This window comes from Melanerpes formicivorus, unplaced genomic scaffold (genome assembly GCF_026170545.1).
Source record: "Melanerpes formicivorus ecotype bairdi unplaced genomic scaffold, bMelFor1.0.p_v2 SCAF_7, whole genome shotgun sequence".
NCBI lineage: Eukaryota > Metazoa > Chordata > Aves > Piciformes > Picidae > Melanerpes > Melanerpes formicivorus.
Window position 1 is genome coordinate 28,463,073 of NW_027142359.1, and position 53,221 is coordinate 28,516,293.

The 53,221-nt window shown below is 55.9% G+C and overlaps 4 protein-coding genes across 6 annotated transcripts in view; 2 read left to right on the forward strand and 2 right to left on the reverse strand.

Moving 5' to 3' along the window:
- The window catches only part of PIK3R3 (phosphoinositide-3-kinase regulatory subunit 3), an 83,957-nt gene extending 77,266 nt beyond the window's left edge, over positions 1-6,691 (reverse strand). The window contains exons 1-4 of one of the 2 annotated variants that reach the window (XM_068141624.1): positions 6,625-6,691; positions 5,336-5,774; positions 813-908; positions 514-591 (exon numbers count right to left, since the gene is read on the reverse strand). In XM_068141624.1, coding sequence (XP_067997725.1) covers positions 514-591; positions 813-908; positions 5,336-5,651 — 490 coding nt within the window. In that variant the 5' untranslated portion in view covers positions 5,652-5,774; positions 6,625-6,691. Of the gene's footprint in view, positions 1-513; positions 592-812; positions 909-5,335; positions 6,039-6,624 lie in introns of both variants that reach the window. The other variant, XM_068141623.1, reaches the window with a different exon arrangement.
- Positions 6,692-14,700: 8,009 nt separating this feature from the next.
- On the forward strand, positions 14,701-19,662 carry TSPAN1 (tetraspanin 1). The gene is made up of 8 exons (XM_068141627.1): positions 14,701-14,784; positions 14,925-14,989; positions 16,118-16,324; positions 16,752-16,826; positions 17,507-17,605; positions 17,948-18,085; positions 18,577-18,660; positions 18,930-19,662. Exons 2-8 carry the CDS (start codon positions 14,933-14,935, stop codon positions 18,981-18,983), a joined length of 714 nt encoding a protein of 237 aa, XP_067997728.1. The 5' UTR covers positions 14,701-14,784; positions 14,925-14,932; the 3' UTR covers positions 18,984-19,662.
- A 5,678-nt stretch (positions 19,663-25,340) lies between these two features.
- Positions 25,341-44,677, reverse strand: POMGNT1 (protein O-linked mannose N-acetylglucosaminyltransferase 1 (beta 1,2-)). 2 transcript variants are annotated; one of them, XM_068141629.1, is made up of 22 exons: positions 44,565-44,677; positions 41,333-41,506; positions 38,735-38,843; positions 38,252-38,367; positions 37,885-37,950; positions 37,354-37,467; positions 35,734-35,851; positions 35,266-35,364; positions 34,626-34,753; positions 33,953-34,023; positions 33,575-33,650; positions 32,057-32,140; positions 31,879-31,920; positions 31,615-31,673; positions 31,020-31,092; positions 30,585-30,713; positions 29,946-30,071; positions 29,333-29,397; positions 28,905-28,949; positions 28,596-28,731; positions 27,985-28,094; positions 25,341-27,736 (listed from the first exon to the last, which is right to left on the reverse strand). In XM_068141629.1, exons 2-22 carry the CDS (start codon positions 41,447-41,449, stop codon positions 27,634-27,636), a joined length of 1,986 nt encoding a protein of 661 aa, XP_067997730.1. In that variant the 5' UTR covers positions 41,450-41,506; positions 44,565-44,677; the 3' UTR covers positions 25,341-27,633. The 2 variants fall into 2 exon arrangements, with proteins under 2 accessions (XP_067997730.1, XP_067997729.1); XM_068141628.1 differs by lacking the exon at positions 44,565-44,677 and adding an exon at positions 42,471-42,559.
- On the forward strand, positions 42,698-48,814 carry LURAP1 (leucine rich adaptor protein 1). The gene is made up of 2 exons (XM_068141630.1): positions 42,698-42,981; positions 46,129-48,814. The coding sequence occupies exons 1-2, from the start codon at positions 42,781-42,783 to the stop codon at positions 46,816-46,818; spliced, it is 891 nt and encodes a 296-aa protein (XP_067997731.1). The 5' UTR covers positions 42,698-42,780; the 3' UTR covers positions 46,819-48,814.
- The last annotated feature ends 4,407 nt before the right edge of the window (positions 48,815-53,221 follow it).

Genomic DNA, 53,221 nt, shown 5'->3' on the forward strand with positions numbered 1-53,221 from the left:
CGACGCAGCCTCCTCCCCCCCGCCCCAGATTTGAGCGGCACCCTGGATCCATCACGTCCCCAACGCCCCCGTGCCATCCCAGTCGTGAATTTAGGAGCAGGGGTGGGGAGATGTCGTTTCCCTCCTCCACCTCAGCCCTGCAAAACGCTTTTTATTCCCCTAAGAAATGAGCTTTTTCTTCCCGCTTTCTTTTTCCCTGTTACACCCACAAGAGGTTTTCTCCCTGCCCTGCTTTTCAAATAGAACAAACGCCCCCCCCCCCAAGGTTTACAAAAGACAGTATTTTTCTCCCTATGAATCAAAAAGGGCTTCTAGTGAATAGCCACAACCTCACATTTGTATCCCTCTCAGCAGCATCACACTGGAGTTTTGGGGGAGTGGAGGGAGGCTGGCATGCAGGCAGGGCCGTACAGAGCTGTCATTAGGGCTCTAACGAGGTCAAAATCAGTAACCCATCCTTGCCCTGCCCAGGTGGCAGCACCTCCATGGCTCTCTTTCCGACTGGGGACTTACCTGCCAGAAGAGCCTGCTTCAGCTCAGCATCCCCCAGCGCACCAGGGGTGGATCTGTAGAGCATCTCACTGTCAAGACCTAGGAGAACAGCAGGAAGAGAGGGGTCAGTTCTGAGCCCCAAGTCCTCCCTCCAATGTGAGGGAGTCAGGCAGGGACTCCAGGTTCCCTCACTCTGCCCACATTGCGTGGGTACTGGGGGGTGTGGGGAGAGGTTTGGCTGTAGCAGCACTCTTGGGGCAGGTGCTCATGTGCCTGCATACCCCCTAGGCCCCGCGGAGGGACGCTGCGGCTGCCCGTACCTTGTTTCTCCAACGCCTCGATGAGCCTGGCCACGGTTGGCAGCGCCTGCTCGGGGAGGGTGGGGTGCTCGGCCAGATCTGCCTGCCCAGGGTGTCCTGTGATGGAAAGACAGGGAGAAAGGCTTGGAAATTCTTGCCTGCAGGAGTTCCAACTTCTTTCTTTGGTTGCCCCAGACAGGATCAAGCTGCTGCTTTGGCACAGCTACAGCCAACACTTCAGCTCATGCACATCCAATTTGGAGGATTTCTCCCTTATTTTATCCTCTTTTTGCAGTAAGAGTCACCATCAGGGGCTCAAGCACATGCTGAGATGCAAAGAGCTGCAAAGATGTGCTTGGGTACGTGCCCTGCCCACAGGAAGCATCCCACCCTGAGTGTGGAGACCCTTCAGGCCAAAACCTGTTCCCCACCTCTCCTCCCACAGCACTGAGACTGCCTCCTCTCATCATCCATAGCCCTTAGCAGCACCAGACAGGAGCTTGGGTGTCAGATCCATACCTGGCATGAACATGGCTCCCTGAAGCTCTCACCCACTTGGATTTTCTATTGTCTACAACAGGGTTGAGCACAAGCTGAGAGAAGACTCAGTCACCCTCTTGGCTAGCACAAACCTCCACCAGTCCTTGTGGAGCCCTTCAACCAAGCATGGGCCAGGCTTCTCATGGCACAAATCCCCTGTTGCTGCTGGCTCCTGGGGTTTACACCAAGGACATCTCACCAAAGACCCTGCCAGAGAGGAGCAAACCCCCTGGCAGGGGCGAGAGCAGCTCTCCTTAGCCCATGGCACACCCTGTCCATCTGGCCCTCCCTATGACCCTGGCTGATAAACTTCTCCACCTATGTGAGTTATACCTGACAGACACCCTGACAGCACTGCCATTTACCCTCCCCCTGCGATTGCTGTCTCTGCTTAGTGGCCTTGAACCCCTCTGGTAAGGCAGCAGGCGAGAGCAGGGGGCAGGCAGGGGGAGTCAGGGGCTGCCACCGGCCACAGCACATCGGAGCTGCGTATGGCTGCAGGGGTGCAGACAGCACCAGGAGGGGCTGATGTGCCAAGGGCTCATCTGCCTGTCTGATGTGGTGAGTGGATCTATTCTGCTGGAAATATGCTACAAAAAGAAAATCACAGCAAATTAAATAAAGCCTGAATGTGACCTTTCCCCATCAGCAAGGTGTGCTCCAGTTGGGTCAGCTGCCTTGTTCAGTTCATTCTGCCTTTGGGTTTTGCTGCCTGGCAGAAGGCAGAGAGTTTATGTGTAGGGTCAACACAACAGCTTTAAGGAGTGAGAAAGTAAAATAAAATCAGGGGCTGTGGACAGGACCACACTGCCTTTGACCTTCTGCAAAAATACTGTCTGCAGTGGTTGGGATGCAGGCTCTCGTCTTTGCCATGGTGATGTCCTGGTGTTCTCTGGAGAGCAGGGAGGGATGCAGACAATCTACTTGTAGGTGGCTGATCTGGTCTATAGGCATGGCTGTGACCTGAGAGCCTGGCAACAGGGACCTCTCCACTCCCAGTGCAGATGTGTGGGTGCACTGGGACAGAATGGGCAAGATTTTGCTGTTTAAAGCAAAGCAGGTGGCTGGGAGCCCATGGAAAATGTCTCTACCGTGGGGGTGGGTTTCTTATTTAGGGAAAACTGGGTTTTAGCCTCCAAGGCAGTGGCTTGGTGAAAGGCAGCAATGGCAAAAATATAACCATCTGTTTCTCCTTCCTGGAAACATCAGGAATGGCCCCAAGCTCAGGCTGGAGCTTTAACCCATCCTGTCCCTGTGCAGAGCCAGGCTGGACCCCACCACCCTGCCACACAGCTCGGCTCCAGCCCCGGGTCAAGTGGAGGTGACGCCTTGCAGCGGTGATGCTCCCCAGGACAACCAGGTAGGGGCAAAACAGCCACCAAGTTCCTGGAAGTCCCCTGGGAAGTCCCCTGAAGCCTCAAATCCACTGCAGCACCATATTTAGGATATTATTTAATTAAAAAAAGACCATTCCTCCCTGCAGAGCCAGCCCTGGCTGCAGCACACAGCTGGGAAACGCAGCCTCTCTCTCCTGTTTAGTGTTCCTCCAAGGGCTTCACTCTGCCTGGGGTCCCCAGCCAGCACCCAGGCTCAGCACCTATGCACTGAGGATGCACAGGGTGGTACACTGCTATTGCAGAAAAACAAGCATTTGGGACAGCCAGAACAAATGTCCCTCAAAACCTCCATCTGGGAACGGGAACAGTATGGGAAGAACATTCCGAAAGAAGGGGGGAAAAGAAGTCCCTTGTCTTCCAAGAGCACGTTGGAGATTTTCACTCTGAGGGACGTCCTGCCAGCTGGGAGGTTTGGGTTTAAACTGACATAAAATGGTATGTGCTGCTCCACTGCTGCAGAAAGACGTAGTCACAGGCCACGAATTTCCCCCTGCCAAGGCACCTGCACACCCTGGCATTGCCCCAGGCAAGGCACCCCATGGATGGGCACCCCATAGCACAGCTCTGGGGAGGCGGCACGCAACGTCCCCCTGGACAGTGGGGCTGGACACAAGGCCATGACTTGAGCACGTCCTGCAGATGGCAGCACCCTCCCCCGTTTGCCCTCAGAACCTGGTTTTGGTGGGGTTTTCCCTACCAAAAACCAAACCAAAACTAATAATCTCTATTTTATGTCTTTTTAACTTCAAATTGTTTTCCTCTCGCCCCAGTGTGTGGAGGGCTGAGGCTTCTGCACCAAGACCTTCCACACTAGCCAGGTCTCCAGCCAGGTTGGAGGTTGGTAGGAATGTAGCACATTGCCATGTTCCCAGTACCTGTGGTCAGAGGTCCTTGAGCACACCTCCCAGCCCCTCAGAGAGGAGCCCATGCCACCCTCCGTGTGAGGCAGACACGAGGCAATGGCGATGGGCAGAGGCAAGAAGGTCGTTTCATGGTTCTTCCTGGGGAATAGAACTGGAGAGCCCTTGGGATCTGTGCCAGTCTGACCCTAGCTGTCCACATTACAGCACCGAGTTTGCTAGGGCTCTGCCTGCCAAATGGCCGGGGCAGAGGGCTCTGCATGCACTGGTGAGCTTCACTGGGAAGGGGGCTCAGACCTCTTGTCTGGCAGGCTGAGCACCCCCAAAGAGTGGCATCCTCCCTCCTGCAAAGGCAGCACATAGCTGCTCACTGATCCTCACCAGTGCTGCTGGGATTGCAGCTATCTTGGTGCACTCAGATCATGGTCAGTGAGGAGCTTCCATGTTTTGGAGAAGGGAGGCAAAGAGGGGCCCCAGCACCCTTCTCAAGCTGTTGAGCAGGATCTGATGGCAGCCCCACATGTGATGGTGGATGGTGTTGAGGAAAAGAGTTGCCCCACACCAGCTGAGTCCTTCCATGATCAGCTCAGGGGCCAGGTGGTCCCTCTTAAATCATGGTGGCAACAGGGCCTTGAACCGTGTTTTGGAGGGAGATGGACTCCTCATCAGCGAGTGTGCCCCTAAAGCCAAGACCTCCAATGCCTAGCCAGTCCAGGAGGGAAACAGCTTCTCTGGCTGACACATCTGTGCCTTGGTGCCAGGCTGGGAGAAGAGGGTACCTGAGGCTCCAGGCCAGCAGCCAGGCAGGTTCTGAGCAGCCATAGGTATAGGCATTGCTGCTCTCCTAGCACACATGGAACAGCCATTTCTCTTCCATCACATCCCAGAGAAGCAGAGAACCATGGCTTTGGCTGGGATCACCAGGTTGTGTCTGGCTGGAAGGGGGGTTTCTTACGTTGCTCTTTTTTGTTAGCTTGGGTACATTACACAACTGCTGTGAAACCACTCCCAGCCCCAATGCACTTGGCCACTGGTGAGAGCAGAACTGGCTGCACAAGCTTGGTAGATCCCAGCACAGAAGTGGCCAGAGGACCCCATTCCAGGAAAAGTTCCAGTGAATATCCCACCCAGCAGCGTGCTGCAGACCCCTGGGGCTGGAGGAGTGCCCAGGGATCAAACCCACTGCCTGCCAAGCTTGTGCCCCATCCCAGCTTGCACAAAGTGACAGTGAGGCCAGGAGCTGGCCAAGGGCCAGTGCTCACCCGGGCACTGAGAGCAACTGGAATCGGATGCCGCAGTGGTGGTGAGAAGTGCAGTTGTTAAAAAAGGTCCCCAGGGACCATCATGGGGCTTTCTGCTCCTCCCTGTAGAGCCAAAGAGCTCCTGCATCTTCTTCTGTGCTCTCATGGGCACTGACCCCCTTGGGCAGCCCATGCTGGCACAGCAGCCAGCCTGGGATGCAGACAAGGAGCAATCCCTGCAGTGTATGTGCTGAGGAAAGCGGGGGATGGAGGCAGGGGGGGCTATGCCCTGAGCACCCTCTGACCCTTCTGCAGCTGCTTTGATGTACCAGCACAGATGATTCCCAGGGCAGCTCCTCCTTCTGGGGATGCATCTCCATCCCAAGAGTGGATCTCCACCAAGCCACCCCAAATGCAAGCATCCACCTGGGCTCCATACCACCCTCGCCATCTTGCAGGGCATACCCACCCATGGGCTACCATATTCTCGCTCCCCCAGCACTCACCCCAGGGTGTGGGGGTCCCGGCGGGCGGCGGGGGCAAGGGCCGCGGCCTGGCCTTGGTGGCAGCGGTGACAATGCGCGTCGGACCCAGGTACTCCACGTAGGTGCCGGGGAAGTCACCACGCTCCTTGGTGCGCTCGTTGAAGCCATGGAGCCACCCCTGGGGGCTGCGCTCGTCCCCGTCCTTGTAGTCAGGGCTGCTGAGCAGCCCGGCCCTGCTGACCGTCAGCACATCCCCAGGGCACAGTGCCAGGTCCTCTTCCCGGTCCTTCTTGTACTCATAGAGAGCCCGGTACTGCAGCCCGTCGGAGGAGGCCATGGTGACGGCGTGGTGTGGATCACGCTGCCCAAATCCAGCCAGGCATCAGAGGCTCGGGGTCCCAGCACAGGGCAGGTGTGCCTGGAGTGGGTCAGTGCGGTGGGGCTGGGAGCGCTCCCTTCCCTGCAAATGCAGAATAGAAAGCTCAGGGTTGGAAAATCTTCACGTTGGAGAGCAGCTCCTGGTCCCTCCAGCCCCAAAATCGCTGCTGAGCCACACTGGTGCCCAGGGCTCGTCAGGGTTGGCTCAGGTGTGAGTAGGGAGTCTTCACTGCAGGGGCAAAAGGAGGGGAGCGAATGAGGCTAATTGGGGAGCTGGGTACAAATGTGCCATCCTCTTCTCAGCCTGGTCTCATCCGCATGGTGCCGGGGACCTCCCTCTCTCTGCCTGAGAAGAAGGCAGCGCGTTAGCAACCAAACTGCTGTCTCAACCCCTACCCCACCATCTCGTCCCCCCACCCCACCATCCCAAAACCGGGGAGTGCCCAGCGGCTCGCTGAGCTCCTGCTTCCTGGGAAGCTCCCGCCAGCTGGGCTTGGCCGCTGCACGCAAGGAAAGTACCAGCAAGAGTCTGGAAAGTAGGGCAAGAGATCACGCCATGGGCTTTTAAAATAGACATATGTGCTGAGAAACCTCCTGCCACATGCAGCTCCTCTCCAGCAGCCCCAGCCTGGCACTGCTGCACAGAGCTGGTGGATGAAGATGTAGAATTTTCGGCTCTTTGATTTTTTTTTTTTGGGTGTGTGTATTTCTAAATATTCCTCCGAGAGTGAGATCTTTGTCGGGGGAAAATGGTTTTTTATGCTGCCCCCCCAGCTTCCCGCAGGACCCCGTGTAAGGGGGGGGGGGGGGGGGTGAGGGGATGGATGGAGGGACGGATGGAGGGATGATGATAGCAGCCGCCGCGGGGCCGTCCGTCGGTCCATACATCCACCCGGCTCCCAGACCCCTCCCGCTGCCCATTCCAGCCTTACCGGGCTCGGCGGTTTCCCTGGCGGGAACGGAGAAGGGGAGCGGAGCAGAGCCGGTCCGGCCCCGCCGAGCCGCGCTCCGCCGGTGATGTCAGCGTCCCTCCTCCCGCTCCCCGGTAGCCGGGCGGGCCCCCCCTCCCGCCTCCCCCCGCCGCAGCGCGGCGGGGAAGGGGGGGGCACCCGGCTACCGGGGAAGAGGTGGGGGGGAACTGTAGGAGTAAGTGGATGATTTCATCCCCAGATGCAGCATCTCTGCTCCCAAATTGCCTCCTCTGTGGGCTGGGGCGCCACAGATGGAGGGCGCTCCATCCATCCTCAGGGATGCTAAAGGACAGGGAAGGACCAGCACCCCATGGACACTCTCCCCCTCGTATCAGTCATTTCTCCCTGCTCCAGCACCCAGTCCATCCACCTACAGACGCTAGGAAACGGACAGGACAGGCAGGAGCTGCCATGGAGAGTCCCAGCTCAGGGATGCTCCTGTTCCTCACTCTGCTGTGAAACATTTGCACGGAACGTTCCCCCAGGCCTGGGGTAAGGGCTGGGCATCCTCTGAAACAGTGCAGGGCAAGACTGAGAGAGCGTCTGCATGCAGCAAAGGCTCCTTAAAAAGTAACACAGTTAAAATACAGCGGGGCAGAATTTGGAAGGGACGGGCAGGACCCATATGGAAGGGGCCACAGCAGGGACACACGTATTGCCAGCCCGTGGCAACACCAATGCCATTGCATGTGATGACAAAATCAGTTCTCAGCTTGCTTCCAGCTGGGAGGTATCCACACTGGGGGTGCCTCACCCCGGGGTGGTTTCTGGCTCAGTGAGTCTCAGCAGAGGCAGCTACACTGAGGCATGGAAAAGCTGTCTCAGTATTTGATTCTTCCTGAGGCACAAAACAGTTGATGTGATGTTCCCAGAGGTGCAGAGGCTTAGGGTTCTTTTAGAGTCCTTGCTTCTTGTGCTGACTTCTCCGTACTGGCAGTTGCTCCTTGACTTTGCTGCAGGTTGGCCATCCTAAAAATAGATGGTACCTAAAACACAAGCTCTGGCAAAATGCACGCTGGCTAAATCCGGGCCAGTGCTGGAGCAGTGCAGGGGTGGCACAAACTCCAAAGAGGCACCCCAGGTGCTGGGGGGAGGGCTTGGAAAACAGGAAACTGAGGCCAGCAGAGCAACCCCAGAGATGTATGGCTCTTGTCACCCACAATTTGGGTAAATGCCCTTCCTTTCCCTGAAGTGCAGGGCAGCAGCAGCCTGAGGGATTTCACCCCCCCTGTATTTCCCTGGCCAGCACACAGCTCCCCAGCCCAGACCCAGCCCAGCTGCTGGTCTTCACATTTTTCTATCCCTCATCTCATTTCTGCTCAGGGCTCACTGCAAACAGCCAGACACTGTCCTCCCCCAGGTCATGCTTCCCTGCCTGGGGCTGCCCCAGCTGTGTCCCCTGTGCCCCATTGTGGGTGAAGGGCTTTTGCCGAGTGCCTAAAGCCCTGCTTAATCTCTTCAGTCTGTTCCATGGGGGCTCTGGGCAGAGTGGCAGAGTGCTTAGGGGTTGCCTGGGGAAACATGAGTTATTTTCTTCATGGTACAGGATTAGAGCTTGGGAATCTGGTGGGTACATCACCATCTGATATTACCATGCATCCTGTCCTAGGATAAATCCTACATACAGGCCAGGAGTGAACACAGTCCCAGGGTTCAGGAGCAGGGGAACACCCTGGCATGATATCCACCATCTCCCCTTCCCAAGCTGATGAGTGGGATCCCATCTTCCAGGTAGCAGACATCTTGTCCTTCTGAGGTACTTCAGGGTCCCAAATCCCAAAGGTACAATCTCCTGCTAGAGCCAAGTCCCCTTGCCCCCCATCCTCCCTCATCAGATGAGGCTGGCTGAGCCCTCCCCAGCATGGCCAGATAGCTCTTGATCCAGGGCTCCTGCTCAGTGCTTGCCTCCCCAGCTCTCAGGGTATCCATTCCCCTCCACTTCCAGCTGCACTTCAGCAGGATCATTCCCCAAATTCCCCACTGTCACCCCTACACTGTTAATTTAACACTCCACCTCCTCCCAGCCCCCAGGTGGGCACATCCTCCCGCCTGGGCAAAGAGCCCTCAGAGAGCACCACCCTGTGAAGAGCTAAAAGGTGCTTCAGGCCTCTTTCTTGAGCAAGCAGAAGAGCTGCCTGTCAGGCTCTGATTAGCTACAGATCCTTCCTCATTTGCTTAATGAGCAGCACTCATTGCAATGAGAGCTTTGACTTTGCTTTTCTGTGTGATGTGCAGGAGAATGCATCCTTAAACCTGGCACCCCACATTCCCCTTCAAGCTTCCCTTTGCTCACCGTTTGTTCAGCCCAGGATGGGGCTATAGAGAGCGAGAACAACATGCCTCCTTGATGGAGCCCCCAGGGCCTGCAAGCCTCTTTCCTTTCCTCTCCTGTCTGGAAGAACAGCAATTGTAGGAGAGTCTCCAGGGGTTGCTTGGAAGGACTCACCTCAGCTGCCCATCCTGGCCTTCCCAACGTGACAGAGGCAGCACCACTGCTCCCTGCTTTGCTTTGGTGGCTGCTCAGCACCATCCTGCTCAGCCTTGAGATGTGCTGGGTGCTTGCCCCATGTTTCCTGGCAGCAGCTGGGGTAAGTTAACCACACATCTGTGAATAAATAGAGCATAAACAGTTGTTAACATGCCCGGATGGAGTAAGTGAGGCTGTGAAACTGGGCTGAGCCCTTTCCAGCTGGAGAAATCAGAGAGAAACAGTATCTGATTTCCACTGACATTTCAGAGTTGGCTCTTTGGGTTTCATCTCTGTTTCCCTGCTGCAGAGGGGGGCCAGGCTTTGCTTTCTCTTCTGTTTAGGATCAGGAAAACTCCCTCTCTTGCTTTTCTTCCCTGGTGCCAAGGAATGAGCTCTGGCCTCTGGGTTTTGTTTTAGGAACAACCAAGTGCTTTTCCTCCCCCTCTACTTTGCCCTGGTGAGGCTGGACCTGGAGTATTGTGTCCAGTTCTGGGCCCCCCAGTACAAGACAAAGAGGAGGCCACTGGAGAGAGTCCAATGGAGTGCCACAAAATTGATGGGGGAACTGAAGCATCTCTCTTAAGGGGAGAGGCTTGGGGACATGGGGCTCTTCAGCATGGAAAAGAGGAGGCTGAGAGAGGATCTTATCAATGCATATAAACATCTAGAGGGTGGAGGTCATGAAGATGGGGCTGGGCTCTCCTCAGTGGCACCCAGTGATAGCAGAAGGGACAACAGGTACAAACTGGAACAGAGGAAGTTCCACCTCAGCATCAGGGAAAACCTGTTTATTTTGAGGTGATGGAGCACTGGTCCAGGCTGCCCAGAGAGGTTGTGAAGCTTCCTTCTCTGGACACCTTCAATACTCACCTGGATGCATTCCTGTGCAACTTGATTTAGTGTAACTGCATTAGCAGGGGTGTTGGACTAGCTGATCTCCAGAGGACCCTTCAGGCCCCTACCATTCTGTGATTCTTTTAAACAACCCCTCAGCATGGTGACCACGGGAAGCTGAGACCTGCTTGCTCCACACTCTGCCAGTGCTGCCAATATGCCTGGCTGGGCTGGGAGGCCAAGCTGCCTGACCTGGGGACAGAGATGCTGGAAGAAAAATGAGGAACATAAGGCAAGGCTCAGAGCACAGCCCAGGGCTGTCACTGGGGCTGCTTCCTGCACCCCTGCAGAGCTGAAGCTTTGTAGTACAGCAGGTACCAGGAGCAGCCAAAGCGGGTGCCAGCAGAGAGACTGCTGTGTCAGGCAGGGCATCCTGGCATGGCACTGGGCACAATGGCCTCTCAACACCATCTTCTGGGGCAGCAAGCACCGGGTCACCCCTGCACCAGGCAGTGAGCTGGGCCAGGTCCCACCCCCCTACCCACAGAAGAAGAAAGGTCCATCAGCCAGGTGGCCCTGGGCATCCTCGCTGGTGAGACAACCACCAAAGCTTTGCAGCCCTGCTAGTGCCTGCAGCAGCCCCAGAGCAGTGCTCAGACACGGAGCTGTCCTGATGTGACCCTGCAGCGCAGCTCTCTGTATCCCTGAACCCACCCTGCACGGCTTCACAGCAGCTGGCGCTTTGGCATGGCCCTTGTTAATTAATTCAGGAGGGATTTGCCAGCCTGGACAGATGTGAGAAACAAAATGTTATCTGGAGAGAGGTGGGCAGGTGGCCAGTGGCAGGGCAGGCATGGAGGGGCTTGCTAGGGGGGGTGGGGGTGGGTAATAAATGCATGGGAAGAAGCCCAGCCTGATGCACAGGCAGGGAGATGACATCAAGCCCCTTTTTAATGGCCTTATTAACACACAGCTGGGAATGGCATCATGCTTAAAATCAGCTACGTAAAGCACAGGGCTGGATCCTGACCCCGAGGGACTCACAGCAGGGGGAGGCACCGCTGGGGCAGGCTCACAGCCCCAGCTGATTGCCCCCGTATTTACACCCTAGGCCCTGCATGGCACAGATCATGACACCAGATGGGGCAGCTCTGTGTTTTTGGGCTCAACTTGTGGTTGTGCACATAGCCACAGGAATGGGGAGGGGTTTCCCCCAAGTGGGAGCTGCAGCCATGGAGAAATCAGTGTGGTCTCACTACCTGGTCCCTCCCAGGGTGGGGCCATGGGTGATTTCCCCAGCTCCAGCTGAAACTCCTTGAGTCCTTTATAAGATGAGACCTGAACTATTTCATTTTTGAGATGTCAACAACTTTTGCCTCCTGTACACTGTTTTTTCCCCCTCTGCACCAGGATGTGGTAAGTGAAGAATTCAGCACTTTAGTAACTTCTGTCTGCAGATCACAGAATCATAGAATTGTTAGAGTTGGAAGGGACCTCAAGGAGCATCTAGTTCCAACCCCCACCCTGCCATGGGCAGGGACCCCTCACACTACATCAGGTTGCTCAGAGCCACATCCAGCCTGGCTTTAAATACCTCCAGGGATGAGGCTTCCACCATCTCCCTGTTCCAGTGTCTCACCACCACCCTCATGGGGAAGAACCTCTTCCTAACATCCAATTTGAATCTACCCACTTCTATTTTTTCCCATTCCCCCTAGTCCTATCACTACCCTCGAAGTCAGATTCAGGTTCACACTGCAGTGTGTCCATCCATCCACCACTGTCCCGGTGACTGGAGGCCAGCTGGACAGCTGGACAGATGCGACCAGTCACATGCACATGAAAGCCCTGGGCTGGGGCTACCCTGAACTCCCATCAATCCAGGCTGGGCTGGTCTCCATGGCTGGCCCTGCTTGGGGCTCATTATGCCCAAGAGGGAAACTGAGTCATGGTGGGGATCTCCCCTGCCCAGCTAAGCCCCTGTGGATGGCATCAAGCCATGAAAGCCCAGCTCAGCACCCACCTGACCTCTCCACTGGCAGGTTGCTCAGGCTCATTAGTGTTTTCTAATTCATGCAGGGGGCTGAGCAGGCTCCAGCAAGCCCTGCTGACAGGAGGGCTGCCAGGGTGCCCCATGTGCTTGGTGTGAGGTAGCAGCTTAGGTAGCCCCATGTTATTCCTAAGTATTTTTTAGCATTGCAGGCTAATTTTCCTGTAGAGACAAATGGGTGGCTGCTCAAAAATGCCTCCTCAGAGTACCCAGCAGTGGCCTGCTCGAGTCCTGGCTAGGAGGTTCCTGATGGAGACCATGTCTGTGGTGAGCCTGGCCATTAACCAGAGGATGCCAAGGCCCAGGGTCATCTGCAAGGTGGAAATTCAGCCCTTGAATGCTCAAATTGAGAACAAGAGCTGTAAGAGGCATGAGGCTGGGGGCTGAGCTTGCAGCTTTTCCCTGAAGAAAAGCCCAGAGAAAGGTGCTTGGTGCAGCCACCATGGCCAGATCCTGACACCAGACATGTGCCTGGCTCCTGTGCTCCCTCAGGTACAAGCCAACAGCTGGGCTGGGGACACAGGACCTCAGGAGTAATCACTTATGGCCACTTTCCAGCTTTCAGCCTCCCAGAGCCAAGTCACTGGGGAGGAGCTGTGCCACCCACACCCTAGGGAGAGGCATCCCTGCACTCTGAGGAAGGGGATGCTCAGGGTCCAGCCAGAAAATGCTTGTGGGGATGGGGACAGTGAGGAGGTGGCAGGTCCCTGCCAGGCAGGAGTGACATGGGAATGTCACTGGGCTTGTCCTGCTGTGGTCAGGCCAGGCCTTCCTGGAGAGCCAGAAAATCCAGCCCTGGCTTCCTAATGGGGTTCAGATGGACAGTGTGGGGGAGTGGCCAAACCCCAGGCCTTGGGGAGGTGAGTGGAGCATCCCATGGCTTGTCCTTTGGTTTTCCCCTGAGGCTGGGAATGATTGGGAATGACAGAGAGTGTTTAATTATTTGACAAATTTAATTTTCAGGGTAGGAGGACTGCATGCAGAGAATGGGGTCATGTTGGGGTGGGGCAACTTCAGGGAGGGAGGCAATGTGCATTTAGGGAGCAGTGGTCCCCCTTCAGGAGAGGAATGAAGGGTTACCCCCTCACTCTGAGTGGCTTCATGGCAGCAGCTTATGAGCAGCTGCTGTAGGGAGAGGCTGAGGCTGCAGGCAGTGAGGGGAAAAGGGTCACAGCCCCCATCTTTAGCACAGGTTGCATTAATACCCAGGGTGCCTGGAGGGGTTGAAGGCTTCCCCCCGGTGTCACTGGGCTTTGGCTGGAGCCCAGTGGGTCTGACTTCATCCTGCAGAAATGTATCATTATGGGCAGGCCAGGAATCTGCTGGGGCATTTTTGGGTAGCTGGGCATGGGGTGGAGTGTGCAGAGCACTGGGAGCCTGCATTTGCTGCCTGCTCTTGCAGGAAGAGGGCTCTCTGGCTTCCCACACCACTCCTCCGTTTGATGACAATCTGAAGGCACACAGTGTGGGTGCAGGGGAGGGGACTGACAAGAGCCCCTGCCCCAAAGGCATGCTGGATGGGCAAGGACCACTCCTACAGTGCTGGGGGGCACAGCATCCCCCTGTGTGCTGCCTGGCTGCCTGTTGCAGCCCTCCCTCCATGGGAAACCAGCCCTGTTTCTCAGTGTCTTCCCAAAGAAAATCACTTTTGGCAGCCCTTAGGTAGTGGCAGGTCTCCGCTGACCTGCTCCAGCACTGGCATCTGTTATGGCTGTCACTGTCCTCTTCTGCCACCACCCTGCCAGCCTCTTGCCTGTCTTCCTGTGCAACAGTTAGGGACAGCCTGTGGAGCTTTGGCTTTTCCTTTGCACGGCTGTTCCCCTGTGCCCACCTCTGCCTGCTTCTATTTTAGAGCATCATAGTGTTTTGGGTTTGAAGGGGCATTGGTAAGTCATCCAGTTCAATCCCCCTGCAGTGAGCAGGGACATCTTTAACTAGATCAGGTTGCTCAGAGCCCCCATCCAACCCAGCCTTGAGTGTTTCCAGGGCTGGGGCATCTACCCTCTCTCTGGACAACCTGTTCTTGTTTTGTCCCAGGAAGTTGGATGTTTGGAGACATGCCTGCCTGAGTGGGCCTGAGCCAGCAGTGCACCCACAGCCATCAGCCTGGAAGGGCAAGATGACTCAGCCATGGTTTGTGCTGGGAGTGGGTGGCAGAAGGGGGTTGAGACCTGTGGGGCTGTCCATGACCAGGACATCCCAAGTGGGGTGCCCAACACTGCTGCCCAGTGTCTGAGGAGAGGGGCAGGGGGTGGTAGCCCCACCAGGGCTGCTTCATCTACCCTGGGGTGGAGCTGTCACGGGTCTGATATCGTTTGTTGCCCCTCAGGGTTCCTATCCTGGTGGTCCCAGCGTTGTGCTTCGCAGGGTTGTGTCAGGTGGGGCCGCAGGCAGGGGCACACATGCGGCTGTGAGCTCACAGCTGCGGCAGAACAGGGACAGCACATTCCCCGCCCCGCGCCAGGAGGCCGCGGCGATGGGCGAGGGCAGCAGCCGGCCGGCTCCCGCAGCTCCCCCGGGGTGCTTGGTGGCTCCGGCGGCAGAGGGCAGCAAACCACCAAGCACCCCGGGACACGTGGGGCATCGCCACCCCCTGGAGCTGGCCCCGGTAGGGGCCGGGCCGGACGGGGCCGGGCCGGATGGGGTCCGACGGCAGGGGCGGCTCCGGGACCTTGCCTGCTTAAAAGGCGGCGGCGGCTGCAGGGCGGGTGCGAAAGTGTGGCTGGGACGGGCTGAGCCGGAGCTTCGGGACCTGCTCTCCGCTCAGGTGGGCTGTGCTCGGTTCGCCGCTTCGGGGAGTGGACCGCGGTGGGAACCCTGAGCTCCCTGAGGTCGGGCTGAGCCCTGCTCGCAGGAGGGCAGCGGCTGTGTCGGGCCACCCCCTGATAACCTCTGTGCTCTCCCCAGGTGCAAAGATGGGGTGCTTCACCTTTATCAAGGTCATGATGATCCTCTTCAACCTGGTCATATTCGTAAGTGCACCCCAGCAGCTGTTTCTAATCGGGGCGCCTGAGCTTGGCAGGCACTCCGGGCTGGCCGGGGAAACCGGGGTGAGGGGCCAGGGTCCGCTGAAGCAGCTCCTGGGAAGTGCCCTCAGCCGGGCATGGGATGGGTGAAGTCTACCCTCTCCTGCACCTCCACGTCCCTTCTTGTGAAGCATGGAGAAGGATGAGCTGGGTGTTGGTGGGACTCCTGCTGCGGGCACCCTAGTGGGGTTTGAAATCTGGCCTCTGATCCCAGACTGAGGACTTAAACCTTGCAGGGGTCTCCAGCTCTGGCCAAAGCCCACGGGGCTGTGCTGGCCTCAGAATGGTGGCAGTTGCATCAGCCACCCGTGTGCCTCACTGTGCTGATGGTTCGGAGGAGGGTGCTGAGTGCCCCAGAGCAGGAGAGTTTGCTGGGTTCCTGCCTGGTGGGCTCTGTGTCTGCAGGGGAGTAGACTATGTGAGTGACAACGACCTGTGGTTTTAGGGTCTTGGATGCTAAGGGTCTCTACAGCACATGCAGCCTTTGCTTCTGTCCAAGGGGAAGGGTAGTGGAGCTCCTGGGCTCTGCAGAGCAATGGAATTACTGGGAAGGGCATGTGGTGGGATATAGCCTTGGGAAGGGGGGGTGCAGAGCCCCCAGGCTTGCCCTGCTGAATAAAGCTGAGACTTCAGGCTGATGGGGAGGATTTTGTGGGTAGAGGGAAGGAATGTGTGAGAGTGTCTGGAGCCAGGGGCTGCTCAGCAGCTCCCCTGCATGAGCAGATGTTTTCCCTGGCTGGAGGGACTCATGGTGGCAGCCAGCATCTGAGCTGCTTGCATGTTGCTCCCCTTGGATCAGGAGGCTGGCCTGTGGTGCTGCTGGCTTGGTCGTCCTGCACAAGGGTTGCTGCTGCCACTGAAACCCCTTGAGATGTGATGCCACGGTTGGTGATGTGCTTTTGGGGTAGTTACTAATCTGGCCACCCCAGGCCTGTGGTGGTAAAGCCCCGAGAGGCCCTCAGCGGCCACAGTGTTTTGCTTTGGTATGGCAAGAACTTTGAGAGGGGGGAAGGACCTTCCCCAAATCCCAGATCTCTGTCTGCCTGGGAGCTAACATTGTCTTTCTCCTCGCAGCTCAGTGGCGGGACCCTCCTTGGAGTTGGCATCTGGGTCACAACAGACAGAGATTCTTTCCTGGATGTATTTGGGGTACTCTCCTCTACTGTCATGCAGGTTGTGAATGTAGGCTACTTCCTCATTGTCATCGGTGCCATTCTGCTTGTGATTGGCTTCCTTGGGTGCTACGGTGCCCAGAAGGAGAGCAAGTGTCTCCTGATGATGGTATGGACCTGACTTACCTCCTTATTGAGCCTCATTTGAGCTGGGGGCCTGGTGGGGGAGATCTTAGGGACAGACTTCCCTGTGGAGATGTGATCCTTGGATGTTCCTGTGTGCTGGAAGGTTGGGTGGGCCTTGGAAAGGCAGTGCTAGAGGGAAAGTCTGCTCTGGGAAAGGGTGGAAGGCAGCAGAAGCTGGTGCTGAGCAAAGGTCTCTCTTGGAGCATGTCTGGCAAGGTCAGCTCCATGCAGATGGAGGGTTAGAGAGCCCGAAGGTAGTTCTCCTTCTGCTTTGGAGCAGAGCTGAAGACAGTGAGTTAGGGCTTGAGCCCTGAGGTAGGGTCCTCTGGGCCTTATTGAGCAGATGGGTTCCTGGGGGTTCTGTGGACTCTGGTTGTTGCTTTGACCTCTGTCCCCTTGCTGCATCCTAGTTCTTCTCAGTGGTGCTGATCATCTTCGTAGCTGAAGTTGCTGCTGCCGTGGTGGCTCTGGTCTACACAACTCTTGTGAGTAGCATATCTGAGTCTTTGGCTGGGATAATGTGGGACCTGTCCTACCCCGTAGGGAAAACAGGAGATATTGAGGCTGGCAGTGCTGCCCATAGATGGGGAGGCTGAGAGGTGGGCACTGCTACAGGAGGAAGGGATGCCAGTTCCTGATGCTACCAGCTGTGTGGGCAGGCTGGGGTGAGGGTGGTGGGGACAGGGATTCCCTTTGCCCTAAAGAAATAAGGGTTATGGTACAAGTTTTGCCCACTTCTTTCTTCAAATCCCTTAGTCCAGTGCCTAGGCTTGACACCTCTCCACTTCTGAGAGTGGGAGCCACACAGGAGAGGAAGTTCCTAATGCTTCATGCAACATCTTATTAGGCACCTGAGAAACCACCTGGTGTGAAAGATGACTTCCTTATTAGACACTGGAGAAGTCAACCACAGGGCAAATGTCCTTGCTGGCTCCCTCACCTGTGCTGCTTATCAGATGACTCACTGCCTTGGTGCCATAAAGTGCTGGTTAGGACAGGAGGGGACACATTGTTCTCACGCCAAAGGGACATAAAGTGATGTGCTTCTGTCCATGCTGGGTCTGATTTGTTCTCCCTCCATGGACTGGGACCAGTAGAGGGGCTCTTGGCTCCATGGTCCTCCCGAGGACCTTTTCTGACAGTGTTTCTCTGGCTCTTCTTCCAGGCAGAGACGCTGCTATCAGCTGTGTTGACCCCTGTCCTCAAGGAGAAGTATGGGGTGGATAACACTTTCACAGAAATCTGGAATATCACCATGGAGAAGGTGTGCTGAGTCCTGGGACCCTCATCTGTGGGTCAGGATGCTTCCCAGCATAGTCTTGGGTGGGATGGGAATGGGAACACCGTTGCAATCCTGGATGTGCTGAGCTGTCACCAGCCTGTCAGCTTTCCAGGTGCCTGGAACCTACCCCCTTGGAATCTAGTGGTCCTGTGGCTGGAATGAAAGCTGTGGGGCAAAACCCTAGTCCCAAGGACGCTGAACTACCCTCAGAGCTGGGCTGAGCTGGGCAATTCCCTCCATGGGGAACAGGGTCCAGACCATGTCTGACTCAGGATGGAGCCCTGCAGGGTGTTCTCCTCATCCCTTCCTCTTCCTCCTCCTTAGGTCAGTTGCTGTGGCCTGAATAACTACACAGACTTCAACAACAGCTACTGGTATGATCACACTGGAACCTACCCAGCGCCCTGCTGTAAGAATGTGGAGCCCTGCACCGCCACGCTGGCTGCACAGAGCAATGTCACGGTATGGGCGTGCTGCTGGCTCTTGCCTTCTGCCACTGCCTGCTTTGCCTTGGGCCTTTGCACAGGGAGGGAGACCTGTCCTCTGCAGCTCCAGCCTCAGCTCTGGACATGGCTGTCCCATGGCCTTGAAGTCGTGGGTGATGCTGTGATGGCCTCGGCTTGTTCCTGGTGGATACAAGCAAAGCTGCTACCATTGCTCTGGTCTTAAGGGAGGCTGCATCAGGGTGGCTTGCCTGGAGCTGGGCATGAACTTGGGCACCACTCTACCTTTTAGGATGATTTCACTGCCTCTTTCCCCCCTCACCCTGCAACACTGTGCTTTGGCTTGAGAAGTGGTTGAAATGGGTTGCTCCCTGAAATCCCCTGACCACCTCCATGGCCGTACAGCTCTAGGCTGGAGAGCTGTACCTTCCTTTTGGGGGATATTGTGCTCCAGTGGCTGGGGGATTGCTGTGCCTTGCTCATCATCACCTGTGTGGTTGCTTCCTGCAGGGCTGTTTTAATCAGATTGTGGAAGAAATCAGGACTAATGCAGGTGTAGTGGGTGGTGTGGCAGCTGGCATCGCTGCCTTGGAGGTGAGTTCCTGAGCACTGCTGTGTATGCCTCCTTGTACCTGGAGGTGACTGGCAGGGCTGGCGCTGGCCTGGGCGGCCAAGGTGCTTCTGGGGGCTGGTGCAGCCCCATGGACCACCATCTGCCCCAGGGTGGCTACTTAACCTTCTTCCCTGAGCACGCCCCACTCTTCCTCCTTGTGTGCACCGGGGGTGGATGGTACAAGGCTGAGAGCTGAACCCGTGCTGGGGTTTGCCTCCCGGGGGGTTGACTTGCCTCTTGCTGCCCACAGATTGCATCGATGGCGGTTTCCATGTACCTGTACTGCCGGCTGGATCAGAAATGACCCCCCAGGGCGGGAGCATGGTCTGCCCCCCCGCCACGCTGAGGTGCACCTGTGGTGTGCTGTGCTCTTGGGGTGGGCCCCATTGCTCCCCGCGCCTTATGCTGTCCTGTGCACTGTGCTCCATAGCTGTGTTTTGATCTACTGAGCTGGGATCTGTAGAGTTTGTGTATATTTTTGTACTGATATGGCACACTGAGTCTGTACATAGAGATTTGAGGTGGGGTGTTTTTTTTTGAAGGGGGGTGGAGTGGAGAAGCTGCTTGGTCGGTGTAGTTGATGCCAGCAGGAGATAAAGCAGCGCGGGGGCCAGCCAGGGCTGCTGATCTGGCAGTGGCACAGCAACGCCTTGGCGAACCCTTGCAAGGCAAGGGCTGGCCAGTGTCCCCCTGCATTGCCCCATCAAACTGGGGCCAAGATGTTGTAGGTTGCACCTACACCTTCACATGGGGCTATATCTACCCCTACACCTATTTTCTGTCAGTCCTGACCCTGTCACCATGTTGTCCTCTAAAGGAGCCAGGGGCTGATCTGTGTCCTTGCCTGGGCATGAAAGCAGCCCTCTTGGTCCCTGACCCTGTGGTGGTTGGGGCTGCCCTCTGCCCCCTGTCATTTCATGGCCAAGTTCCTCTCTGTGCTGTAAAGAAAAACAAATAAATTTTTGATCTTAGACTCCAGAAAATTGTTTGTATCCATCTCAGTGCTACCTTCAGAAATGGCCTCAGCCTCAAGGAGGGCAGTAGGGTGGAGGGCTGCTTGGCCCTGCACTCCCCACCTCCATGAGCCTTATGCATAGCCCTGCTGGCAGCCTGCCTGCCCCCACTGCCCTCCCTCTCCTCTGCTTCCTCACCTGCTTGGGTGCTTGGAAACAGGCAGGCTGGTGTTTGCACAACAGCCTGGGAACGGTGGGGGCTACCATCAACATGCAAACCTGCCTTGCCCTCCCCTACAGCTGCCATTGAACTCAGCAGAATGGCTCTGCAGAGGGTTGGACGGGTGCCCCCATTGGCCCTGGGACCCCAGAATAGGATGCCTGAGGTGGTGAGAAGGAGCAGGTCCTGCCAGCCCCATCTCTGACTTTCTCCATTCCCCAGCCTTGTCCCACACTACCTGTGTGGTGCCACCTCCAGTTTTATGCAGGGGGAGGGTGGGTGTCATGGGCCAGCCTCTTTCCCCAGCATTGCCTTTGGCAGCATGCTACCTTGAGCATTGACTGGCTGTGCCTCTGTTTCCCCATTCACAAGTGAGGCCAAGGCAGGTGTTTTGGGGGGGTAGGTGGTATTGAGGGCTACTTTTCCCTGGTTTTGACATGAGGCTTCCCACCTCCCTGTTTGTGGGGCAGAATGCAAAGGCTGTGGGGTGGTGGCAGTGAAGGACAGGGTGATAGCAGCAGGGCACAAAGCCAGTGTGCAAACAGCCTCCCCTTGCACTGCCTTGCGCCGTGCCTGCTACGGCACCCCCTTATCAACTCCTGCACTGGGTACTGGGCTGCACTGGGGCACTGCGTGGGCCCCTTCATGTCTAGCATCCACCTGGCACCATCCAGCACTCAGCATGCAGCTGGGTGGCAGTGGGATGGGCACAGGAACCCACTGCCCACTCTGAATGACTTGGCTCCAGGGATGTGGGTTTTGGCCCTGCCCCATGGTGAGGCAGTGGGGAGAAGCTGCCAGAAAACAGCCATGCCTTCCTCTTTGTCTGTGAGTGGGTGAAGATCCTAGTTCCACCACATATTTGTGACCTCGTGGCTAACATCAGGCCTTTATAAGCTCTCCTTGCAAGCTGGCTTCGGGCAAACACCGTCTCACCTTCACTGCTGTGGGCTGGAGCAGGTTTGGGGGTGATGCCTGGCTCCTGGCTTCATGCTTCTCCCCAGCCATGGGGTTTCTCTGGAACAGGGCCAGGCCCTTTCTGTGGTGCTGAGCTTTGGCAGTAGCCCAGCAGGCAAACCTGAATGACCAGTTTCTCCTCCCCAGTGTGATTTCTCTCTAGTGCCCTTCCTGGCTCTGGGCTCCCTGGTCAGCCAGGCAGCAGCAGGGTGGAAGCCAGACTGGTGCAGCCTCCCTGGGCTCTCACTGTGCCCCTGCCCTCCACTTTCCACTGCCTGGGCACCTCCAGAGCTTTTGGACTCTCTAGAGGAGACTCCATCATAGCTGGTCCCCACCAGCTCTGGAACACACCCCAGTCCCCCATCCATTCCCACCAACCCATGTGGGTGCCACTAGGCATCTCTGCATCCTTAACCTTGCCTAATCCCTTGAGACTGGTAGTCCAGGGTCCCTGCCAGCACCCTAGAAGCTGACGTTTGTGCCATCCATGCATGAGGTGAAAGTCCCTGGGTATACAGGGTGGTAACCAGAGATTTCCTTATTGCCTCTGGGAACATGTCCCTGGGCTGGAGGTGCCAAGCAGCTGTTGGGCTGCGTGTGCTAGGGTAAAGGGTAAAGGTTCCTCTTCTCCACCCATGACACAGAATGGGAGAAAAGCAAGAAGGTGAAAGCCTCCCTCACAGGGGCTGCAGGAAGTGCCCTGCTGCTTGCCTGAGCTTGGGTCACTACTTTCTCTAGCCATGCACCTCTCAGTGTTTCCTGCCTGCGAGTTGTACCACACACTGTGGCCAATAAGCCCTGTGTGTGTGCCAACCAGCCTGGTCAGCTGCCACAGCAGAAATGGGGGATGGGCAGAGCTGGCAGGAGTGAATGGCAGGGTGGCTGAGACCCCCTGGTCTCTGGGGGCTCCAGGGAGACCTTATAGTGGTCTTCCAGTACCTGAAAAGGGCCTACAAGAATGCAGAGAAGGGACTTTTCACAAGGGCTTGTAATGCTAGGATGAGAGAGAGTGATTTGGAGGAAGGTAGGTTTAGACTGGAGAAGAGGAGGCTCAGGGGTGACCTTATCACTCTCTACAACTACCTGAAGGGAGGTTGTAGACAGGCAGAGGTTGGTCTCTTCTCCCAGGCAGCCAGTACCAGAACAAGAGGACACAGTCTCAGGCTGCACCAGGGGAGGTTTAGGCTGGATGTTAGGAAGAAGTTCTACACAGAGAGAGTGATTGCCCATTGGAATGGGCTGCCCAGGGAGGTGGTGGAGTCACCGTCACTGGAGGTGTTCAGGAGGGTGCTTGGTGCCATGGGTTAGCTGTTTGGGTGGGTTGGATTGGTTGATGGGTTGGACACGATGATCTCAAAGGTCTCTTCCAACCTGGTTTGGTTTATTCTAAATAAAGGTTTATTCTAAATAAATAAAGACTGGGTACTAGGAAGCAATTCTTTAGGGGGAGGGTGGTGAGACACGGAACAGGCTGTCCACAGAGGTTGCGGATGCCTTCTTCCTGGAAGGTGTGTTCAAGGCCAGGCTGAATGAGGTGTTGAGCATCCTGATCTAGTGGAAGGTGTCCCTGCCCATGGCAGGGGGGTTGGACCTAGATGATATTTAAGGTCCCCTCCAACCCCAACTGTTCTGTGAATCTGAAGGCAAGGCAGAGGGGTGTCTGCTGGCAGGGAGTGGGCAGCGCCCAGCACTTCACCAGACGAGCTGCCCTCTCTCCGTCCTGGGAATGAGCTTTGGCTGGGAGTGGGAGGAGGAATCACCTTTCTTTAGGTTTGTGCTGATAAAGGGAGTGATTAAGCAGTAAAAGCAAACTCATCTGGCATCAGCTGCCCAAGGTGTGCCCGCTGTGGGGGATTTCCCCACCCGCCTGGCTGCGATGTTCCTGTACAGGGGAGGAAAAGACATCCTTGAAGGGCATGGGCTGGCTTGAGGGAAGAAGTGAGCCAATGCACCCATTCTTTGGCACAGATTTCCTCCCTGGCACCTCTTCTTTTCCTCCTCCTCCTCCTCGTTCAAGCAGTAAGCCATCCTGGGTGCCTACCTTGCCTCAGAGGTGCTCTCTGGGCTGCTCTACACATGCCCCAGTTACTTGTCAGAATATCAGAGGAGATGAAAGGGTTGTTCCAAAGGCACGGGCTGGCCTTGAACCTAGGGTGCCACGCTGGGCAAGGCACAGTGTAATCACTGCTGCAGCACCAATCCTGAGTACTGAGTTGAGGGTTAATTTGCTGACAGGCTTTGTTGGTCGCTGGCACAGGAGGCAGCAGCCCCACACCACGAGGCGAGGGGCTGGGGTGAGCTGAGCACAGGGGAGGGACCCTCTACAGCTAGGGCCGAGGGGAGAAGCCAGGCAGAGTCCCTTCCTTGGAGTGGTTTAGACTCTTTATAAAGGCAAAGAGTGCTGAAAAATTTGGATCAGTTCCCCGAGCTGGAGGGAAGGTGGCTCAGGCACAGCGCCACTGCCTCCCTCCCACGCAGCGATGGGGACAGGGCCAGCCTGCCCTGGGCACTGGCAGCCCTCCAGAACTGAGATTCCTCCATCCTTGTCTGTTATCTCAGAGGATGCTGGCTAGCTGGTGCTTCCCTCCATCTGTGGCCCACAGAGGGGCCAAGGTGCTGCAGGAAGGGTCAGCCTGCACCTTGTGTCCCACATCCCCTCACCAGAGCAGCGGGAGACCCTGCTCCCCCGGCACAGAACTGCCCAACAAGCAGAACATAAAACCAACCACCACCAGGAATTATGCAGAATTGCCCTTCCCCCACCAAGCTCTGCAAAGGTCAAGTTTCATGCCAAGGCTATTTTGCTTTTGTTTAATTATCAGCCAGCTCCTGGGACATGGAGCAGCCTGGACAGGTTCTCCTTTGTAGGGCTGCACAAAGCCAGGGAACCTGGGCTGCAGGGGGAGGTACTCTGTGGGACAGAGACCTGGGAACCCACAGCTTGGGCAGCATGAGATAAAGCTGGTGCCACCTGGGGCAAAGCTATAGGAGCTGCCCAGGAAGGGCAGGCAGGCAATGGGTCAGGCAGCCAACCAGCTCCTGGACACCCAGGGATGCTCCAGCACCTGTGGGCTGAGCTGGGAGGTGAGCAGGACCCCAAGAAAGGGCAGGATGGGGAGTGACCCAGCTCCTCTAACAAACCCCACCCCCCAGGACTGAAACCACCTCAGGCAATGACCATTGGTATCCCCACTGCTGGGGGGCAATGAGGTCTCTGCCAGTCTGGCACAGCTGCTCCCCTTCAAGGGGGTGAACCTGCTTTTAGAGCCAGCCCTCCATTTCAGGAGGGGATGCTTCTATAAACACAGCAGTCTGCAAAGACAGGCCCTGGAGGGTGAGCCCACATCACCCTGCAGGGCTCTGCCTATGGGTGTCAGTCCCTGCAGACAGATCCTTCTCTCACCTCCAGTGTCCTGGCAGGAGCTCAGCGCTGTGGGTTTGGCCTTGACAGTAGGTGGATGTGGAGGCTGGCAGGACCCTGGGGCTTGGCAAAAGGCCACTGTCAAGGAGGTGCCCCCCTGAGAGCTGTGCCTGGTCTTGAGAAGGGAGTGGCAGCTGCCCAGGAAAATGCCCAGCCTTGCTGCAGGGCTCAGGAGGGTAGCAGGAGGCAGCTGGTCCAGGATGCAGGTTGCAGCCAGTCCATGCTGGTGGCTGACACTCTCCCATTGTGCTTTTGTTTGGGTCCTGTGATCTCTGGCCTAGAAATGGGAGCAGTCTCACCCCTTACAGAGCTTCCTGCCCCACAGGGGTTGAAACGTGGAGAGGTCTCCTGGGCTTCCTGCAAAAGGCACAGAGGCTCTGGCAGCTATTTTTCCTCATGGCAGGACCATCTGCTCCTTGCTTGGCTTTGCTTCACCCCTGCCCACACCCACCCCTGGGGGAGAAGCAAAGGCTGCTATGCTGCAGCACTGCTTGTGCTGGAGTTTCCCCCTGCAGCCCCTGCTTTTGCTTTGCCCCTCCTGGCCCCAACCAGGCGGGGGCTGGCAGGATTTGAAGTGTCAGGTCTTGGCTCCAGTTGTAGCAGGGGTCCAGTACCCTCCAGCTACAACATGAGTCTGTAGTCTTCCAGGGACAGCAGTCAGAGGTGGCAGGACAGAGTTATGCCAACCAAAAGTCCCCAGGCACCTGGTCAGACTTTTACCTTCAGTTCTGCAATGAAGGGAAAGTGATAAAGCTTGAGGAGGAAACAGCTTCCAAGCCTGGACTTGGACACCGTACAGCACAGCTCGGAGGACCTCTGCTGGCACAGGAGCCACAGGGCAGCAGCCTAAGGCCACCATTAGCCCATGGCTGCCCTGCTGTGCACAACGGTCTCTCCTTTCCAGGCAGGTGCCCAGAGCTGAGGACCCCAGTGCTGGGCCACCCTCCAGGGCAGCTATGGAACACAGGAGGCTGAACAGCTTTGCAATGTTTACTCTTGAAAAAATAATTTGATTCCGAAAGCAGCAAGCCCTGGGAGAGCCCCACACCCCCAGCCCTGCCCCAGCCACCACCCCCCAGCCCTGCCCCAGCCACCACCCCCCAGCCCTGCCCCAGCCACCACCCCCCAGCCTTGCTGGAGGAAGGGGGAGGGAGGGAGAGCAGCACTCAGCGGGCACATTGCTGTGTGCAGAGAGCTTGAAGCCCACCCGTCAAGCCCTGCTGTCACTGGGAGCAGAGCCACAGCCTCCCAGGCTCTGCAGGGCAGGCAGCAGAGAGGGGAACTTGCAATTTATTCATTCCCTATCCATAGAACCACCTTCCCCAGCCCCAGGAGGAGTGAGGAGGAAGCCAAGCCTGAGCACTGCCAGAGAAGGAGGGAAAGGGGGTGCATTTAGTTCAGGGAGAAGGGAAACTGGGCCTTGGGAACAGAGATGCCAAGAAGGCATCAGCGTGGAGAGCTGCAGAAGTTTTCCAAAGCAAGTTCTAGGGAGCAAGCTGCTTTTTCCAGGAAGAAGCCAAGTCCCTTTCCCATCACACTGGAAGGACCTGCTTTACCCCATGGGCCAGCACAGAGTGGCCATCTGCCCACTGGCTGCCAGAGCAGGATTTAAGGGAAGGGCAACACTGGAGAGGGCAGGGCTGAACCCAAGCCCAGTACTGCAGTCTCAAGGGTGCCAATCCTACAACCTGATTTCCCTTCTACATCCATCCCTGCTGCTGGGACAGGCATGCAAGTGGCTGTGAGGGTCAGAATGCCTGCAGTCATGCCAGAGCTGTGCTGCATCCATACAGGGCTCATTTTGGCCAAAGGAGCAGATTTCCTGGGCTCACAACTATTCATTCCTATGCTGGGCAAGGGAGAAAGGAGAGCAACAGAGGATGGAGCCAGCAGAACAAGAAACAAGCCTCCACGACTGCCCCTGTGCAGACTGGGGGCTGCCAACTCTCCCTGCTGCCTTCCTCCTACCTCCCCCTCCCACAAGCAATAAATAAATAAGTTAGTGTAGACCCCAGCACTCAGTTCACAGTGAGAAAATGAAGGGCAAGAGCCCCTGCAACCACAGGAAAAGGGATGAGCAGCAAATCCTCCTCCCAAGGGCAAGTCTGACTGTGGCATCCCTGCCCAAGGTGTGGGGACCAGGGCAGAGAGCAGAGGTCTTGCTGCATGGATGACACAGGGAGGTGTACTGAGCCAGGGGACCAGGGCTGTCCCCAGTGCAGGGAGGGAGGCAACATTAGTACCGAGTGGCTGGGGGTGGGAGGGGCCCTGGGGTCCTTTCTAAGGCACGGGAGGGGAGACAGGGACCCCTCCTCCCTCTGCATGAGGGGTGTACCACAGCAGGAGAGCCAGGCTGCCCATCCTGCCTCAGCTCCCTGCCTCCCTGCTAGTAACGTACCACAGTAAGGAGAGGGGGTCAGGAGAAGATACCCACTCTGCCTTCAGCAAAAGCTGGGGGGGTCTGGCCAGGGAAGAGGGAGAGAAGGGTACAGTACCACAGTCAAGGATCATACACAGCACCTCTTGCTCCAGAGGACCCTGGTCCATCCTGCCCCTGCAGATGGCAGGATGCCCGATGGCTGCTCCCATCTCGCTCTGCAAGGCACTTTCACCCCCTCTTCCATGACTTTGGGGGGCTGGGCTGCTCCCCACAGAGAAGGTGGGTGAGGATGGTCTATGCCACAGCACATAGCCTGGTCCACTTCCACCTACAGCCACCTCCACCTCCCAGAACTGCAGAGAAAGGAAGGGGGCACCTGGCCACGCTCCCGCCTGTCCCTGACGGCAGGTTCCGATCTTCAGCACCGCCTTTTGCCTGTGAGTTGGGCTGCACCAGTCCCTGCAGCCCAAGAGGAGAAGCCAGTGTGTGTGGAGATGTCCAACTCATCAGACAGTCTTCAAGGTGCATCCATCGTGCAGAAGACAGAACAGATGCTGGGAGATCCCCTCTTCACGAGTGGGCACAGAGCCAGCCAGGCAAGACTCAATAAATAACACCCGGCTGGTAGGCTGCAGCACTTGCACAGGAGCATGCTGCCTACTCAGGGCTAAAAAGGGAAGCAGAAGTGTTGCTCCAGGTCCCCTCCAGCCCCACGCTGAGCATCTCCTTCCTCTGACCTTGCCCAGCCAGGGGGCAAAAGGAGCAGCGTTAGTAAAGAGTCTGTGTTAGAAAAGAGAAGTTCCTGGGGCAGGGGGTGGAATATCTACAGGGAAGGACCCTGCTCCATGCCAGAAAGAGGGACACCACGATAGGGGGCTGGAGGGACTCTGCAATCTCATTTTGCAGCCTGAAACGGGAGTCCATGTCCAGCTACCAGCCTCCAAGAGCTGCTGCCAACTCTGTCTCTGCACTGTGGGGGCCTCTGTCTTCACCTGGGTCCCCTTCGCTTCTCAGCTGCCAGTCTCACGTCTGCTCTGCTGCAGCAACTGCTGGCACTGCCGCTGCCCCCTCCTCCTTAGCAGGAGGCTCCATGTAGATTGGTGTCACTGATGAGGGCTTCTTGGACCTGCAGATGACACAAAAATGGATGGGAGTGGGCAGGAGTAGTGGTCCCCCTCAGGATCCCAATTCCCAACAGCATTGCCTGGCCTTCTTGGCACGATCTCCTTCCCCCTGGGGCATTCTCCAGCCGGGGGCATGTATCCTGTCCCCATTCCCACCACACTGATTGAAAAAGGGGTGTGGTATACCAGGCAGGGGACAATGCCATGAGGATGGGGAGGTGTTGCCCAGATTGCTGTGCCTGTTACTCACGAGTAGGGGGAGGCAGGGACCCCCACCACCAGGAAGTGGTTCTTCTTGCGGAAGAGCCGCCACAGCCCCTTGTGGTTGCCACGGACGTCCAGGTCCCAGATGTGCAGGCACTGCAATGGTGGCAAGAGAGAAAGAGGCATCAGAGCCAGGGGACAGGCACCAGGGCCAGCTTTCCCATGGGAAGGGAAGAGCCACCTCCCCTGCCCCTCTGAGATCCAGCAGAGGCCTGCAGTCTTTGATTAGGGCGGTGCAGAGCAGCACATGCCCAGCCACCACCAGCAGAGAGAGGAGTAACCCACTCCCATTCCTGCCTCAGGACAGGGGTTTGATTACAACCTCCAGGCAAGTGATGGAAACTACCAGACAAGATCAGGCCCTGAGGTGCCACGTAAGAAAGTCATGAGATCTATCTTCTCCACTGAGTCAAGCTTTTATCCTAGATGACCCAGTGCCTTCTGTAAACAAGCACTTTGACATCACCCAAGGACAGCAAGGAGCCATTTGCTGAGCTGCATCTATGCCACAGGCAAACCCCAGAACAAGAGCCAAATGCTTCCCAGTGATGCCAAGATTAGTGCAGGGGTGAGGGCTGGCTATGTCAGGGGCCTCACCTTGGCAAGCTGAGTCCAGGTGGTAAAATCTGCTTCTTGCTCCATCCTGATGAACATGACATAGACCTTGCCCTCGGTGTCGGGCACAAAGGAGTCCTCACAGGGGTTCTTGCTGTGGTCCAAAACCTCAGCCTCACTGCAGAAAGACAACAGAGTAAGAAGGGGCCACAATCTCCTCCCTTTTCCCACTGCAGAGTATTTCAGACAAGCAAGCAGTGGCTGTGGGCACCAAGGCCACCTCCACCCTTTTGTCCTGGTTGGTTCCCCCATTATGCCCCATGGTCTCCTAACCTTTCTGCAGGAACTTACCCCAGAAGCCGATGAATTTCAGTCTCGTAGGCGTCCTTCCTCAAGCTGTTGAGGAAGGAGAGAACACAGAGATCAGGGCAGAGTCAGACAGTTTGATAAGCAGGGAAGATCCCAAGATGATCCAAATGTAAGAGTGCCTCAGTGCAACACTAAAAGGCAGGCTGGAGCCAATTAATGGAGAGCAGGGAGTGCCAACGTGTCCTGGAGGATGCGACAGCACAAACACGGCCCTTCAGTATATCCACCAGGAGCACAGGGTAGCTGACCCCAGCCTCACAAAAACACACTGCAAGGATTCCCCAGCAAAGGCCAGTGTGCTGGGGCTGGAAGCTAGGGCTGTTGGTCCACAAGGAAGGGTGAGGTTCTCAGAGCAAGGGGACGAGGGTCAAGTCAAACAGCTGCTTCACCCAGGTCGGACCAGCACTCACCTCTCCACGTTTTTAAGCTGGACATTTGGTACTGTGTTGAACTTGTGCTTCTTAAAATAGGCTTCCTGGGATGAAAAGAGAGGGGAGGAAAACAGGGCTCAGTAAGGAGTAAGCAGTACAGAATTAACCAGGTTGGAAGAGACCTTCTGGATCATCAAGTCCAATCTACCACCCAACACCATCCAATCAACTAAACCATGGCACTAAGTGCCTCATCCAGTCTTATTTTGAACGTTTCCAGGGATGGTGACTCCACCACCTCCCTGGGCAGCACATTCCAATGGACAATCACTCTTTCTGGGAAGAACTGCTTCCTAACATCCAGGCTAAACTTCCCCTGGTACAGCTTGAGGCTGTGTCCTCTTTTTCTGTTACAGGTTGCCTGGGAGAAGAGACCAACCCCCTCCTGGCTACAACCTCCCTTCAGGTAGTTGCAGAGAGCAATAAGGTCTCCCCTGAGCCACCACTTCTCCAGGCTAAGCAACCCCAGCCCCCTCAGCCATTCCTCACAGGGCTTGTACTTGGAGGTCACCTCAAAAGCCCTTGCTGCTTGGAAAGGTGGCAGAGTCAGGGCTGAGTGCAAGGCCACTGGGTGCTGAGGGGAGTCACTCACATGGAAGTAGCCGTTCATGTTGAGCCCGACGATGCCGAAGTGGTAGGAGCGCGAGACGTCAGGGATGATGCACTCCCGGCCCCTCCGCTGCTCGGGCATCCGCATCCACATGTCCCAGTCCCAGAGCTGGGGAGGAGAAACTGCCACTCACACTCAAGTCTGGGGACATGATTTGGCAATGTGACCGTCCAGGGACCTTTCTGGCTGCCCACCACCACCTTTAGCCTCTCCGGTCCCAGTCAGCTCCGGGGCTGGTTACACAGCTCTCAAGCTACTTGTCAGGTCCAAGGCTATTTTGCTTGGGTATATTCCCTGTACAAGCTCAGGCAGAGCCAGGGCCCTTCCAAAAGCTGTATTCACAGGGACTGGGTGATGACCAGGAGCTGCTGATGAGCAGAGACAAAGATGCAGGATCATAGAATCAATAAGGTTGGAAAAGACCTCAGGGATCATCAAGTCCAACCTATCACCCAACACCTTATGACTAACTAAACCATGGTTTCACGTCCAATCCCCTCTTGAACACCTCCAGGGACAGGGACTCCACCACCTCCCTGGGCAGCACATTCGAAGGGCCAATTACTCTTTCTGTGAGAACTTTCTCCTTAAGACAGAAGACAGGGCTTCCAGGGTACTCACCTTCTCAGGGGTTGGCCACTTTGGCTCCAGCTCATCCTTGTACAGGCTCTTTCGGAGCACCCAGCCCAGGCCTGGCATGGTCTCCACACGGTACAGGAGCGAGGGGTCCTCAGCTGTGTGCTCATAGCCCTATAATGTAAAGGGGAGCATTCAGCACCCTGAATGCACCCCTGTCTCACCAAAAGGAGGCATCTTGCTCTACTGAGGGTCTCAGCAGAGGAAGCAGGGGACAGCCACTGGGAAGCACACAGGCACGGACAGGATGGTGATTTGAGAGGCCTTTCTGAACACCCCAGGTAGTGGTGTGGGGACAGACCCATGTAGGATGATAGTTTGGGGGACACCTTGCTTTAAAGATTGAACTTGGACCCCAGCCTGACATGGGAAGATCACAGTGCAGAGGTGTTCCCACTCCACCACCCTTCCCTGACCTACCTGGTCATTCCAAGCTGATATGCAGTACAGGCTCTCGTCCTCCTCTAGAAGGTGTATTGACTGGCTCAGAAAGCTGAGGAAAGAGTTGCCCAGTCCCTGGTCAAGCATCCTTCCCACATGCAAACCAAGGCAAATTCTCTATCAAGAGAGAAGCCCCCTCTGAAAGTGTTGGGACTAACCCATCTCATGGGCTAAGATAGTTGATGCTGGTGAGATCAGGGAAGGAGCACCCCAGCAAGCTGGGGAAGGGACAACATTGTCTCTGACTCCATCAGTGTATCTCCTCCTTAAGAAGAAACAGGACTCCTGTAAGACACTCTCCCTGTTCTGTTGCTATGGGGCAGTCCCAAGCATGTGTACAGACTAGGTAAGTATCCCCAAAAAAAGCAAACCAGGAAGAGACCCCAGAGTCACCCTGCACGAAGTGCCAGGACAGTGGACTCAAGACTCTGTAGGCAGAGCTCAGTTATGGCTACTGCCTGGAGAGTGCTCAGTCTCAGATAGGTGAGCTGCAGCATGGCATGAATCTAGCCTCTCCTGACAACCAGAAAGCCTCTAGGAAATGTCTCACCTAAACAGAAAGCCACAGCTTTACCTGAAAAAGTCAACAGAAATGTCAAGATCTTCTTCCAGGACCACAGCAAATTTAGCATCCTGTAAGGCAAGAACATCAGAAGGATGGAGAGGAAAAGGACAGAGCAGAAAGACCAACCTGCTTGTGTTGTTCCCTGCCCCAGAGGATTGATTCCAGCTCCTGGGAGAGGAGGGTCACAGATGTCTCTCTCCCAGGAAAACCCTGCACTGTCTTGCTCCCACAGGCAAGCAACAAGACAGGAAGCAGACAGAGGCTCTCACTCACCGGGAACAGGTTGAAGGTTGCAGTCAGACTGGCTTTGTAGTGCTGCAAGAAAAGACAGATCATTGCCTGTGTTAATATCAGCCTGACACAGATGAGGGGCTAAGCCTGCCTGCCTCCCTCAAATGCTTTCCCATGTTCCAGGAAAGTACTCTCCCAGAACTTGGGAAAGGTTTCTCACCTGGGAAACTCTGGCATTTTTAATGCTGATGGGAGTGTGCTGGATTCCTGAGAGGCCAAACAGCTCCACAACATCCATGGGCTCCTGCAATGGAAGACACAAAGCTCAAATGCAAGGCTCTGGATACATTCTCCACAAACTCTGCCAGTGTCAGCTCCCTGAGACAAGAGTATGCCTATGGAATCCCCTGCATGTGGCTTTCCTCTTGGGGGCAAGTGAGCTTAAAATGATGCCATGCTGCAGACCCCACAGCAAGGAACTCACCAAACCCTCTTGGCCCTTCAGCCCTTAAATACTGCCCTAAGTTTCTGTTAGCCCTGCCAGTTTGGATACACTTTTGGCCCTGCAAGAATATCTGAGATGCCCCAAATTCCTCATCTCCAACTGACAGTGCAGAAAGAAAACTGGTATAGCCAGGAACACCTTCTAGCTGCTTGATGTCAAGACCATGATCAACTTCATTTTCTCTCTCAGCTGCCAAGAAAGGGACATGCCTGACTAAGCACATCAGCACTGGGGTTAGAAGCAATCCATATCTGGGCTGGCATCCTCCATCCCTTTACTGTCCATCCCACTCCTAGGCACAAAAGGGAGAAGGAGCTCCCATTGCACCAACTGTTCCCCCTTTTCCTGGAATCCACCACAGCAGCACAACCATCCAGGCTGCCCCTTTGTAGCTAAGGGATGCTGCTCCAGTTGCCATGGCAATGGATGCTGCTATTTTAACCACAATGATGTACTACAATAAAAGCTTGCATGAACAAACCAGGTCCACCAGCCCCACAGCCTGGCTGTGGTGGGAGAGGCCTGCCAAGGAATGAGCCTGTCCCCTTCCTCACCCCCATCACAAGGCAACCATGAAACATCTCACAGCCTGTTGCAGAGATGAGAGCTAGCAAGCTTCTGAGACCTACTAAGATCCCACATGCCTGTCCCAGCACACATCCTGCTGCCAGAGAGCCAAGGCTTGCAGTGGGATACTCCAAAGTTTTTTTAAGGTTGAGCTGATGGGAAGGTCTTTGCCCTCTAAAGAGCCAGTTCTTCTCTATCTGGCCTCAGCTTTCATGAGCCTTGTGAAAGTAGACCATTTAGGGTCTCTTCACCTCTGACTGAGAGTGGATCTGCACAGGCACAACTGAACTGGTTTTGTTCTGCTTCATGCAAGGAGATGGACAGGTGGTGTCACTCTCAGACCCTGCTCAAAGGGCTGGTGATACTCAGTGAAAGGAGGTGATGGGGAGAGCACAGCATGGTAAATGCATTCCTGCACACTGGCCCCCTTCTGACATGGGAATGTCAACCCTGGGCTTTGGGAAAGGCCAGGACAGCTTTATCCACTTCCCATGGTTTGGCTAAGCTGACTGAATTTGCATAGGAGTGGGTGAGGAGCAACACGATCCACTGCAGGAGGAAGAAGGGGCTCATTGTCTGCCACCCACCAAGGACTGGGGCAGCATCCCTTACTCTTGGTTGGGGAGCCAAGGACCAGGCTACAGGGACCTCAGGGAGTGCTCTCACCTCATAGTACCCATCGATGAAGACTGTGATCATCTGTGGATTGACGCCCTGAGCCGACAGCAGGGAGCGCAGCATCCTGGGGAGAGATGGAGGGGCCTGAGTGCAAAGCTCCAGCGGGCCCAGGCCACCCAGAGGGGGATGGATCCCTTAGGGTGGGGGAAGGGTGCATGGTTACAGAAAAAGACCTACTGCCCTTGGGCTCTTCCCCTCTTCCCTTTCCCATGGCCAAGGACCCCAGGCTCTGTCCAAGCACGTCTGCCCACATTGCTCATGCAACCCCAGGAGGAGGCTGGATCCTGACAGCAGGATGAAGGGGAGGGCTTGAGCCACGTCTGGTCTTATGGCACAGGGAGAAGCTGTGTCCCCAGGAGTGCTTACCTGTACAGGTAGTTGGGGCGGTTCCCTGCAATAACAGCTACAGGCACATCAAAGACTTTATTGTCCTTCAGCTGCAAGAGTAAAGAGTGTGTGACTGGGGCTGGAGGAGGCCATGCCAACCAAAACGATTCTATGCCACTGAAAAGAGGATTCAGGGAGTAGGGATCAGTCTTGCTGCTAAACAGCAGAGCTGCACAGTCCTAGTCCTTAGCTCAGGACCACAACAACAAAGTGGGTCTCTGCTCAGCACTGCTGAAGACCCTGCCAGTTTTCTCCCCCCACTGCCATCTCAGACACAGCTCCCAAATCCCAACTTTCATCCAACTGGAGACCTCTATCCAAAGCCTTTGGCACTGTGCTAAGACAGTGAAAGGCCATGATAGCTGCTCCATCTCCAGACACCCAGGCTATGCTTCTTACTCTGATGTCCCTAGATCCATGGTAAGCTGGCAGCTTAGGGCAGACAGAGCAAGGGAACAAACCTTCCCCAACATGGCCTGACCATGCAGATTCACCTTATCTTTGCTGGGGTTAAGAGCCTGCCATGGGGCAGTCTTCACCACTCAGAAAGAGCTTAAGTAACAACAGGGCTCTGAATCCGAGCTGCAAACATCTGGTCCAGCCCAGCCCTCCCTCCTGGAGCCTTCCCTGAATACTCTGCACCTGCACTCACAGGATCAGGGTTGAACTCAATGGGTGTGGGGTCTTTGCAACTGCAGACACTGCCATAACCTTCTACTTTGCTGCAGAACCTCTTCCTGCGGCGGTTCAGCTCAGTGTCAGGCCAGTGGCACTCAGCATCTGGAAACACCAAGGAGAGGAAAAAAAGAGGACAGACTGCTCAGCCCCATGGTCTCACCTTGAGTGTTTCAGGCTGCACTGCCACACAGATGTCTCCCTACACTCAGCCATCAGCAAGCCAGCCCTGGATGGATCACCGAGCAACAATTCTGGATGCCAGATATAACCACAGCAGCACTCAAGCCAGCCCCACCTATGGCCTCTCAGGGCAGCAATGGGATGTGCTTGAGGCCAACAGCCAGAAAAGACCAGACCAGGCCTGGTTTGGAGTAGTGACAGATGGCATGTCCCCATTTCCCAGTCCTCACCTTTCCTGACAATGCCTGGCATTGCCATGGGAGCAGGAAGAAGGGAAGCTGGTCTCTTATTTTAAGTTATCATCCCCATCTCAAACAATCTTAAATCCATCCTGGGATGCTGCTAACAGACCCAAGGCTTTGACTCAGAAACACAAAGAGCAGCAGGCAGACATCTCCCAGAGGTACCTGGCACTGCAGAGTCAATCTTCTTACCTTCCACAGATGTCAGATGAACTTCTGTCTTCAGCAGCACAGGGTCACCCCACGTAGAGAGGGCAGGCGACTTGGCGTGCTTCTCCCCATACACTTCACCTAGAGCAGGGACACAGGGGCAGGACTATCTGGAAGGGCCCATCCCTGCCATGCCAAGGCATGACTGGGGCTGTAACTCAGGATGGCAGTTTGACAGTTTTTCCCCTGAAAGGACTTCCGACCCCTCCCTTGTATCACAGCATCACAGTATAACTAAGGTTGGAAGAGACCTCGAGGATCATTGAGTCCTCAATTGAGTCACCCCTGAGCCTCCTCTTCTCCAGGCTAAACAATCCCAGCTCCCTCAGCCTTTCCTCATAGGGCTTGTGTCCCTGGGAATGGAGTTTCTGTTCTCTGTGACCTGTTCTGTGCCCATACAAGTGTGCTGGGGATGGGCTGGATTTGTTCTCACCCAGCTGCTAGACTCACCTCCCTTCTTCCCTGCAAACGTCCACATGTCTCTCCAGCTCAGAAATGGTGCAACTTGGCTGCCCAGGCTTTTCAGGACATTCTTGGCTGTGTCCTTGAGGTGAAAGGAGCCTTCATCCTAGAAGAAAAGATAACTGTTCAGCTGAGGTCTGGCTCCTGATGCTGACAAGGAAGAACTCCCATTAGTATCAAAGACACACAGAGCCCACATCTACCCTTGAACCAGTTTAGCTAGAAACCTCCAAGAGCAGGTTCCTATGGTTTCTGTGCCACTAAAATTGCTGGTTGGTGGCTTTATCATGACCCACAGGGATGTCAGAGGAGTCATGACTACTGTTTCCTAAAGACCAAATTGTTCTCAAGTAGGGCTATGTGTTCAGCAGCACTTCACACTGCTAAACCTGAAACCTTGAAGAGCTGCTCACATGGCAGCCCAGAAACAGCACAGCTCTCAGTGTCACAGCACCACCAAGGCTGGAAGAGACCTCAAAGATCATCAAGCCCAACCTGCCACCACAGACCTCATGACTAAACCATGGCACCAAGTGCCATGTCCAATCCCCTCTTGAACACCTCCAGGGATGGTGACTCCACCACCTCCCTGGGCAGCACATTCCAATGGCTAACAACTCTGTCAGTCAAGAACTTTCTCCTCACCTTGAGCCTAAACTTCCCCTGGCACAGCTTGAGACTGTGTCCTCTTGTTCTGGTGCTGGTTGCCTGGGAGAAGAGACCAACCCCCTCCTGGCTATAACCACCCTTCAGGTAGTTGTAAACAGCAATAATGTCTCCTCTGAGCCTCCTCTTCTCCAGGCTAAACAATCCCAGCTCCCTCAGCCTCTTCTCACAGGGCTGTGCTCAAGGCCTCTCCCCAGCTTTGTTGCCCTTCTCTGGACACGTTCAAGTGTCTCAATGTCTTTCTTAAACTGAGGGCCCAGAACTGGACACAGGACTCAAGGTGTGGCCTAACCAGTGCAGAGTACAAGGGCACAATGACTTCCCTGCTCCTGCTGGCCACACTATTCTTGATACAGGCCAGGATGCCATTGGCCTTCTTGTCCACCTGGGCACACTGCTGGCTCATGTTCAGCCTACTATCAACCAGTACCCCCAGGTCCCTTTCTGCCTGGCTGCTCTCCAGCCACTCTGACCCCAGCCTGTAGCTCTGCATGGGGTTGCTGTGACCCAAGTGCAGCACTCAGCACTTGGACTTGTTAAATGTCATCTTGTTGGACTCTGTCCATCTGTCCAGTCGGTTGAAGTCCCTCTGCAGAGCCCTTCTACCCTCTTACAGATCAACTGTGAAGCCTGAAACTGGGACCCAGAAGGGTCCCACCACATCCTTACATTTCCTCATGTCTGTTCTCCACCTAACCTCGTGGTTACTGGTCCACACTGACACATTTGCTTCTGGCTTTCATGCCTTGCTGGGCACACACACCAGTAGTAAAAAGGGAGAGCAAGAGGGCAAGGCAAGTGATCCTGCCTGGGAGGCACAGCCCAGTGGGAATGTGACATTTAGCCCTGGGAGTGCCTGGTGACGTTCAGGAGGTAATGGTCCAGATGAGCTTTAGGGCATCCTAACTCAAGGTGAGCTCTCCTGACACTAAGGTCATGTACCTTAATGGTGAAGATCAGGATCCGGCCTCGGGCGACCATGTTGAGGAAAAGCACCATGGCTTCATCTTCATGTGGGGAATAGGTGTCAAAGACTCTCTTGGCCATCACATGACCCTGTTGGGATTCAAACATCAGATACCTCTGCATGCTGTATGGGCAGGACATGCAGAATCTGCTGTGGAAGCCTCAGTCCCTGAACAACACAATATGCTACTTTTCTGGTACCTCTGCAAGTTAGCCCCCAGGCAAGCTCAGCCCTTAGGCTTTCATGCATGACAAAGTGCACTGAGGTCCATGGGACAGCATTACCAACAACTCCTCTCCTGCCTTGCTCCCCAAGGACAGGAAGGTAAGCACAAGAGAAGCACTGCAGGGCCTCTCTGGGTGACTGTGTTGTGCTCTGGAAACCACAGGCAAACAAGCATGTGAGGACTTCTCTCCTGGCTGCCCTTTGCCTCATGGACTCAACAGTTACAGGAGCAAAACCAAAGGCTACTCAGTAAGAGAGACAGACACAAGAGGATGCTGTACCGTGGCCTGATTTAAGACGATGACGTGGATCCCTCTTCCCTGCTCCCGAGCCTCATCTTCCAGCACCTGCAAGTGAAGAAGTGATGAGAACCATAAGCCAGGACTTCTTATTCCCTGCCCATTCAGCACAGCAGAGACACCAAGAAAGGGGCAAGTCCCTCTCCTGTGACATTCTGGTTTTGCTCATGGCAGTGATAGATGCCAGAGAAGGCTATGCAGGACAATTCCAAAGTGCCTCAGGTAGGAGAGAGATCCACTCCTGACCTTCCTGCTACCCACTTAAGTGCTCCCACCCACTGTTTGAGGCTTCACCTGCTCAGCTTCATCCAGCATCTGCTCAGAGGGACTGTTAGCACTCATCACTCACCGTTGTCCCATCCACAGCCACGTAGACCTTAGACCGACTGGAGTACACCTCAACATCCAAGACCTTCTTGTTGCTGACAGGGTGCCTAGGAACCTCCACATTCAGCATCTCATCATCTACAGGGAAGAAATGCCCAGTCTCTGGCAGGCTTGTCCCTGCTTGGTGCTAGCCCAGACAAGCCTCCAGAAGATAATGCCCACCAGGTATCTCAGTCCACCAAGCCATGGATCAGAATCTACGGAATGGCAGGTAAGGGAAATCCAAAATGGCAACGGGCCTGGCCCCAGCTATCCCCACATACACCTCTGCAGCCAGATGTGCTGAAGCCTTGAGCAGACACACCAGGAGTAGCAACAGCCTTTTCTGTTCATTTTTCTTAAACCCACATGCACAGACCTGCCTTTCATGCTGCATATGGTCATAAGCTTGCCCCAGCTTCAAGAAATTACTTCCTTCCCTCGGTTTCCTAATGCTGCCCCTCACCATAGTCCTGTGCAGACTCCTCTTCCTCCTCATAAGCAGCTCTCCTGGTGTCCAAGATCAGCTTGATGTTCACAATTACAGTCACAAGCAGGAAGAGGACAGCACCTGTCTGCAATGCAGGATACTTTGTGTTAGCAACTTGTAAGTAACAACCTCAAGCAAAGGCTGCAGGGCGCCCCAAGGAAATCTTGCAAGGGATCATAAGCATCTGTCATTTCCCTGGGGAAAGGCAAAGGGAAGGAAATACAGATGACTGAGTTTTAGGGTGAAACACTTGCATCAGCTGGAGAGCACAGACTTCTTGCTACATGGGAATTAACCCACTTCCAACATACCCCTGCTTCCAGATCTGCAAGCAACTGCAGGCAAGGAGTTTGGTAATTCAAAGTTACAGCTCCCACGGTAACCTTAGCTCCTGCCTCTCCTGCAGCATCACTGCTCTTGTCTCTCTGCAACCAGAGGATGTATTCAGGGTACTCAGCAGGAGAGGAGAGGCTGTGTGACTAAAGCAAGGCATTGGGAAGAGGTCTGACTTCAGGAAACTGCGCTGTACCAGAGGCTGCAGCCTTACTGCCTGCAGCAACCTTCAAGGCAGTCCATGTGGATGCTGACACAGAAGGCTATGGGAAGGTCTGGGGCTATGGACTCCACTCCCTCTGATGTGATCATCACCACTGCTCACGGCCTTGCTGCTCCCAGATCAAGAGGAGGAAGAAAAGACTACAATACTGCTGCAAGCACTCCTATTTAATTAAATGCATCTTGCTCCTCTCTTCCTCCCTTTCAGACTTTATCCTGGTATCCAGACCCAGTGAAAAGCAGGAACTACTCCACACTAAAAGGGCCTTTTCTGAGACAGAGCCACACAGGAGGAGGGCTTGAGCCACAAACATCTGATGTTGGGAAATAATCCACCTACAAGTGTAAACTGCAAGAGCATGTCTGTCCATGGCCAAGAGGAAGGTCTTAGAGCTGCAGTGTTGGCCTGGGATGTAGGATTCAAAGACAAGATTTCAGCTGAAGAAATTTGTCCTTACTTGGCCCAGGGAGCTTTGTAACCCAGGGCCTATGTTCTTCATGGTGGAAAGGTGACAGCAGCATGTTGTGGCTGCAGAGCTCCACATGGGAACAAAGTCCTTAACCCAGTAGCTACAGCCTTGACACAGCTCTAGAAGGAGGCCAAAAGCTGCCCTGGACAGTCACACAGCAAGGAAAGGCTTTGCTATTGGATTTAGGACACAAAACCCCAAGTAGCCATTCCCCTCAAAGCTAACACTGCTGCAGGGCTCCACCACCAGCCCCCATGCCAGAAGGAACCAACTTGGTTCAAGAAGAAACTGAGGAAGATGGAAAATCAGCAATAAGACAGGATGACATGAATGTCACTGTGGCATTTTGGCTTGTTCATTTGCTGTTGAATCAGGAGTAAGGGCACCTTTTGGGATCTATGCACAGACAGCTTTTAATTAGGAAAGAACCTAGCCTTGGGCTCATGGCAAGAAGCAGGCTGTGCCTGGTGGCCAGCAGCAAAGCCACCTTACCAACATCTCCAGACCCTCCATCCTGCCCAGTACTGGAGATGTAGGAAAGCAGCCCTGGTGACTTTGTCAGGCAGCAGAGAGCAAGACCAGCAGCCAGGTCTATCAAGGCTGGCTCAGTCACAGCTGCAGAGAGGCTCAACTGCTGCAGACCTGCCTAATTCATACCTGCACCTTTAGTTTACTTTATTTCAAGCCAAATTGTCATCTGTTGTAAGCCACAGCAGTACCATGAGGGACAGAGATGACAGCTGACAGACTCTAGCCCACGGCCCCCAGTACAATGAACAGTGTCAGCCTGAACAACCAAACCCTGAGCACCACAGGGGACACAGGATTGAGCAGTCTCCCTCCTCAGGGAACCCTCACAAGCCTTTGTCCTGCCAGGCATATGCAAAATCTTCCCCTGCTCCCTCCCACAGGAACAGACTGCCAGATTTTATGAGCTCTGCTCATGTCAGGAACAACCCTTATCTGCAGCTTGCTGCCACAGGGCTAAATCCTTCCTGTCCTTACATCCCCAGACACCCCCAGGACACTGGCTCCACCAAGGATTAGCTGGTTTACAGCACAAACGACCAGGCCTGAGGCTTTCCCAGACACCAGCTGTCTCTGGGGCACAAGATCCTGTTACCCAGTCCTATTTCCTCTGTCCACCTGTTGTGCATTATACCACTCCTGGTCTGCAAACCAAACGGGGCACAAATGGTTTCTCACTGCAGGCTGAGTCTTGCTTGCACTTGGCATGGGTATGGAACCAGAAGGGAAGAACTTATCAGGTTTCCAGCTGAAAGCCTCCCAGTGACACCAGGATAATTGCATTTCCTGTCACAGCCACCCAATAGGTCCATTGGAAGGGGCTGCTAAACTGGCAGACCCTCCTACAAACCAGCACCAAGCCACCAGAGGTGGCTTTTCCAGGGCAAAATTAGCTTTCCCACCATGTTAGGGTCACTCAGGACTGCCAGCAGACCCACTTCCATCCACACAGCTGCTCCATGAACTTGCAAATCCTGCAGATTATCCCTCCTAATCCACCATGAACCCGAGGGTGACTCACCTGGCACAGCTTCCGCAGCGCGCGCTGGTTCATCAGCTTGTACTTCCAGGCCAGGTACCAGCTCCGCTTCTTGTGGGCTTTGGCAGCAGGGTTGGGCTTCCACTCGTCCATTGCCATGCAGGCTGGCAGGGGTCAGGATGCGCTCTGCTCCACTCTCATGTCCATCAGGGCTCCCTGCCAGGATGGGAGGGGTGCAGGGTGAGAAAAGCAAGCACCTTCAAGCCTTCTCCCCAGGAGAGACAGCGCCTGGCACAAGCTGCAGCCACGAACGGCACTTGTAGCGCAAGCAAAAGGCCCATGGAGCCTCCTCACTTGCCAGCACCCCCAGCCCCACAGGCAGCAATCCAGGAGGCCATGGTTTGCTGGAGGACTGTAAGCAGGGTGAGGGGAAGCCCTTGAACATATGAGCCTGTGAGGACCTCTGTTTCGGGCCAACCCCTTAGCAAGACTGCTGCAGTGCGGTGGGCACACTCCCACGCTCTGGAAGAGAAAAGCGGCCAAGAGGCTGACCAGCAGGAATGACAGAGGTGCCATCGGCTGTCCTGCGGGGTCCCTGGGAGGGAGAGGCACCATGCCCACCTGCAGCAGCAGGGCTGCGAAGCAGCACCATCCCCGGCTGCAGGGACGCAGCCAGCCTAGACACGGGGACCATCGACCTGATGGAGACCCCGGCACCCCTGGGGCTGAGGGGCCCTGCCGGGGTGAGGCCAGGCTCCCCCACGCAACCTGCTGAGCCCGGGGAGGGATGCAGAGGCCCAGCAGAACCGGCCCTTGTGCTCCAACCAGGCCCCTCCCCAGCGCGGAGAGCAGCAGTTACGGGCTGGAGAGCTCACAGCAGCTGCCGGAGGAGGGAGAGGAGGACCGGGGGACCAGGAGCGGCAAGAATGCCGGAGAGAGGATGGACGGGTATCGCAGGGACACAGGGCTGTGAGGGGGGCTTGCGAAGGCAACTGGGACGCTGGAGGGGGAAGGGAGAGCCAGGCGTCCAAGGAGAGAGGCAAGAAGGAGCGGCGGCCCTCCCGGAGCAGGAGCGGAGGATTGGGAGTGCTCAGGCGCTGGGCGACAGCGGGGAGCCCGGGGGGTGGGCGCGAAGCCGGACGGCGCGGCCCGGAGGGTGTGTGCCGGCCGCGCTACTCACGGTCCGCGCGGTGAAGCTAAGGCGGAGCGGGCAGAGGCCGGGCTGGGCAGGGCCCGGATCAGCGGTGCCGGTGCGGCGACCGCCCCGCGAACCCCAGCGCCAGCGGAACCGCGCCGCTTCCGGCGCCGCAGAGACGCCGCGAGGGGCGGGGCCGGGGCCATCCCCACCCCCAGCGCCGCTCTGCGCTCCCCGGCGGACCTTGCTGGTGCGCAGGCAGGTGGAGGCGGGGGGCGGGCCCGGGGCGGGGCCGGGGCTCGGTGCGGGGTGACAGCGCGGCCGCCGCCCCACGCGGCGCTGCCGCCCCACCCGCATGGAGGTCGGTGGGGAGGCGCTGCCCGCCGACCTGCGGGAGCTGGTCGGCAAGGTGGGACGGCGGCCGCCCGCCGGGCTGCTGCGGGGGCTGCGGGCCGAGACTGCCCCCGCACCGCCGGCGACAGCACCGCCACCAGCACCGGCCCGCGGTGCCCGCCTGCCGCTCTCCGACCGCCTCCGGGCGCTCCGCCTAGAGCTGGTGAGTCCCGCCGCACCGAGAGCACTGCTTGGCACCCTCCGTAACTGCCCAACGACCCCCTCAATAACTGCGTGCCCCCCGTAACTGCCCGTGTTCGCCTCCAACGGTAGCTACATCCCCTCGGTAACTGCCTGCCCACCCTGGGGTTACGATCCCCTCAGAATGCCCCGCGTTTCGCTTGCATTCCGGGGACCCTGCCACCTTTCGCGCTTTCCTGTCTGAGTTAACAGCCTCCAGCACATGCCCTCTACTCCCCTGGTCTTCTGCTTCCCGGCCCGCGGAGCATCCCACCCCGCAGATCCCACGGACCCTTCTATCCACTTCTGTTCTTCCTCCCTCACTCCACGCGCTCCTCAGGCGCTGGCTCCGGCAGAGACCGAGGTGTCCCAGAGAACAGGATTTAGGGTAGGGACCTTCACCAAGGGCATGCTGGTGGGTCCCTGTCCCCATCTCCCCTCCCGCCCCGTACATGGCACAAACATCACTGGGAGTTTTCCCGGGGTTCACTTCCTGATGAGGCTTCTCCAGTGGTTAGTGAAGGGTTGGGCTCTGATGGCAGCCTTTCCCTAAAACCGTGGGAGTGCCGGTGGCAGTTTTCTTGCCTCCCTCTTTTTGTGGAGGGATCAAATCCCGATGATGCCTGCGCCTGCGGGAAACGTGGCGAGATTGGGCAATGGGTTCAAGTGCTGCTGGGGGAAAGGACGCTCCCACGCACACTGGGGCGGGAGGGAATGAGCGTGGTTTCCATAGGGAAAGAGCCTAAATATACTGACGCCCCCGCCTGCCACCTGGGGGGCCGGGGTGCTCTGCACCCGTGCCTTTGCCGAACTGGTATTCCCCATCCAAGTAAAAGCTTTCATCTTCCCTCCGCTTTCATCCTCCCTCTGCAGCAGCTTCCAGGCTGCCCTCTGATCAGAGTAGAAAGGTCCTGGGTTGCTCTTGGAGGAAGTACTAGTGGTGTTTGCCCTGCCCAGGTGCAGGCAGGGTCAGCCCATGCTCTGCAAGGCCTGGCCTTGGCCGTGTGTTATTAACCTCAGCTCACAAAGGCTTTTTCTTACTTATTTTTGGCTCTTCTTGCTGGCTTGGTGGAGAAACGAGGACAACTCTCACCTGGGGTAGCAGCCTGGCAATGGCACCTGGGTGTCCAAAACCCAGCACAGGGCTCCCCCTAGATTCCCATCCCTGTGAAGAGAACCCAAAATCTGACTCCCCCAAGCAGAGACCAGCAAACCAAATGCTCAGAGGTGAACCTCTGAGGAATAGGTGGTGAGAGAAGATGGCAAATTCCCATTCTTACCTCTTTGTCTGAGGAAGATATTTTATCCATGGGGCTAGATATCTTGAAGGGAGAAGGTGCCTGCAGGTTTCATGCATGCTGGGGCGGGGAGCAGGGAATATATTCTCCCTGGAGGATGCTCTCTACCTTTGCCTGCCCCTAGAGAATGTGAGGAGTGCGACAGACCCCAGTTTGGCTGTTGTGGGTATGAGATTGGTGCTAACTGACCAGATCAGACCCATCACTACCACATCTGGAGAAACACCGAGAGCAGCTGGACCTAGGCTCTCTCCCATGCTAGCCTTACCTTGCTGGAGAAGGGAGCTCTTGGAGTACAACAGTGGGGTCAGGCTGGCCAGAAAAAGCAGCAAATCAACAGGCAGCTCTTTGCAGCAAATGATATGGGAAGTGGGGAATGTTTTCCCACCCTTTGCTCTTGGGATGCCTTCCATGGCATCTCTGAAAGCCACAGCTGCATGAGGCAGAGAAAAATAGGGAACCTCCCCATCAGAGCTTTCCAGCCTTCCTCCTCCCGCGTCTTCTCCCTGCCAAGGCCAGATGCTTTAGCAGTGTGTGCAGAAAAGTCCATTGTAGGCAGTTTTTGAAATAACTTGCCTAGAAAGGAAGTTTCTGCACTTCAAAGCTGGCTCCTGCTCCAATCCAGGCACATCACTGCTATTATTTATTTAAATCCAGCTTGAGGAGGGAGGGAAGGGGGATGTGGGGTTGGTATTGGATCTCTTTGCCTCTTTTTTTCGTGTCCTCTGGACTGAGGAGTGTCACATGCTAAAACCCTGGCCAGAGTTTTCCCAGGCTCCTTCCTCAAATGCTTTTGTTGCTGTGCTTGCTGTGGGACCGGAGACAGGGGTCTCAAGAGACCAGAGGGTCACTCATGGGCGGGGGGTGACTCTGAGGGCACCGGACGCTGGGGACCTGGTGCTGTGCTTAGGAGTGATCCCAGGGGACTGCACGGATTTCCATCACAGCTTGCCGGTGCTGGGGATGGGGTGTGTTTGTGGACAAGCCCGTGGGCATCCAGAGCTCCCAGGCTGCCTGTACCTGTCCTGCAGTGGGGGTATCTCCCTCTCCCTCCCACGGCTGCCTTATTGCCTTTCCTGGCAAAATATTTGCGTCCCGCGCAGGGGAAATCCAGTGGCTTTTGGCGGCCAGTATCACACAGACAGGAATGTCTTGGCATACAGGGCTTTCCGTTAGGAAAACAGATGTTTCTGCAGCAGCTCCAGTTTTGCAAAGAACTTCCCCAGGCTCAGAGGGGCAGGAGTCTGCAAGGCAAGTGGTGTGATCATCAATATCTGTCCCCTGCATCGCCTTTCCCTCTTTCGGGAGTGATTGGTGTCTCAGGCTCAAAATCCTGACATGTCATGTGGTCACCAGGCTTGGAGCAGAGCCTTGAAGTGGGAAAGTAACTGCATGAAGGGACCTGGCTGAAACAGACCAGGAATGTGCTGATGGGTCAGACCCTTGCCCTAATCAATGCCCCTGCCTGGTTCTCTTGCCCTATCATCAACCTCTCAGAGCTTGGGGAATGCTCTGAGCTCAGTTCTGCACCCAGTGCCTCCAGGTCCTTGCTTACCCTGTCCCTGTAGGACACAGCCTTCTAGATTTATTTTCCCTGGGGAGTTGTTGGCTGGTGGGTGCCATGGTTGTATCCCCAGGTCTTGGAAAGGGTCCCCTGGCGTGGTTGCCTGCTGGATGTTCCCATGTGCTGTGCCGTTATTCAGGCAGCTAGGGAGACCTGCAACCACCACGGTGACACTTCTGCTGGGGTCTGCTGGGACTTGGGTCCCTTGGCCACCAGGGTTATCTTGCCCCCCCCTCCAAAAAACCCTTTCTCTCTGTCTTCCCACCAGGCCTACCTGCGAGCAGTTGACGTGAAGATCCTGCAGCAGCTGGTGGTGGTGAACGAGGGCATCGAGGCAGTGAAGTGGCTGCTGGAGGACAGGAGCACTCTGACCAGCCGCTGCAGCAGCCTGGCCAGCAGCCAGTACAGCCTGGTGGAGAGCCAGGAGGCCTCGCGGCGGGGCAGCTGGGACAGCCTGCAGGACCCCAACGACAGGCTGGACAGCATCTCTGTCGGTAGCTACCTAGACACATTGGCTGATGACATGGATGAGTATTCCCAAAACGCCTCTGAAACCGGCACTGCATCCACGCCAGGCAGAGCCCTGATCAGGGTGGAGCAGGATTGGGTCAGGATTGACCCTGAAAGGGGTCTTGCAAAGCAAGAGAAGGGCAAAGCAGAGCATGAGTGGCCCCACATAGACCTCTCCCTGCCTGGGCTGCCCCAGGATGACCCCTTTGCTAAGGAGCCCCAGGTGGCCAACGGGTATTTGGACCAGCATCCCTCCTCTCTGGAACCATGCAGAGACATCAAATTGCCTTCAGGGGCTGGGGAGAAGGCGGGGAAGGGGAACTCAGGAGGGAAGGCTCGAAAAGCCGAGGCTGACTATGAGAACTGCAAACTGAACAGCAAACTACACACGGAGTACGATGCCCACTGGCGCTGGCTCCAGTCTCAGGATGATGTTACGTTCTTGTAGCTCGTGGCTTTGCCTTCCCAGTCCAGTTCTCCCAACTGGCCTGGTCTACATTTGTCTCTGCTTGGGAAAGTTGGGTGGCTGGAGAGGAGGGGGCCGCCTGGCTTGATGGTGTTGTGCTGTTTCTCTGAACTCCCCAACAGTGTTTGGTGATGCAGCCCTAAAGGATGGGGTGCCTACCCTGTGGTAAATTTCTGGGAGAGGTGGAATGAGGTAGTCCAAATAAATACAGTCCTTTGCTCTGGGGTGATGCTTGTAGGTAGTGGCTGGTCACTCTGTGGTCCTTGATGTTGGTGGCAGGGAAGAGTTGATCAGGAAACCTGGGACAGTGGGACTCCTGGGACCTCTCCCTTCTAATCCTCAGCCTCCTATCTGCAGAAGCTAAGGATGCTTCCCCTAAACTGGCTATGTAGAGAAGACAGGAGATGCTCCCAAGCACCACAGCTTGGTGGCACCAGCATGTGAGGTGAGGGCAGGACCATCAGCAGGGCATCCCTGTTGGATGTGCTCATTTCCATTGTCATCTTCAAGGCCAGTGTCCGTTCAGAGCAGAGCTGACCTGGGGCACCTGGGGTTTGGTCACAGCACATGACAGATGCTAACCCCTCCTCCACTGTGGGTGGATTTCTGCCTCTGTGAAGCTGATCTGAAGAGCAATCGGGGCGGTCACTGTAGCTGCTCCCGTTGGGCTGGATGACTTTGTGCCCTACAAAGGAAGGACAATGGTACAAGCTTCCCTTCCTGATGTGATTACACAAGAAGGGCAAAGTCCTGGGAGGCAGAGATCCAGTTGTCCCAGTTTGTTTCTGAACAGTCTTCCAGCTCAGGACCAGGTCTTGGAGAAACCCTGGGATGTGGCAGCATGTGGGCAGCCTGGCAGAACTCATGGGGCTCAGTCTCCAAAAGGCTCCTGCTTTCCCCTGATACAGTGTCACTGGGGTGACAGCTGGGATTCTCCATCTGTGATGTATGGCACCGAATCTCTGCTCTCTACCAGCAACCAGAAACAGGAGGCTCCTCTGCCAGAATGGATTTGGAGTGACCCTGCCCTGGAGAACCTTCTCTGTCCTTTCAGCCTTGGCTTCTGCCTGTGCCTTTTGCTATCCATCCACCATATCTCCCAGCTCACTCCTTGATGGCTCGTAGAGCATGGCTTGCAGCTGGAGCTGGATGAGAGCTTGGCCAGGACCTGCTGCCTTCACCAGACAATGCAGAAAAGGACCTGAGCATCCTGTAGCCCCCTGCTTCAAGGAGAGGGGCTCTTCCACATGCATGGACTCACCTGGAGGCTCCTGGCTTCACAGCCCATGGGTGTATCTCTCCCTGGCTGAGTGCTGTGACAGCTTTTCTCCTGCCACAGTGCCCTGTTCCCCTGCCTGCATGGGCTGCAGGCTGGCTCTTTACTTGCTGGGTGGTGGGAATGAGGTCAACATCTTACTGTCAATGAGAAGCTAGGAGAGAGGAAAGACTTGACTAACTATTTCTAGACATGAGTATGCTGTGGTTAGGAAGGTGGTTGACTGCACAACAGGTTCAAATTGTGCCTCTGAAGCAGCAAGTCAGTGGAAATTACCTTCTGTGCTGAGACCCCCGAGCACTCTCCTTCCCCCTGCAGACCTTCAGAGCATCCTGGATGGACATGAAGAGCAGGACAACCTCCAAAATTCCCCAGAGACAGCATCTGCAAGGACTTGGAATCCCAGCAAAGGAGGACTGGATTGCCCTACATGAGCATCCCTCCTGGCTGCCCCAGAGCAGCTGTGCTTGGCTTACTGTTGCCTGTGAGCAGCTTGTGGCACCCTGCATAGCTCCACTACTGCTGCTGATACACCATGTCCCCCAAGGCTGGCTGTCCCCCGCTTTCTTGCTAGCTCTGCATGCAATCAATCAGCTGAGGGTCCCTGGGGGTGACAGGGTAAGGCCTCCAGCACTGTGTTAAAATAATTCTCAGCAGAAAAATAGCAGGCTTAATAAATGGTAGCGTTTCTCCCAGGCCAAATGGTTGTTGCTTTGCTGAGCTTTTGGGGTTTCTAGGGGAAGGGCTGAGGCTCTGGGCTGAAACTCCCTGGGGCTGCTGGCAGCTCTGCAGACACAGCAGTTTAGCCCCAGTCCTGAGTCAGGCACCGACCATGTGTTCAGGGACCTTCCCCTTGTCACATCAGGGTGGTGACACATAAAGTCATGCTTCCTGAACCAGTCAGGTAGCAGAGCAAGTCTGCTGGGAGCACGGATGCTGGTAAGACTGGATCTCTGGGAGACACTGAGCTCAACTGTCTCCAAACTACAAATGGCAGCTTCACCCTTCCTGCCCCAAATTTCCAGGGAAGATCTTTCTAGGACTTTGCCAGCCCCATTAGTTGTGCTGGGGTCTCCATTTGCTTCCCTCGTTCTGCAGCTGTAGCTTTGGCTCCTGGGGCCTTCTCCACCCAGGACGTGCCGTGGGTCTGGGTGTAGGACAGAGATTTCTCCAGCCCAGGCTGGGGCGGGAGCAGCAGCAGCAGCAGCAGCTCTGATTTCAGGCTGTTGGGATTTGCTCCTGGGTGGGTCTCTTTAAAAGCAGTGGAGCCAGCACTCATGCAAACATCAGCCTTTCCAAAGCAAACGCAAGCAGCTTATCCAGCCCTGCCATCCATCCCGGCCTCAGCATCCGTTCCGGCTCCTGGCTTTGAAACTGTGAGCTTTTGCAGATGGAAGAGGTGGATGCTGGAGCCAGCAAGCCTCGGCAGGATTTCCCCATTTTCTGCTGGGCTCAGGCAAAAAAATCAAAATTAAGTGAAGAAGCCTTAGGAACAAAATACCCACTCCTCTCCCAAGCCCAGACCCCAGCGATGGGATCGCTCTGTGCCGCGGCAGATGAGCCTTTGCTGAGGATCCCCTGGGCATGGACGTTTCCGCTGAGCTTACAGGAGCCTACATTTTTCACAGCCCCAAAATCTGGGACTCTCCCAAATCCCAGTCCTTGGAGCTGGAGGGATGGATGAGACATCCAGTTTTCCTGCCATCACCTGCCCCGTCTCGGCTGCCTGGGTTAGGGGTCACCCACCTCCGGGCTTCGCCGAGGCACACGCAGAGCCGCCGTGCCCCCAGCCAGCCCCGGGGAAACACGCTGGTGACCTCCTTCCTGCACTGCACCCATGGGTGGGAAATGGCCTGCAACGCAGATCTGCAGCCTATCCTTGCAGCTGCTGGGGGAGGAGTGGTCTGCCTGGCCCTGCCTGTTGCTGCCCTTGAGCTGTTCTTGGGCTGTTCAGTGCTGGTATCAGGTAAGGAATAAAAAAAAGGCAAATAAAGCCGGCAGGATTCCAGCTGCTGCCAGAAACCATGCACCTCTCTTACAATGAAAACACCAGCAAGCCTCTTTTTGTTTTTAAGATACACACAGAGATTAGGCTGCCTTTATGAGGCAGTAAAACACTTAAATAGCTCCCCTTGCTAGTTATTAAAAAGTCCCCTGGGCTTTCCCCTCCCTGTGTGCAGCTCAGCTCTAAAAGGGCCTGTCCCCTGAGCACTGCAGCCACTTAAGCAATTTGTGTTCCTTCCTGTGGGGAGGCAGTGTGAAAATAACCTTTTCCCAGGGGAGAAGAGGCTGGCCTCCATGGTCAGAAGGAAGGTGGCATCCAGACCCTCTGCCAGCCCCTGTGGCCTTTGGTCTGGCAGCTTTGTGACCATGTAACAGCCCAGTGGCCTCACTGGCAGGGGCTGGATCACTGTGGGGTGTCCTGGGGAGCAGGTATAGGGCATGTGTAGACGCAGCCTGCAGGGCTGTATCCTGGCACGATCACCCTCCTTGGTGCTGGCAGCTGGGGTGGTGCTCACTGTTGGCCCTGGAGCCATTCCCTGTGCATTGTTCAGGGATCAGATGCTGGGAGGCAAACTGTGCATTGGGGCTGCTCTAACGTGGGGCCAGCTTGTCTCAGACCTCCCTGCCATAGTGTTTCCTCTGGCACCTGATGCTCAGAGGTGGCTAAATAAGAAAAGGTCTGGCTGAAGTAAGCCCAGCCCAGGGCTGACAGTGTCCTCTCTGCCTGTTTCCCCAGTCTGAGCACAGGCTGCTGTGCAGTGTGACCTGCCTGTGAATCAGACTCCTCAAGAGGAAGTTTTCATCCAGAGCAGTGCAACGAAGCGGCCCAGTAACACCAGTGGCAGTGGAGGGGTGTCTCCCAGCCTCTGGAGAAATAGCAGGCCCCTGCACACCATAGTTCTCTGTAAGCCTTGCTGGGGAGCATCACTATAAGCAGAACCTTGGGCTTGCACTGCCTGACTTGGTGGGGCAGGAGAGGCCAACAGATTGGGCAGGAAGGGCTGGTCATGCCCCTAAGCCTCAGTGTGCCCTTTTTCTGGCAGCTGAGATGGTTTCTTGGGCAAGGCTGAAGTGTTGGTTATGATTGGAGCAAAGTGGTGATCCCCAGGGAGAGCCTAGTGATGCTGAAACCACCTCCAGTTCAGGATGGCATTCAGTCTTTGTCCTGGGGGACCTGGCATAGAGGCTGGCCCCATCATTCAGCTGTGCTTTGGCCCCCAGCTCTCACTCAGCCTGCTCCCCATGCCCTGCTCAGGACCTCCCCAGTATGGGGTTAAATCAGCCTGGTGGAGGGTTCCTGTGTCCTGAGTTTCCATCTATTGTTCAGCTTTTGCTTCCCACTGCCTCTGAAGGCAGAAACCTCCTACAGGTTTTGTGCCGAGAGGCAGCTGAGAAGGGAGAGATGTCACCCAGTGCCCACCTTCCAAGGTGTGGTCTTGCAGCATGTGCTCAACCTCTGCTGCATGCCAGAGAAGTCACACTGGAGCAGGGAATGCTCCAACAGCCCAGGGCAGCTCAGGTGCCAAGTGGGAATCTCATGGTCACCTCCTGCCTCCTCTGTCCTGGGGGACCCCCTTCAGCTCCCCTCTGAGAAGGTTCCCCCAGCCCGAGTCTGCTCTTGTCAGGGGCTCAATGACTCTCAGGCTGGTGAACGTGGAGACAAATCTGGAACGTGAGCCAGGAGCAAACAGCCTTTGGGAGCCGCCTCCCCAGGCTGCTACCTGCCTGGCCTGGCAGCGGGCCAGGCCTTTGCTTTGGACACTAATCCTCTGGCTTTAGAGCTTCCTGGCATGCTTTGGGAGTGGAAAACAAGCGTGACTGCTCAAGGACTTGTGGGTGTGTGGGCATGGGTGGGTAACTACAACACCCTCGGGGCTTTGTCCCCTTCCTGTGCCTGCCTTCCAGCCCTTCCAGGGTGCCAGGAGGAAGTGGTGGCACAGCAATCCCCTTCCTCCTCCCTAGGTGGTGGGCACCCACCCTGGCCCATCAGAGTTCCTGATGTGCCACCTTTTCCTTCCCACTTCTGTGACTCATCGCTTGGCAAGGGTTTCCCCCACCTTGCATGCAGGGTTGGGATCTGTGGACGTCCCCACTCAATGCCACCCCAAGGGTGACACCACAAGCTGCATGCACCCAGGAGAAGGCTGTGCTCCTGCCTCCTGGTCCTGCTTCAGTGCCCAGCAGGGAGGGATAGACAAATCTGAATTGCTCTTCTAAGAAATTAATCTGCTTTTACCATCTTAGAGCAGCCTGAGCCAGAAGAACCTCTCTGGGGTGGTTTTATTTTGATGTGTTTTTGTTTGTCTTGGGTTGGTTGGTTGGTTTGTTTGTTTTCCCTAGAGGCTGTTTGAAGTGTTTCAGGTGTGTCACCAAGAGGGTGTGGTAGACAGGGTCCAAGCCTGCAGGAGTGGGACAGTGATGCAGGCAGGGTCAGAATGGTTTTAGTCAGGATTCTCCATGCTGCTCTCTCCTGTGAGACCCCCTGGTCCTGGGGGGCTGGAGAAAACTGAGTCTGCAGCAGGCAGTGAAACAGAAATGGTAAAAGGTTCAAAGCTGTGTTGAGTTCACCCTATTGGTGTGCAGAGTCAGGAGGGATTTTGGCTGCAGAGAAGTAAAAGTGGAGCTGCTTAAAGAAGTCACATGGCAGCCAGGAGGGACATTGCCTGGCCAGGGCTGATGGTCTTGCTGCACAGCCACCTCTCAGGGGGTTGTCAAGATGCATCCTCCCTGAGGACACCAGTGGAGATGAGTGGGGAGCAGCACCAGAGAGGGATGTCCCCTGCCAGCTGCAGTGCTGGCTGTCCTCCACACATGGTTGTGGTGGGGTAGTGGGTACAGCCACAGCACTGGCCACCAGGAGAGGAACAGGAGGTGGAATATACTTCTAGCAGGCACTCCCACCCCACCCCATCCCTTCTTCTCGGTCCCCTTCATCCCCAGAGATGAAACCTGTGTGGCTCAAATGCCATCCCTGGTTTTACAAGCACAGACTGGGTGAGGGAAGCCAGCATCCCAGCACCAGAGCCACACAGATAGAATACTGAAGCTCACATCCTGGGGGTTACACCCAGGTGTGGAGCTTAGCTTCATCAGCTGCCCTGCAAA

Bases quoted from the DNA above. Each gene is read 5' to 3' on its own strand.
- TSPAN1 (XM_068141627.1), top strand. From the start codon at position 14,933: ATGGGGTGCTTCACCTTTATCAAGGTCATGATGATCCTCTTCAACCTG. The intron at 14,990-16,117 runs GTAAGTGCACCC...TTCTCCTCGCAG, and splicing joins TCTTCAACCTGGTCATATTC to CTCAGTGGCGGGACCCTCCT. The intron at 18,661-18,929 runs GTGAGTTCCTGA...TGCTGCCCACAG, and splicing joins CTGGCATCGCTGCCTTGGAG to ATTGCATCGATGGCGGTTTC.
- POMGNT1 (XM_068141629.1), bottom strand. From the start codon at position 41,449: ATGGCAATGGACGAGTGGAAGCCCAACCCTGCTGCCAAAGCCCACAAG. The intron at 37,951-38,251 runs GTGAGTGATGAG...CTTCACTTGCAG, and splicing joins TGGCTGTGGATGGGACAACG to GTGCTGGAAGATGAGGCTCG. The intron at 31,093-31,614 runs GTAAAGCTGTGG...CTCTTTCCTCAG, and splicing joins ATTTCTGTTGACTTTTTCAG to CTTTCTGAGCCAGTCAATAC.
- LURAP1 (XM_068141630.1), top strand. From the start codon at position 42,781: ATGGAGGTCGGTGGGGAGGCGCTGCCCGCCGACCTGCGGGAGCTGGTC. The intron at 42,982-46,128 runs GTGAGTCCCGCC...TCTTCCCACCAG, and splicing joins GGGCGCTCCGCCTAGAGCTG to GCCTACCTGCGAGCAGTTGA.